The sequence below is a fragment of the Schistocerca serialis genome, chromosome 8, assembly GCF_023864345.2.
Source record: "Schistocerca serialis cubense isolate TAMUIC-IGC-003099 chromosome 8, iqSchSeri2.2, whole genome shotgun sequence".
Taxonomy (NCBI): domain Eukaryota; kingdom Metazoa; phylum Arthropoda; class Insecta; order Orthoptera; family Acrididae; genus Schistocerca; species Schistocerca serialis.
In genome coordinates, this window is record NC_064645.1 from 285,475,924 (window position 1) to 285,548,012 (window position 72,089).

The 72,089-nt window shown below is 41.7% G+C and overlaps 1 protein-coding gene across 2 annotated transcripts; it reads right to left on the reverse strand.

Annotated features, from left to right (window-relative positions):
• Window positions 1-11,010: 11,010 nt before the first annotated feature.
• LOC126416514 (uncharacterized) lies at window positions 11,011-53,443 on the reverse strand. Of its 2 annotated transcripts, none has more exons than XR_007575477.1 (2): window positions 18,171-18,213; window positions 11,011-11,362 (listed from the first exon to the last, which is right to left on the reverse strand). XR_007575477.1 is itself a non-coding variant. In XM_050084256.1 (2 exons), exons 1-2 carry the CDS (start codon window positions 53,418-53,420, stop codon window positions 11,123-11,125), a joined length of 372 nt encoding a protein of 123 aa, XP_049940213.1. In that variant the 5' UTR covers window positions 53,421-53,443; the 3' UTR covers window positions 11,011-11,122. The 2 variants fall into 2 exon arrangements, 1 of the variants encoding a protein (XP_049940213.1); XM_050084256.1 differs by lacking the exon at window positions 18,171-18,213 and adding an exon at window positions 53,289-53,443.
• Window positions 53,444-72,089: the final 18,646 nt, after the last annotated feature.

Below are 72,089 nucleotides of genomic sequence, written 5' to 3' on the forward strand. Positions count from 1 at the left end.
GAAGGGCGGTTTCGTATCCCGCCTGGATAGAAGCGCGTGGGACAGCTCCTGTGAACTGCTTCTGTAATATGGGCCGAGAGTGAAGGGAACGAGTAGGAGCAGGAGAGGTGAATCACTTCGGTACTGCATGTAACTTTAACACTTTTTTACTAGAGTCAAAATACACAAGTAAATAACAGATGCTTACATAACTTTGGCTAGGATGAGCACTAAGTGTGAAGCCGTAGTCCATGTCGGATCAAATTCTCAATAGCAAGCTGGCCTACTCGGTAGTTTTAGCGACATACTCGCGCTATTTTACTTCTTAGTATTGGTACCCTTATTATGTTATGCAACGCATGGTGTCAAGTAGAGTAATATTATTTATCATGTAACGTATATCATAACACACATCATCGCGTCATTTTTACTATGGCTAGCGAATCTTCCGGTTTTTGGTCACAGGTTCAGGAACTTCAGTATACAAATTGCAAGATGCAAGTGTGCTAACACCTTGCAACTAAGTTTACTAAGCTGGGGATGTAGGTTTAAGTCGTAAAAGAGCACGACTATATCAAGATATTTTAATTTAAATATCTTTGAAGCTGCACTAAAAGTCGAGAAGCTAGTTCCCTTCTTTTACAAGCGTAACTCTGCCCGCACAATAGACGCATTTTTGTGCTATAATACAAGCATTTTTCATTCTGGTATTTGCAGGGTGAAGAGTATTTAAACCGACAAACTCTGGGATGTTGTAGGGGACATCAAAACAAATATTTTCCCCTAATGTCATTTTTTCCTATGACGATTATTTAAACTTGTGGAGGCCGTATTGCGCTCTTCAGTTGTTAGAGGGCGCATTACGATCTTCAGTTGTAGGCAACTGCTGTCCACCAGTGTAGTAGTGCATTGTCTCTGTTTACTAATGGAGCGACACACCTGGAGTGAGTAAAGTGATATGGTTGGTGCGTACTACGTAGCGCAACACAACGGACGAGCTGCACAACGCGTTTATCAACAACAATATCCTAATCGCCGTATCCCGCATCATACGACCTTTGCTGCTGTGTACCAACGTCTGCGTGAGACCGGGTCATTTTGCAGATTACCTGGACAGGGACACCGTCGCACGGTAAGAACGCTGCAAGTTGAGGAAGCTGCCTTGCAGCATGTGGAGCGGGATCCTTCAATCAGCACTCATGCAATTGCACGTAACATGGGGACGAATCAGACGAATGTAAGAACAGTCGTTCGAGAGCAATTATTACGTCCATTTCACACACAGCGTGTCCACAACCTGGAACCAGTTGATTATCCACCCAGAGCACAGTTTTCGCAGTGGTACCTGGAACAGTATGAAATGCATCCTACATTTCCATCCTCTGTGTTGTTTACCGATGAAGCAACGTTCGGGCGTGATGGAGTCCTCAACATGCACAATTCGCATGTTTGGAGTGAGGAAAACCCATATGCCACAGTTACTAGCGCTCATCAAGTTCGGTTCTTCGTTAATGTGTGGGTCGGTGTTGCTGGGAACTGTCTAATTTGACCGTACGTGCTACCTAGGCCATTAAATGGCAGGCACTATCACAACTTTCTCGCCAGAGCATTGCCAGAATTGCTGGAAGACGTCCCGCTCCGTACAAGACAACGCACGTGGTTCCAAAATGACGGGGTGCCGGCACATTTTAGTCGTGCGTCGATTCCTGGACCGACGATTCCCAGAAACGTGGATTGGCAGAGGTGGTCCTGTACCATGGCCCGTTCGATCCCCAGACATGTCCCCTATGGACTTTTTGTGTGGGGAGAGATGCGCAACCTTGTTTACGCAACTCCTGTTGCATCAGAAGAGGATCTGGTGGCCTGGATAGTAGCAGCAGCAGCAGCAGCAGCAGCAGCAGCAATAACAATTGACGGTACTCCAGGGATTTTCTCACGTGTCAGACAGAACATGATCCGACGGTGTAACGTTTGTTTACGTGTCAATGGAGGCATTTTTGAAAATCTACTGTAATTGAAATTGGGTTGTGCTGATGTGTTGTCTCTTGGTTATAAAAATGGAAAAGTGTTTGTTGGTTTAATTAACTTGCCGCCAAAGAAATCTTCCTCTACCGGTTTAAATACTCCTCATAGGGAAAAATGACATTAGGGAAAACTGTTTGTCTTGATGTCCCCTACATCGTCCGAGAGTTTGTCGGTTTAAATACTTCCCACCATATATATATATATATATATATATATATATATATATATATATATATATATATATATATGTGTGTGTGTGTGTGTGTGTGTGTGTGTGTGTGTGTGTGTGTGCGTATGCCTGAATATTGCCTGTAGCGAAACGTCTCACCTCAGTTCCCAAACATTTGGGAATCGGTCGCACACATCGATAAAATTACAAGCAGATAGAAATTTTTCCTGGGCGTTTGGAAGGGGGAGGGGCTGGTGGTGGTGAGAGGTGGCTACAGTAAGAGCATGCTGTCAAGCTCTACCATTAACAGTCAAATTTGATTATAAATAGGCCTATCTGTTGTAGGTACGATATAAAGGCAACAGAAGAAGATTTCATTAAAAATGATACATAAAGTATCATTAGCTGCTGATGTCTTAAGTAGTCATTTTTTCGATAAAACACTAAAACTCCTTCCGAACAGACATCTGATGCCCAACGGTTCTGATTGACTGCCGTGGCGTCCTCAGCATATGGGTGTCACTGGATGCGCATATGGTGTGGCATTTGGTCAGCACACCGCTTACGCGGCCGTTGTCAGTTTTCTCACCAGAATCTATTTCTCAGTTGAGTAGCTCCACTTTTGTCTCAGAAGGGCTGAGTGCACCTCGCTCGCCATCAGCGCTCGCAGATGGGATGGTCACCCATCCAACTGCTAGCCAAGCCCGACATTACTTTTCTTCGGTAATCTGGCGGCACATGTGTTACCGCTGCGGCAAGGCCTTTGGGATGTTTTAAATAAAGCAATAATTATTGCCGAGCTCCTCCTAAGCTACAGAATCTCTAGTATTTTCAGGTACACACTACGGCCGTTACCACGTCCGCCCGTATGCCACATTGACATTTTAGGCGGCAAGTTTCATTTCTTTTTTATTTATACTATCAACCTATTACTTTCGACATACGAAAATTAAGCCAACAGGTGTTTTAATCAGAACAATGCAATCGGTCACAAGTATTTGCAAAAGTTGTGCTGGTGGTAATTATGCACTTGCAGTAGTTACCAGAATTTTTCTCGACATTTGATAAGAAGGGAGTCAGATCAGGACAATGGTATCATTGGACAGAGCGTCTGTTCTTCAAAAACATGTCTCTGAACACTATGGGACTTAACATCTGAGGTCATCAGTGGCCTAGAACTTAGAACTACTTAAACCTAACTAGCCTAAGGACATCACACACATCCAAGACCGAGGCAGGATTCGAACCTACGACCGTAGCGGTAACGCGGTTCCAGACTGAAGCGCCTAGAACTGCTAGGACACACCGGCCGGCACGTTTGTTCTTCCTCATACATTAGGTCTCAGTAGCAAACACAAAGTAAGTGGCACTACATTGGTAACACCACTAAAGTCGTTGGCCTTAGAAAATATGTGGTCGATAAGGAACGCCAGTACAACTGGAAAGATAGGACTATCCGTCGTTTCCGCTTCCTATCAGTAATAGCATGCTTCTACTATGTGAACATTTGCTCGTAGGACGGTTCATGAAGAGACTCTAATTAAGTTCATGACAGTAGGTGCTATTATAGTTCTTGATGGTGTGATGGAACATGACAGATATTTCATGGCTATGTAAATGGAAATGACGAGTTCTTTTCGCCGTAACGTTCCATTAATGTTTATTTTTCCTAAACATTTTTCTTACATCGCTGGGTGTACTGCTATACGCACAAAGAAGAGTTTTACTCATCGCTTTAGTCGGAATTCGATATTAAACATACATTTATAGCCGAATAAGGTTACTTGGTAACCCTGCTATATTAACGTAAATGACTTGGAAGTTGCGGTGAAGGAAGAAACTACTATATCCGCGAGTAGCTGGATATCGTCGCACGCGTCAGAATGCGTAAGACAAATGGTTGTAGCCGCGAGGTGGAAAGGTCAACTGCGGAAGAGAACAGGGACCAAGCGGTAGTCGAGCTAAGCACGGCTTTCTGACGGAGGACAAGACTCGGACAATTTCAGCCACAAAACAGTCTTTGCAACAATGAAGAACAAAGCGAGAAACATCCCCACAACTATTGTAGGGAGTGAGTCAGAACTCTCCATTACATAAAACACTATATCCAACTTAATGCTATTCTTTGCATTGTGTAAGCACTCAGATATCGATAGTAACAGTATGAGGGCGAAATATTGGAGCGCGATTCTAAGCAATGTTCTGAGACGAGGCCTGTCTGTGAGAGTGGAAGTAATAGTGTCGGTCGAGAGCTCGGAGACAGAAGCGTCTCACGCTGCACTCACGTCGGTGGTGGCAGATCTTAACACACTCAAGGCCTGATTTCCTTTATATAGGCAGTAGACTTTTAGATGACTTAGCTGCACTTAAAAATGGAATACAAGGTAAAATTCGCAAGCATAGCGCAAAGGCAATCACAGGGTTAGACTCGTAATCGTTAATACGAGTTTGCAATAATCCCATGTTTTGCTTGTCAGTGAAAGAAGACTCCTTATCCTCCAAATAATAATAATTATTCTCCACATCTAAATAATTTGCTGTGGTTACTAAATGTTAATGCCATTATGAAATTAAAATAATTTTTTAATCTGGCACTCAGCCATTATTGACACATATGTCATTTGTAATTGTAATTATTAATACTTGTTCATGATGATACTGAAGTTTCAAGTAGACTTAATTGATGAAATGCCTTTCCAAAAGATATTTAGTAGTTAACAGGACCCAAGCAAACTCCTTTTTATTACGTTATTCTTAGTAACAATAAGCTTTTGACGCTGCTGCTGTTGGCTGCTGTTCATTGCTGTAAACCACATGGAAAATGGTAGTCATCGAAAGAAGTGAGTGCAAAACTTAGTGCCAAAACAGAGACACTGACACACCACAACATGTCATGTACTCCAGGCCAGTAAATTCCGTTGCACAAGTCATATTCTGTATCACCTGTAAATTCTTGTTCAAACACGCACTCAGATAGCTTATCCAAATGTTAGTTTTAAGTTTTTCATGTAACGATCGGTTGACGGTTTCAGTGACAGTGAAACTGACACTCATACAACACGCACACAATGTTGTGCAGGTCATATTCCGTTTACTGATAGCTCAGGTAGCTTATCGAGTTCAATTTCACAGACGAACATGGGCAATAGTGGCAGTAGCTATATTACATATTTGTTGCATATAAGTTACTTTAGCCGCTGATGCTGCGAATTTGGTTGCATATACTTAACTCTACATCAGCAGCCCAAGAATGAAGAGAGACATAATCCCAAACGTGACCAGAGAGAAGAACCAAGTGCTGAGTGATGTTCTTTTCCAATTGACCGTAGTACAGCTATGACACTAGCAGGAAATATTAAACGCGAGTACTGAATTGAAGTCCGCGAGTAGCCCTGTATATACCGGCTGCAAGTAACACTATTAACGCAGTGAAACAGGTGGCGCACTTGCTTTGTGAATGCAGTATTGCGACCATACTATGCCCTCGGCCATCTAGGGCCGTTTCCTCTGGTGAGCATGCAGCTTCCATAAACCTGCATACGGATACCACCCTAACCCTCCCGAAACAGACGGAAACGCCCCAAAAGTTTCCAGGGGAGAGGGATCGAGGGCACAAAGTGAAGAACTGGTCCCTTCCAATGGCAGCTACTGTAGTGGAACACTTCGAAGACGATGACTGTATAAGCATGGCAGTACCCCTTGTCATGAAGCAGCGTATATGAGGCAATGGTTTGTTGACAATAATATTCTTGAAATGCTCTGGCCTGTCCGGAATTTCCGCCTTTATGATTGAACTTGACCATTGACTTCAGACTCCAGTGTCCAACTTCACCACCTTCTCTGGCTTCAGCTCTTGAAGTATGGGCTGAGACTCCTACATATACATTCAGATGCCTTATGGACAGTGTACTCAACACAGCTGTAGCTACGTAAAGGTGAAGAGTGGTCGCACCCCATATTAAGGTCCGCTAACGGGTGTCCAGATGTTTTTTATCTAATAGCGTATTTTACTTACAGAGATGTAACTCGTCTCCCAACTTTTTTAAATACAATAAGATGTAATTTTAAATGATAGTTTAGAATCTCCAGACTATAGGACGTACAAGTACAAATACATCCATTCCTTACTTCGTTATCCACTGAAGGAAATCAAATTAAAAAATTGTTAGTAGAAACCTTTTCGAAATGGTTGTACTATCATTATACGAAATATTTAGAATGTGAATAATCTTCCTCGTTCCGCACAGGGATCAACGTTCGACCAGCATGTGCTCTAAATACTGAAATGCTATATTATGCGAAACTTATGTCCTGTAGACCATTCTATCCCTATACAAGTCTCTTAAGGCCTGATCAGTCTCGTCATGATCAGCCATCTCACATTTAGTGTAGAACGAAAACGTCTTCCACAAAATCTGCAGGCACTACGTTTTTAAGTTACATGCATCTATATTCAAAAATGGTTCAAATGGCTCTAAGCACTATGGGACTTAAAATCTGAGGTCACCAGTCCCCTAGAACTTAGAATTACTTAAACCTAACGAACCGAGGCAGGATTCGAAATCGCGACCGTAGCGGTCTCGCGGTTCCGGACTCAAGCACCTAGAACCGGTCGGCCACTTCGGCCGGCGCATCTATATTCCTCCTGCGTATTTTCTGATGTCATCTAGCCATCTTTCCGTAGATATCATCGCGGTATATTGTTATCACTTGTAATCCTTCAATGAACGTCCTCAGTCCACCATCTATTTGCCTAATTACACACACTTCCATTTCATTCTCTCCCCGTAGCCATCTCGTTGATCCATCTGATTATATTCCTGTCTTTCCTCGTAACTCACAACATGTTACTTCAACTGCTTAGTGAGAATGCCGCAACTTTGTATTGTTTTCACGTTATAAGTCTACTTCTGAATGTCATAAATGCAATCTAGTGACACATGATTGTAAACTTACCTATTAAAGCAGAAGTTTTCTTTCGAAAATTTGTGTACTTTGTGACAGACCACCCCAACTTTACCGTTATTTTCATAATCTTCACTTTTCAGCATTATGGGTTTCGCCTGTACCATCTTCGTGAGTCAGACTTTCATATATTCTTGCGCCCTCAAGGACCTGTTTTAGCATGTAGTCTGTATTTCAAACTTGCGGTGCTGTTCGCTGCTGTGATATTCTTTTCACCCGGTCCTTTCCTTTAACTCTATATTCCGATATTACATCGTTTATTATTCGATGATTTATAGCTTTTTCCTCTTAACTGCTTTTTTTTAACTTTATCTAATTTTGTACATTGTTTCTCTTAGAAATCGCATTTCACATCGTTGAATTTGGTGTCTCCGTAGCTTGGTAAGTGTCCAAGTCTCACTACCGTGGAGGAGTTCAGGAATTCTTATACTTTTACATGATTTAATTCAAGTTTCTTTTCTTGCTTTATTTCTTAATATTCTGCTCATGGTGGGTGCCGGTGGCCAGCACATTTCCAATCTGCCGCTTGTTCTGGAGTCGGAGGAATGTGCGTTCCACGCCGTCTACCGGCAGCTGGTGATATGTGCAGGCCGCATATGGGAACGACACGCGCACGCGGGATGGGGGATGAATGTGTCTGCCGGCCATTGTGGCCGAGCGGTTCTAGGCGCTTCGGTCTAGAACCGCGCGATCGCTAAGGCCGCAGGTTCGAATCCTGCTTCGGGCATGGGTGTATGTGATGTCCTTAGGTTAGATAGGTTTAAGTAGTTCTAAGTCTAGGGGACTGATGACCTCAGATGTTAAGTTCCATAGTGCTCAGAGCCATCTGAACCATCTGAGTGAATCTGGTGGTGCTCTGCAGGTGTATCGTGGACAGATGACAGCGGTTTTGCTGCACGTAATTATGTAACTTCGTTTTGAAGATGTGAAATGAATCGTAATGTGTCAGTAACCAATGCAAATAACGAGAGTAGCCAGTATGTAGAAATAGGAATCTTTTGGTTATATAATTTTGACTGGATGATTTATTGTATTCTGAGCTAGATCTAGACGTTGTACTGTTTGACGGTGGTATCTGAAGGAATGAGGGCCATGTAGTACGTTTTGCAGCTGCAAATTTCAATGTACTTGAATTCTTTTCCGAATAACGGATGTTGACTGCAGCCGTGAGGAGCTTTGTGTACCCATAGTGCCGGCAGAGGGATGAATTAGAGACTTCGTGTGCGCTGCAAACTATTATTCGGGTGTTTTTGGTTTCCTTTCCGTAACATATCTTAAGCTACAGCAGTGATTTGTGCATAGTTGGTATTTCGCATAACATGTGGTGACTGGACAGTTATTATGCCTCCCACAATTTGCCGAATTTGACCATGTTGTTAGTTATATGGGCAGTTGTGTTGTATTAATGGTGTGTGGGCGCACTGCTTATTTAACCAACTTTTTTTTTCTTTAAGAGAAACCTCCCTGGGTTAGACTTGAGTAGAGGTGGTCTACATTGTATTTGTGAGGTATCGTGTCAAATGGAGTTTGGCTGATAAGTTTCTAGTGGTTTAAATCTTAACACATACGTGACACAGCTGATGCGCATAACGACAGGTCGCCTCCTTTGAGATTTAATTGAAATAACACATGTATACAGAGTGTCCCACATAAAACCAGTACGCCTCACAAACCGGTTAATCACCTTTGCAGTGGCAACACTGTTCCGGAAGATGGCTACACTGCATTTTACGAGAAAAATTGAGTTCAGTTGCGCTTCAAGCTTCAGTATTTGTGAGAAGCTCGTATTTTTCATGTGTCAAGGAAATTGAGCAAATTGCTTTAGAAAAGCGAACTGTTTTTGTGGACTGTTACGTAAAGATAGGCTCCATCAAGGCATGTGGTGAAATGTTTCAGCCGAAGTACCCAGGGTGGAAACTCCCACGACCAGCGTTATTTAGCATCTGCACAAGAAATGGAAGGCTGTGCGATCTGCTCAGAATGTGCAGAGGAATATGCGACCGACAGTGAGAAGGCCAGAAACTATGGACAGAATTTGCTCAGACATTACGAGATGTACTCGCAAGTCCGTAAGGAAGTTGTCGCTGCAGGTTGTTGTATCCCTTACATCGTGTCATCGAGTACTAAAAGATATGAAAGCAGAAGCCTTTCGTGCGAGTATGATGCAAGAGTTGAAATTTGAATATCATGAATAAAGAGTTCATTATTTTAAGTGGCTGTCAATTGCTAGCAGTTTCTTGGACCCCTTGCTTCACTACATGGGAGATGGAGCCTGGTTTCATCTACCACGTTATTTTAAGTCCCAGTACTGCAGGTGCAGGTAGCAAGACAAACCACATATTCTGCTTGAAGAACCTCCCCACTCAGAGATAATAGGTGTTTGGTGTGCATTGTCCGGCATGCATATTAGGCCCCTCATTTTTCAATGACACGTTAAACTGTGCCAGATACGTATAGATCTACGATTCTTGCTATGCACAATTAACATATGCAAGAAAGCTGTATGCAGTATTCCAACAAGATGGAGCGCAGCTCACACATCCAAACTAAGTATGAACCACATCACGGTGTTCCCTAAAGACAGACTTGGCAGTAGAGGCGTCTGACCACCAACGTCCCCGGACTTAACATCGTCTGATTTTCATGTATTTGGCACCTTACAATGCAAAATGTGTGTTGACAATCCTCGCACAGTAGACAATCTTAAACGGAAGATTTAAAGAGAAATTAACATCGTGCCTACAGATTTAGGACGTGTTGTTGGTAACGCCACCACACGAAGTCAGCGATGCCTTTATGCCCATGGCCATCACTTCCAGAATCTCTTATAAACAGGTGAGTCCGTGTTTTTTTGAGCTTACAATTATATATTCTTATTAAGGTAGTTCATTGTTAATTGAATCTTTGGCGTGGGGGGTACCAGTTTTATGTGGGAACGATATATTACCACTGGAGGTATTAATTGATTTGGGAGATTACCATCTAAATGTTAACCTACCTGGCCTTTGTTAGAAATGGGCTACTGATCGAAATAGAATAAGGAAATTGTATGCTATCGAGGGTCTAATCAATGCTTCAGGTTTATGTAGAGGCAACAGTAGAGATGTCGGAGCATATCTGGAATTTTGGACATTATTTCGTGCCAAGATTTTGAACTTTTAAGGATTTTAATAAATGAATTTTACAAGATTTTTACGGAATTGTGGATTACTGTGCTTAATATCAAGACTATTACATGGTAACTCATGATTAAATGAACTTGCGTCTTGATACTTTTTTCCTGATTGGCAGTTAGTTTAGACAGTGCAGACGGTAAACCTTTTGGGTGTTGTTTAGTAGTTAAATAACGGCGTCGTGATGTTTGCAGGGCTAAATTAAATTAGGCAAGATTGTTTAGGAATATAAATATGTAATGACTGGTATATTACCTCTGCCACAATGCCATTTCTCCCATGTAAGATTTACAAGTCCCCTCACACGCGCACACACACACACACACACACACACACACACACACACACACAAATAATACTCTCAGCAGCAGGGAGATTCTCTCTATTGACGTAATATTAATAACAAAAAATATTCACCAGGTACAGCCGGCCAAATTTGAAAGACCACGATCTGAGATTGTTAGCGACGAGACACTTGGTAAAACCGAACCAAAAATAATCTCAAATTATAATTACTGCCGTACGAGAGGAATTTCTATCCGTTTCGAATGGATAGAAGTGTGAAATGAAGTTTAAGGATGAAAAAGGGGTAGATCAGTTCAATGGAGAATCTACTACTATCAGTGAAAGACGAAGCGTCGAGTCTCCATCTTGCGACTATTCCTAATTCCTCCCAAATTATCCAAGCAAAACATAATATGACCACAGTAAAAACACATTTATGTCATTTATTAACACGCAGATATTCAACATCAACATTATAAACATTTTAGAATATGAAATAACAGTAGTTGAATTGATTTCTCTGTCTTTACGTCTGACTCTTCTGCGAACGACTGTGCGCTGATGATGTCGATATGGACTTCGCAGCACGGCTTACGTGCAGAACGCCTCCTCCCAGGGTGTTCCCAAGTGTTCCTCCTAGACTGCCAACGGTGTCTCCCAGATCTACGTCCACCGCGGCCGATCTCCGCGTCGTGGTGCTCTGGGCGTCCGCTGGGCCAGCCATCACCAGTATGGCAGTGACAACCAGCGCTGCCATAACCAAACTCTGTAATAAAACAATTACCTGCGAATAACTTCTTTCAGTTACCTACTTGTACTTAACATGTTTTCTTATGCTGGAGCCCCAATAACAGTTGTGACTGCTGTAAATTCGACGTATGTGATAACAGCTTACGTTAGCAGGTAGTACTGCAAGGGTTAAAATTCATTCACTCCTGTTCTTTCAGCTCCGTCATGGAAGGTAGCCTGTGGGGAAATGGATCAACTCAAGCTATACGTTTATCTATTTAGACTGACATTATTATAGTTTACAAACATATACTTCAAACCGATAAAAGATAATGTGAAGCAGGTGGAGCAAGGTGTCCCACCTAACGCTGCCACCTCATATTTCTCAAATAACCCGAATTTGAGAAGTGCAATTGATCAGGAATTCACCTATGTCCGGGTCTCATACGAAGGCTAAGAATTCACAATCCCTGCAAGTGAACAAACAACACGTTCAACACAAAGTTATGTTTATTTATTTATTTTTTTAATGGCACATGTATTATTTCTATCAAAAGGAAAGCTAAAGGTACATCTAGTGCTGGCACACTTGCTTACATTATACCTTGCGGAACACTTGAAATAATGGAAACGATGCGGCAGTTACTGCCGTAATGGCGTAATGGCTTAATGTGGGTTGGCTGCATCATGCGAAAGTCTGCGGTAGGCAACCGTTTCTGTTATCATTATGGTAGAAACTGTGGCGCCGTTGCCATCCTTTAAAGTCTACGTATTTCAGAAGGTATGAAGTTTAGAACAGTGAAAACCAGTCTGCCGTCACTAATTTTACCTGTAGTTTTCATTTCTGTACAAAAAACCTACATGTTCCACTTAAATGATTTTATATTCTGTTATAAGTGCGTGTGCATGCACGATAAGTAAATATAAAAACTGAAGAACTGACAGTAGCTGAACGAAGTTGAGGCAGCCATTTGCCACCTTAGTTGGATTCCAGCCAGTTGACTGCTGCAAGTGTTGCGTCTGCAAAGTCTCTCCAGGTACGCATGAATTTTCTTTTTGCTTCGCTCCCGAGGGTTGGATGGTTGCGTATATTTTAAGTATCTTCTCACAATCATGGAATGACATCCACTTATTTGTCTACTACTCTCTTACATTATAGCTTTCTGGTGCGACTTGGCTATTCTTTACACAGATTTCTCTAGATTTTAGTTGGGTGAGTCGTAAATTTTTCAGTCTTACATAAATTGGTAAATCTCTCGATTTTTTGAGTTTCGGCCACTCATTTGTTGTCGGAGATTTGGTGGTACAATATTTGCAAGTACTGTCAGCCATGGTATTCGAGTCAATTTATGAGTTCCTGACATGATCTACATTTCATCAAATGGTTCAAATGGCTCTGAGCACTATGGGACTTAACATCTGTGGTCATCAGTCCCCTAGAACTTAGAACTACTGAAACCTAACTAACCTAAGGACATCACACACATCCATGCCCGAGGCAGGATTCGAACCTGCGACCGTAGCGGTCACGCAGTTCCAGACTGTAGCGCCTAGAACCGCACGGCCACACCGGCCGGCTACATTTCATCACTTAAATGGATATCTATGTTGTTGACATGGATCCTTCTACTCCAAATAGGAGAACATTATTCGGCAACATGATTCAAACTTTCTTTTACTGTCGTTCGTAAGATGTTTGTTTTAGAGCCGCTTCTAGCACTAGTCAGTTTTTGTAATATATTTCTTGAATTTAGCATTCATCGTTGAAGCTGATGTCTTCAGTCAGAAAACAGGTTAAATGTAGTTCACCACGCTTATTATCCTGAGCAAGCCTCTTCAATCCGCATAAACACTGCATCCTACATCCATCAGAATCTGCGTGCTGTATTCATCTCTAGGCCTCCCTCCATAAATTTTACCCTCCACGCTGCGCTCCAGTACTAAATTAGTGATCCCTTTATGTCCCAGAATTTGTTCTATCAATCGATATCTTCTTTTAGTCAAGTCATGTCAGAAATTTATTTTCTCTCCAACCCTATATCTTACCTTCCCATTGGTTACACGATCTACGCATCTGATCTTCAGTATTCTTCTTTAGCGTCTCATTTCAGAAGCTTCAGTTCTCTTCTTGTCTGACCTGTTTATCGTCCATGTTTCACTTCCAGAGAAGGCTACACTCCAGACAAGTATTTTCAGAAGAGAATTACTGACACATAAATCTGTAATCTATGTTCACAAAATTCTCTTCATCATTAATGGTTTTCTTCCCATTTTATATTCTCTCTACATCGATCATCATCAGCTATTTTGCTGCCCAAATAGCAAAATTCATCTACTACTTCGACGGCCTCATTTCCTAATCCAGTTTTCTCAGCTTACTCTGACTAGCAGTAATTGGTAAAAAATAAATGATGCCTATGCAATAGTAATACTAGTTGACATAGTAACTGCAGCTCATAATTCACACTGACAGAGATGAAGGCGTGACAAATACTTTGCTAAATTTTGAACAAGGAAGTATCTGGATTTGTTTCTTCATTGGAAAAAGACACGCACTTTGCAAATGCTAACTGATGCCATAGCAAACCTGGTGCCTTGGTAACACTTGTGTGAACAACCGCAAGGTAGTTAAAAACAACAGATATAACAATATAGACATTTACCAGCTGAATAACTGTATATGTTAATGGTTAAATTATATCCTCTAGGTAAGTAACTAATAATTAATTAAAATTACAGTAAGTCACTATCATACACTATGAACTAAATGAGATCAATCTCCATACAGCTGACTTTGTGTAGTTGAGTGTTTCAAGATATACAGCTATGACTTAGAGTAGTTGCTCCAGCGAGTGTCTGTCAAGCGTTGAACTGATCGCTGTTACCTACCTCCAGTTTACGTCCTCCATTTTCACACGTTGTAAAGTTCTGGTATGTATCATCGACCTTCTGTACCCTTGATAACCAAGCTCGTTATCTCTGAGGTGCGTGATCTTAACAGCTTTCAATTCAATTTCACTTATACGACTTTGGAACTAATTTAGCGGATCAAGTAACGAGGGACGTACAGTTTAACGTCTAGAATAATGATGCTACTACTCATTTATACACACGTAAAAAAAATGTTTTGCGTCACCCCGGTTCTCAGAACTCCTGAAGACACACGTTTACTGTGGATCTGTATTGCAGACACAGTCCCTTTGACTATTCAGAGATGCCACTAAGTGCCCCCCCCCCCCCCCAAAGATAAAAACAACCATGCATGAGCAGCGCATATTACACGCAGGGTGTCCGACAGCCGATTAGTTCCAGTCATTCCACCAGCAAGGAGGTACACGGCTCGTGTTATCTGTAGTTCAACCATGCCTAGAAGGACAATACTGCGGTTCGATCGCGTCCGAATTGTTACTTTATGCCAGGGAGGGCTCTTAACAAAGGAAGTGTCCTGGTGTCTCGGAGTGAACCAAAGCGATGTTGTTGGGACATGGAGAGATACAGAGAGGTAGGAACTGTCGATGGCACGTCTTGTTCAGGCTGCCCGAGGGCTACTACTGCCGTGGATGACTGCTACCTAAGGATTATGGCTCGGATGAATCCTGACAGCAACACCACCATGTTGAATATTGCTTTTCGTGCAGCCACAGGACGTCGTGTTACGACTCAGTCTGTGCGGAATAGGCTGCATGATGCACAACTTCACTCCTGACTTCCATGGCGAGGTCCATCTTCGCAACCACGACACCATGCAGCCCAGTACAAATGGGCCCAACAACATTGCGTATGGACCGCTGAGGATTGCCATCACTTTCTCTTCACCCATGAGTGTCGCATATAAGAGTACCTTCAACCAGACAATCGTCGGAGAAGTGTTTGGAGGTAACCAGGTCAGGATAAACCCCTAAGACACACTGTCCAACTAGTGCAACAAGGTGGAGGCTCCCTGCTGTTTTGGGGTGGCATTATGGGGGGCCGATATATGCCGCTGATGGTCATGGAAGGGTCAGTAACGGCTGTACGATACGTGAATGCCATCCTCCGACCGATAGTGCAACCATATCGGCAGCATATTACCTAGACATTCGTCTTCAGGGACGACATTTCGCGCACCATCATGAACATCTTGTGAATTACTTCCTTCAGGATAACAACATCGCTCGACTAGGCTAGCCAGCATGTCCTCCAGACATGGACCCTATCGATCATGCCTGGGATAGATGGAAAAGGGCTGTTTATGGACGACGTGACCCACCAACCACTCAGAGATCTATGCCGAATCGCCTTTGAGGAGTGTCTTTATGCACTTGTGGATAGTACGCCACGACGAGTACAGGCATACATCAATGCAAGAAGACGTGCTACTGGGCATTAGACATACTGGTGTGTACAGCAATCTGGACCACCACTTCTGAAGGTCTCGCTGTATGGCGGTACAACGTGCAATGTGTGGTTTTCACGAGCAATAAAAAGGGAGGAATTGATGATTACGTTGCTCTCTATTCCAATTATCTGTACTGGTTACGGAAGTCACGGAACCGAGGTGACGCAAAACTTTTTATTGATGTGTGTATTTACGTAGGATGTATAACGGAGCTAAGATAGCAGTAACGAATCCTACGTCCTTATGCCCAAGTCGATCGGTTAAGAACCATTGTTAGGTACATTAATATTGTGATTAGAGTACACACTGCGTGCATGAGTTTTGACCTCTCGAAAATGTGACTTCATTGGATTATAATTACGCTATCTGTTAAAATGTTGTAATTTATCTGGTAAAGAAAAAAATAAACTTGCCTGACTCTATACAAGAAACAATTAATCGCTTTTACAGTGACAGCGGATAGGGATATAGTTCACATGGATATCATTTCCTGTGTCGATGTAAAAGTTAGCCGCGCGGGATTAGCCGAGCGGTCTAGGGCACTGCAGTCGTGGACTGTGGATTTCACACACATTTGAACATTTTTTTTGTAAAATTTAAATGTGCTTGTGTGAATATAGCGGGAGGTCACTCGTATTTCCCTACTGAATCCAATTATTTTGCTGTTGCTTTAGAATTTAATTCGTTCATCGATCGTCGACGTAGTTATCTGTAGTAGGCAGTGCAATTTCGATCAAACGAATAATCACTGCAGTGTGTTCTGGAATTCCTCATGTGACGATGCAGTTTTGGACACTGAGTTAATTGTGAACAGACCGCTTTTATGTACATAATTAAAGTAGTGTATCGAAAAATATGGGTTCTAGTCCTCTAGAAATTGCTCAACCTTCCTGAACTTTGGTGCACTGGGCTAATAGAGTTAGCCTTGCAAAGGAGCTACAGTCTGCGTTCAAAGATAATGGATATTCTCCACATCAGATTACCACAGGTTCAAGGAAGAAGGAACGTGAACACCTACACGAACAAGAGGAGAGGCAGTGGTTCAAGTCAAGGGTATTCCTCCTGTACATCGGCAATCTTTCGTCGAGATTAGGCCCAATCTAAAGAAAACGTTACGTCAAAAAGTAATCTTCCGCCCATATGCAAAGACTTCTACTCTCCACGGCTTGGCAAAGGACGATCTGGTATTGTGAAGGGCTGGAATCTACGGAATACCTTGCCAGTGTGGCAAAGCCTACGTAGGTCAGACAACACTCATAATGTGATAAAGACGCCTTGAACACGATCGACACACTCTCCTTTGCAGCCCAATGACTTAAGCCATAGCTATGCATCGTATCTCCACAGACCATTTCGTGGATTACCCTGTCACAAAAATGCACTCCGCTATTAAAGAATCACAGGAAATACATTTAGCGGAACATCCTGTTAATCGTGATGCCGCGTTCAACCGGATAAGGCGTGGAACCCAGCAATTTCTTTAATTTGTGCAGGAAGAAAACATTTCGTGACGAATGACACGTCTAGTGACATTTAATTTTATTAATTTGGCATTTGATTTTTATCTCCGCCAGTGTGCATTCCGACAGAGAGCGCGCTTGTAGTGTCACCATTACGCATGCGAGTGCGCACAGCAGATTCAACATTCTAAGAGGGCTATAAACTCGACTGACGTCTCTCATGCAGCGATAGCCTTTGCGAGTGCGTCTCCGCGCCAATTTTTGGTATACAGTTAGCGATGAGAATTAGCAATCTCTAGTGCAAAACACTCAACCGAAATGTCTTTGAAGACAGGTCCTCCCAATTAGCAATCCTGTATCTGAAGTTTCAGTCACATTAGAGCATACACACTACTAACTGAGTCAAACTTAATACGACGGCGTTTAGGAAAAGTTAATATTGCGATTAACAAAAGTTGACTTAGTTATTAATGTGACATCTTTGGAATATTACTCTCTCATTATTTCAAAAATCTGCTGATAAGATATAGAGAGAAAAAGAATGTGAGGTGCATGACATTCAAACGAAACAAATTAGAATAACAGAGAAAACGACAAACTCTCCAGCACACTGCCGCTCTAACAATGATATTTTAAAATAGGTACCGAGCGACGTAATACAGGGGTTAACACGGTGGTCCCGCAGTCAGGAGGAAAACCAGATACATACAGATCTTCCAATTTAGGTTTGCTGCAGTTTCCCCAACTTGCTTGCGGGAAATGTTAGAATGGTTCCTCTGAAAGGCAACCACCGATCTCCTTCGCCGTCCGTATCCTTCCCGAGCTTGTGCTCCGTCTCTAATGACCTGACCTCGACGTTAAACCCTAACCTCCGCTACTTCCGTTTTGTACAACAGAAGAAACCTTTTTATGGAACCGTGAAATATTATATACTTAAAACTTCGCAAAGACAAATGTTACATCAATAAATTCTAACTGACAATGGCATAGAAGTGAGGTTCTCTTACCGTTGCATTCAACTTTTGACTAACCATTGCTTCGACTCTGTTGCACTGTGTACGCTGCTGCGAAGTGTAGGTTTATATACAGTGGATTATCTCCTTGCGTGTCGGTAAGTCACCACTAGAGTCGTGGCCGCAGCGGGTGGGAAAGTTGATAGTGATTCCAGAGGGAAGGTCATTCTTCGATAAGCTTTGCTAATTACATCCGCTAAACGTCAACAAATGTGACTTTGTCAGATATCACTGGGCGGCTCATATTTCCTGCGCAACTCTTTTGAATATCTGAAAGAGCTCTGTAAATTAAGTAATCGTAACATGGAAGTAGACCTGTGCATTGTTTCCATGCAGGTGAATTCTTTTTGAGAGAAATTGAAGCATAGCTTGTAGGTATACCAGGTTTCACAGTGACAGATTTTTCGATACTGTCGTAGTCAGTATGAAAGATAATGTTAATGATTCACACTAGACGAATAAGAGAGAATATTGAAAGAAAGAACTCTTAGAAGCAATGAGATTCTGGTGCAAAATTTTATTAGAAAAGTCATTGGGTTTCAGCAATTCAAGCATTTATTTAAGATTGTCCAGCGGTCTTCTCGGGAATTGCTCAAAATATTATTTTTCTCCGTCGGTCTTAGGCGAATCACATGATAAAAATTATGTATGCTGAGCAATAAAAATCCTGAAACAACGAGTTTAAATACTGTTGAGATTCGTCTGGATTTCATAATCAGCACTTTGCTTTAGCCCCTACATTCTCCAGTTTTTAGACAACCCCTCGGTTACATATAAAATCTCCGGACCTATAAATTTCTTTGTTTGTACATTCATTCAGTCTTACACCTTTTGATGCTTCTTGTGACAGAAAAGAAAGAACGTGAATCAGAACATTTGTTTCAGTGACACTGTATAAATCATCATAATATTTTCGAATGCTTCTGACATGTGTTGCAAGGTGTGTTTCTTTCCTCGCTTTTGATGCTATTTTACATGTAGGATTAGTTTAGCTCTAAGTGTACAGTCCACAAACTCTTCATACACTTTTTCCTCTGTCTTTCATATTTCTTTCAAATGTTCAAATGTGTTTGAATTCCTAAGAGACCAAATTGCTGAGGTCATCGGTCCGTAGACTTGCACACTACTTAAACTAACTTAACGCTGAGGGCAACACCCACACCCATGCCCGAGAGAGGATTCTAACCTCCGGCGGGAGGGGCCACGCGATTAGTGATATGGCGCCTCATACCTCTTTGAACAGCTCCGTAATAACATATGCATGCATCTAATCCAGTTCATTAATGAAACATTTTGAGCCAACAGTAATAAAACTACCCCATAATATAAACATATTCCATCCAGAACGTAGGCATCTACGTATTGACAATTTGTATTTATTCGCAATATTGCGGTGAATACACCAGACGCTAGTCAATATGACCATAATCTTTTCCATCCCCGTAGTACTGTGTAATCTCTGCCACCAAAATCGTCCACTATTTGAAGAAATCGTGCGCTAATTGAAAATATTAATAGTGTGGGTTCCATTTAATTATCATTCTTAATCAGTTCATTTTACGGCGTAGTCACTTAAGTATCTTGTGTTGAATTTACCAGGGTGGATTAAGTTTTGTCTTAATCCCTACATAAATTTGGAGAACGTTGTAGTGAAATTCGGCTGAAGGATTCTAGCTATCTAGATAATGTGAAGACGTCTGAAACTGTTTCAGATAGGAGCCTAAAATTGATAAATTATTAAGTGTTAAAAGATAACAGCGACAACTAGCCAATATTAGTGAACAATGTCTTTTCCTCTACAGTCATTATCAACGCGGCCACCTGCTGCGACCTCACCTATTGCAATGACGTCATGAAACGTGAGGCGACAGGGTATGGTATATATATCCTATTTCTTGGCCATGTGTCCACTGTTACAGAAAATAGAACAATGGTTTGTGAAAAATGCGAGGCAGGTTAATATGATTTCGCTTGTATATTTATACTTCAGTGGTTCCAAATTTCTAATAGCAATTCTTGTAGCTGAGAAATCCTTTAAACCGTAAAACAACTTACAAATTAGTAAGGTGCCTCATATTTTGCCAGCGGCCTTGCCGCAGTGATAACACCGGTTCCCGTCATATCACCGAAGTTACGCGCTGTCGGTCTGGGCTAACACTTGAATGGGTGACCATCCGGTCTGCCGAGCGCTGTTAGCAAGCGGGCTGCACTCAGCCCTTGTGAGGCAAACTAAGTAGCTACTTGATTGAGAAGTAGGGGCTCCGGTCTCGTAAAAGGACGTAGGGCCGGGAGAGCGGTGTGCTGACCACATGCCCCTCCATATCCGCATCAAGTGACGCTTTTGAGCTGGTGATGACACGGCGGCCGGGCGGTACCGTTGTGCCTTCATAACCTGTTCGGGCTGGGTTTAGCTTCTTTTACCTCATAATTTATAAGCTCTTTCTTAGAATGCAAGGACTACACTAAACTACGAGGGGCACTTCTATTTATTTGGTATGGAAGTCAGTATATCTCTATCCACATCTTATTTCTTCTCCGATTTTTGTGTGACCGTGTTTATAAATTGCAGAGCGTGGAAAGCTTACCATTCCATAATGGTGGTAATATGCACTGGCGGAAAAGAATCGCAACACCAAGAGGGAGTTGTGCGATATAAACAGACGTTGGTAAGCGCCTCTACACATCTGATACATAATGTCTATTCAAACTTCGCGCGAGTCCCATAAGAGTGGCGCTAGTGGCGCACATCAGATTTGCTGTAAATACTCGATCGTGATCTTATGATAGCTCTGAGATGCGGCGTGGTGAGATTGTGTTAGACAGGAATGCCTTTAAAATGACAAAGGCGAAGTTTTCAACACTTTACTGAGTTTGTACGAGATTGTGTTATAGGGCTACGAAAATAGTGATGTTCCTTCTGCCATATTGTAGAAATATTTGGCAGGAATGTAGCCACTGTACATGATCGCTGATAGTTGTGGTCACGAGAATATACTGTCGCAAGAAGACCGGGCTCCGCACGGCCACGTATCACTACCGAGAGGGAAGACCATCGTGTTCGGCATATGGCTCTGGCGCATCGTACTGCATCTGCAGCAGCAATTTGAGCAGCAGCTGGCGCCACAGTGATAAAAAGAACTGTTACAAATCGGTTACTTCACGGACTGCACCGAGCTAGACACCCCATGGAATGAATACCACTGATCACAAATCATCGCCATTTGAAACTTGTGTGGTGTCAAGTGCAATCTCACTGGTGGGCAAAGTGGGAGTTTGTTGTGTTTTTTGATGAAAGCTGGTTCTGCTTAAGTGACAGTAATGGCCGTGTCTTCATTATAAGAAGGCCTGATACCTACCTGTCTGCGTGCTAGAGACACTAGAGTGACTAGACACTCCCAATTATGGTCTGGGTCGCGATTTCGTATGATAACAGGACCAATTTGGTGGTTCACTCTGTCACCCTAACTGCAAATTTGTATGTCTGGTTGTTCGGCATTGTGCTGTCATTCATCAACAGCACTCCAGAGGTTGTGTTCCATTAATATAACGCTCACCCACATACCGCTCTTGAAACCCAAGTGTGCTGTACTGAGTTGTCTTGGCCTGCTAGATCACCACGTCTGTATTCAAGGGAGCGCGTATTGGACAGCATCGGACGTCAACTGTGGCGTCATTCACAATCAGCATTAACCGTCCCTCTATTGACCGCCCAAGTGAAACATGCATGGAAGTTCACCCCACAAACTGACATCTGACACCTGTACAACACAACGCATGCACGCTTTCGTACTTCATCTCTTCAGTCGAGCGCATATGAGATATCATCGGATTACATCTCCGGCGACACCCACAATCAGCATTAACCGTGCCTGTATTGATATCCCAAGTGCAATAGGTTTGCAACTCAACCCCACAAATTGACATAGGACACTTGTACAACACAATGCATACACGTTTTCATGCTTGCATTCAACATTATTGGTGTTACCTCAGTTGTTAATCTATCAACATTTCATATTTACAATGGCTTATCTCACATTTACATTAACCTTTGATCTTGGAATTTTAATCACTTAAGTATGTTACTTACACAAATGTATTCCCAATATTTCATTACTCTACAGTAATTACTTCTTGACTTGCGATTTTTTTTGACAATGTATTTCAGGATCAAAGAATTACATGTCAAAAGATGACACAAACTCACCAGACACGATAATAGATATCGCATTAAACGATCACTGGTCTCAGGAATGTTGTAGATGGTGTATAACCGATTGCTGGTGGTCAAGTGATCGTCCAACGCTGACGAAGCTCGTGTGGTGCGAACGAGCCAAATGATGTATGGAATGAGTGCTGTGAACTGGATGGGGTTGGAGATGTGACAGGCGGGAAGGATATTCCCATGACCACGACGTGTATTACGTTGCACGATTTGTTGATGTAACAACGCGTACTGTCCATAATGTCTACAAAATATGTTGTACCACACGCGGCCCTGTTACCCCCTGGTCCTAAATAGATGTTAACCAGAATTGACTGGGTACGGATGTCACCCCGTGTCAATCAGAATCGGCTCCAAATCCGTCAAGAAATTCTGCTATCAGCAGATGCGCGTCTACCACAACCTGAATCAGAGCGAACACTGTAAACGGAACTGCATGCAATGGACATTACTAGAGTCTTGTACCTAGCAAGAGGCCATTGCGCACAGCGCCACTCGAAGTGTGTGGCTGGCGAATGCATTTACCAGCAGCAATTCACGCGTCTAAGTTCGCACCTTCACATCCTCTCGTTACGATTACCTCTGCAGTAGTCTAAATTGATTGACATATTAACTCTCCGGGTGAACAGAATGATATTTACCTCTTCTCTGTTGAATAAAATGATGCACCGTCCAGAGCCGCGGTAAAGATAGCATTATAATACGATCATAAATCATGTAGCCACATTTTCCGAAATTTGCAGGCTGCAGTGTATCCAGGTATCATTTTCAGGGTGAAGCGATTTAGAAACGAAAGAAACTGCTTGCCTTTCCAGAAGATATATTTCAAAAGCTTTTAAACATATGTATACGGTTGTCTGATATAAACGCAATAATCCATCCAGAATCACTGACGGGAAGAGGCAGACAGTTTAAGACAAAAAATTTGATATCGGCTAAAGGAAACATTAGTTCGGGCATGTTTACATTGCATCTTTTCCCGCACAATGTTTCGATAGTTATTAAATGACATCTAACTTATCGCTAAGTCAAAATAAGATCTGTCACAAGCTGCATGTTTTCGGTGGGACAAAGAAATCGGGAAATTGCATACAGCTGACTGGAGGCGTGTACCGTGCTCGCTTTTTTCCCCGTTTTCAAATTGTACAAGCCATTGAGAGGATCGGCGACGCAACAAAGTGTTTCACCTGAATTCTCTGGAGGGTATAATTGCGGCAGAATGTTGTTTTGTGACGGATGCAACTTACACCCATACAATCTGGTCCAGTATTAACACACTGCATCGAGATCGTATGAAGACGGAACAAAGAGTACTTTCTATCGCAGCACGCCACCGTTCTCTTCACTACTCAGGTATTGTAATGCTGTAAGACATTTCTCTTCTTCTGTAGTCTTAAAGATTCCTTTGTATTATTCCACTTGTACTCGTGTCGAAACTGCATGATACTATCCGTTCCTTTTGCGTATTTTAAGCGCGATAAACTGTTGAACATAGACGACCTCTCATAGATGTCCTCACCGCTTACATGAAATGTATTTGCAGTTGTGGATATGAAAAACCATTGCTGTATAAAGGAGTGACAAAGATGAAAATCTCTGCTGGACAGGGTCTCGAAACCGCATATCCTTTTTTGCGCGAGCGGTCCTCTTAATAGCTTTGGCTATCCGTGTACAACTCACGGCTAGACCAAAACTTCTGTATGTCGGCGCTCCTGCATCACAACCTGTAATCTCACAGATATTGTGATCTAGGCACGACGACATACTAAAGTTAGAGTCTGGCCGTGAGGCGTGAATGGATTGTCAAGCCTTTAGCGACTGCTTGTGTAACACGGGAAATCTGGGTTGAAGTTCCGGTCTGCCACAAATTTTCACTGTCGTCATTCTCTTATACAGCTGACGCTTGTTCCTATTCCCGTCTGCGAGTGCATTTCATGTATTTCTCCACGGCTGTAGTCACCGCAGTGTCTGATCCGAAGGAACGTTGCACCTTCATTTGAAACTTCCGGGCTGAGAGGCCGTGGTCGATGTATAAAATTTCCACCTAACGTTTCGTCTCCTTCTGCGGGAGACATCTTCTGAGGTCGTCTGGCGACTCCGTTTTCAGATAATGCTAGGAGCTGAGATTACCGGCGACTCAATATGGTGTTTCACTTGCAGCCTCTGGAGAGTTTACTTCAAGCAGGATGTTGTTTTGTGACGGATGCAACTTACTTCCATACAATCTGCTCCAGTATTAACACACTGCAACGAGATCACCTCAGAAGATGTGTCCCGCAGATGGAGACGAAACGTTAGGTGGAAATTTTATACATCGACCACGGCCTCTCAGCCCGGAAGTTTCAACTGGAGACAACACCGGCTGTGAAAGCCTACATTGTATGATTTAACATTGCATCGTTCTTCCTAACAACACAGGCATTGCAAGATTGTATTCATCCGCCTATATCAGGCAGAGAATTTCAATTAAAATGCCATTCCTTGGGTGGGATTTACATAATATGTGTACGAGTACAGGTTGTGACCTAGGATCGACGACTTACGGGAGTTTAGGTCTGGCCGTGATTCGTGCACGGATATCCAAAGCGGCTAAGGTGAATGTATTTCATATTTTCCATAATGTCTGTAGTCGTCGCAGAGTTTGTTCCTTAAGACATACATGCATGTCCGAAGGAACATTGCATCGTCTTTGCGAACAATACAGGCGGTGCAATGTCTTTGTTACCACTTAGTCTCTCTCCTACCCTCCCCCTCAACCGAATAACTGTTGGCACAGGATCCGGTGAAGTTTTTGAAATACACCACACTTTCATCCGAACACTGTACTTCTACTAAACCAGTATGGCACCACCTACATCCATACTTCGTAAATCGAGTTGAAAAGGTGGCTGAGGGTATTGGCATCGTATGACTTGTTAGGGTTTCCTCTAGTTCAAGTAGCAATATGGATCATAGGAAGAGTCACTGATTAAACACCTCTCTGGCCTCTGTAATTAGTATATTATTGTCTTTGCGGATAATTGCCACGGAACAAAAGTGTGAAGATTCGTGTTGCCCCTATGAGTCCCATCTGGTATGGGCTCTGCAAGCCTGAGCAATATTCTAATACTCCAACGTTCAAGTATCTCATTTTGATTCTGACTGAATTTTCTCAGTATCCTACCAACGCACCGGATCCTGCCAAGTGCTCTACCTACAATTTTGTTTAACGTATGTAAAAATTGTTTCACTCCAGTAATTTTGGGAGGTGAGTCGTTGCAAATGTAACTCGATGATGTTGTAGTATGATGTGGAACACCAACTGTTATCGATAACTGCTTTTATTTCAGATGACAGCGGTGTCAGTGCTGGTGCTGTTTGTTGTACTGGAGATGAGAGGCCCAGTGAAAGCGTAGGACAACCCGGCCCACGGAAATCGGTTGCGATAGATGTCGGCATGGGAGGCACCCTTAGCGATGTAGGAGACACACCTGGGGACACCCTGGGGGGCGGTCTCGTACACATTGGCCGTGGTAGAAAGGCCCAATCGACTTCAATAGCCCACTGCCGTAACAAGAAGACTCAGACGTAGACATACATAAAATTTATGGTTTCCTTTTTGTGAACTGAATTGTAAATAAACCACAAAACGGACGATTAATTTCAGCTACTCGCTTCATTATACCACTGAAGTGCAATTTGCGAACCGACTCTACAGCTTACTCTCTAAAGCTAATTCTGAAGAAAAAAAATACTGGACTAACATCATATGAAAGGTTCTCAGCTCTCATTTCAACCAAACCGCTTTAACTTTTCGATAATTTCCGGAATCAAGACTGCTATGTGAGTATAAAATTAACTCCAAAACGCAGCTTATGTTTTATATCTTGCAGTCCGGTGACCACAGTCTGTTGGACATACTTCTGAAGTACACTTGACTACATGAAAACTTACACTGTAGCGGTTTACAGAAACCTGTAGTACTATAGTATGGCATTAGGTTATATTTCATTGCCCAGAGCTCTTTATTAAACATAGCTTCAACTGAGGCACGGTAACCAAACTTCAGTTCTTCAAATCTTTGTTGATTTTGTGGCTTTTTGCACCTCCCCGCGCTATTCTATCCTGTACAAGTCTCCTCATCTTTTCGTTACTATTGCCACCTACATCCATTTGAACCTAGATATAGTGGTCTTAACTTCGTCTCCAGCGTCTATCGCGCCTCCCTCCCCTCCCCTCCCCTCCCCTCCCTTTGTTACTGATTTTAAGATTTCTTGACTCCTCACGATATCACTTAAATTTATTTTCTTCACAGTCCATCACCTCTTTATTACTTATTCGATACATCTTATCGATTTCAAAAGCATCTGCTCTCTGAACTGTCTGTCGCCAAGTTCCGCTTCGTATAAGACTCCACTTTTGACAAACTCCTTCAGAATATGCATTTTAACACCCCGCACTTCAACGCTCGCTAAATAGCCTTCGAAATACGTATACAAAACTAGCGAAAAGTAGAACTAATCTCCTTCCTTTGCTGACTATAACCAGTTTACCAACATTTCAAACGTTGTATTGTGCGTTCGAACTATGTTTAGAAATTTTGTCTATTAATGTATCTATAACTAAAGTATCACACCAGTATATAATGCTACTTTGTTGCTCGTTATGACACGCTCATTAACCTGTTAAACGAATACGCACCGATGTTTGTGTCCGTCATAGTTTTATACACTTTTATCATTAATACGTCTTCGAGGACAACAGAACTACTAGCATTCACGTATAACCTCAACCTACTTGCATTAACCTGTTTCATTTCATAGTAAATCATTTTAAAATTAATGTGAATGTTTTATAGTAATTTGACGAAAATTCTAGCACGATTTAGTAAAAATGTTACGTGATTCACAGAAAACAAGGGAGTGTCACCCTCATATGGGAAACACCAAGTATGTTTTCACGTGTGTGTATTTATGTGAATTTATATGTTTTCAACTGGCACAAGCAGCATTTGAGACATCAACGCATGCACCAGTATGGTCCCCGACAGTATTTTTCCTACTTTTTAGTGTTCATGCATATTCATAGCGAATGAACAAACGATGTTATCACACAGTGTTATAAACCAAGCAATGTAGGTGCAGTTCGAGAAGTGGCAGCTCAGAGTTACACACGAGTAGCTGAATACAAAACGAAAGGCTGCCTACTTTTGGCTAAATTCATTCAAGTATCATATTCGACAGAAACATCAACTATACATCAACAAAACCTTACGTTTGTAGTGGCACTCATACATTTGATTGCTCATCATACCACGACTATATATAAAATTTCATACATCTTGCAGTAATTTTATTGTCGTTTAATGTCACGAAATTCGTCCATTGTTATTGGCTAGTATCTTGGCGCATATTGTAAACTAGTCACCAAGCTACGAAATAAATCTTGATACACTCACAGAAATGAGTAACGTGATCATCAACGGAAAGAAACGTGATTAAATTTCTCTCATATGGACAAAGACACGGAATGTTTTCAGGCTATGTTTTCCAATAACTCACTGTTCATATAGTTATTAAGTCATAATCAATGAACCACAGGAAGAAAGAGTAGAAGAAATCTCATGCGATAATCAGTAAACTAATATTTGGGTAGTAAATCAGGAAAGTACGTTTAGGATGAAGTTACATTTTACGATAAAGTAAAAAGAAGTGGATGGTATAGGAGCTTGGATTTGACGAGCGTAAGGAACGATTGATTTCCTTTACTTCACGTCTATGGTTACGATTTTTTTTTATCAGACTACCGGTTTCGGTCTATAATGACCACATTCAGATCTGTTTTATAAAAACATGTCCTAATATACTGGAGCCATAGTGGCACTTTTTATGAAACAGCACTGAAGATGGTCATCATAGACAGAATCCGGTAGTCTGATGACAAAAAATAAAATTGTGACCATAAACGTGAAGTACAGGAAATCTATTCTGTATTCGGATCACTGTTAGATTTGCGACCATGTGCAGCTTGTGTAAGGAACGATGTCTGCCACGTCCTTTTCAGTGGTACCATGTTGTCATTTCTCTTGATCTATTTATAGTAACCACGTAAAAACTAAGTAAAGATCATGAGACAGCTCTCTGAGTCCTGTATTTCACCTTACAGTAAGTTTGGCACCCTGGTCAAAGTATATCTCGCTTTATTATTTATTGGTACACAGTCCTCTTTCAGAACCTCACGAGATATGCAGCCTACCTGTCCGACGCTTCTGTGATAACTTTACTGAGAGAAATCAGTTTGGTATAGTAGAATAAAATCATATGGCATGGACGGCTGGGACACCGCGAAGGGCAAGAAAATCGCCTAATTGGAAAGGCTTCCCTATGTATTGCGTCCGCAGGCACCATTCCCTCGGGAGTATGAGAGTTAAGTAGGTAGCTGTCACTACTAAGTGTATGTGATTGTAATCTGTGTGTAGTGTAGCGAAGTGTAGTGCTTTGCTTCACATGACTGATCTGACGAGAATCGATGTATCCATGTCGATACAGCCCTTGTCATCGATTTAGTAGAATCATACTATTAGACACACCCTAAAATTTTTTTCTAAGTATGAGATTCACTTAAAATGACAACTCCACTCTCCGAATGTGCATCTAAATTAATGCTTCTCTAGAAGGACATTAATCTTTACGTTTTCGATCAAATAGGCATTTGTTGTGTTCTTTGAGTAGATTTGTACGTGTTTGAACTGGGTGTCTTTCCGGGTACAGCTCGTCTTTTACATGATTACATGTTTACACATTTTATAAAGATTATCTGTGGCAATGTGCTTTAAAAAAAATGGCTCTGAGGACTATGGGACTTGTCTCCTGACGTCATTAGTTCCCTAGAACTTAGAACTACTTAAACCTAACTAACCTAAGGACATTACACATATCCATGCCCGAGGCAGGATTCGAACCTGCGACCGTAGCGGTCGCGAGGTTCCAGACTGTAGCGCCTAGAACCGCTCGGCTACCCTAGCCGGCTAATGTGTTTTAATTATAATTTTGGCCAACTCCACAATACGTAAGGTCGAACCAAATTTCGATATGCAGTGCTGATCGATGGGCGTCCAAGTAATTCATTTCGTTGCCCCGATCATCTGGGCCTTGATTACGAGCCGATAGTCTAACACAGAACATAAGTGGCATCGATGATGTCATCCCAAAGCCCACTTACCTTCACAGCATGGGTATATAACATATTTCAAAACTGAACATAAGTTGCACACACTATTTTAAAACCATTAAGTCTGCCGTCGGAATTACTTGAACAAACGTACAGATTCCAGGAATTTTGTGGATGCTCTGATAAGATTCACACATAACATGTGCGCAAAATAGCATCCCAAGACTTCAGTACTTCAGTATTCATGCCGAACAGGTAACATTCTTAGACTGCAAATTAATACTAGTATATAGGCAGTGTCCCAAAAAGATGCATTAGAGATTGCTACAGAGACATGATGCAATGAAGACAGTGTTATGAAGTTGCTAACAGAACACTTACTGAAAGTCACCTCACTGAACGACAGAATATTGAAAAGCAGGTTGCTCTTTAGGACGGATGTAAATTATTGTGAATACTGGATGCTGTACTGGTAAATTGTTAAGAATCAAATTGTTATAGAGAATGACTAGTTTAAAGGTAGGGTATATACGAGTTAACGAGAAGTATTGCAAGTGTATGAACGTAATGTATAGAAAAGATATAACTATTGGAGACGTCGTAATGTGCTGATGTGGGATCAGCACTTTATATGCGGTTCTTTTCTAAAACGATTTTAATGATCACATTAAATTCGTTGGTACAATATGCATTCATTGTGTTCTTTGAATAGTTCCGTATATGTCTGAACTGCGTGTCTTTCCGTGGACAGCACATCTTTCATATGTTTACGTACTTCAGAATGAAATATCATTTTCAAATGGTTCAAATGGCTCTGAGCACTATGGGACTTAACATCTATGGCCATCAGTCCCCTAGAACTTAGAACTACTTAAACCTAACTAACCTAAGGACACCACACAACACCCAGTCATCACGAGGCAGAGAAAATCCCTGACCCCGCCGGAAATCGAACCCGGGAACCCGGGCGCGGGAAGCGAGAAAGCTACCGCATGACCACGAGCCGCGGACTATCATTTTCAGGTCAGCTCACGAAGAAAACATAACAATTCGAACATAAGAATGACAAATGTATTAATAAGGTACTTCAAATAGTTATCATGTACTTCGTTAACAAGTAAGGTCCGAGAAATGAAAATAAATGCGGCCAAACAACAACACAGACTTAGAATCAGAAACTCGGCAGTTTAAGTTACCATTTCAAATCATAACACTGCGTACAGTTTCGTCCCACTCCAGTAGTTTTGTTTCGTCATAAACTGAATGCAGAAAAAGAACGTATCAAGTAACAAATGCTCAATAATTATAAACCCAGTAAACATTTAGTTGCATGAAAGCAGGCAACGTACCACTATTGAAAACACTGTGAAATAAATGGAGACTGGTAAAGAGCGTACAAGTAAAATTTGGACGAGAACGCCCACATGTCTTCAACTAAAATAGCAGACAGTAAAATTAAACTTGGATTTATTCCAAGTACACAATAAATTACGGGAGTAATTCAAGTAATGTTCATGAATTATCATTAATGGTAAAAACCTTTAGAGACGTGTAACTGTGAGATAAAGAATTTTACCAACGTGAACTATTCCAACGGGTAACTGTTTTCAATAGCACTGTGGTTAGCTGAAGTATTAACTCATATAGTACAGAGAACTTCATGGAAGAACGGATAGTCCTAAATAGCAACTCGTACAGCTACACATCAAAGTGCTCAGCAAAAAAGTGCATCATACACTCATCAATCGCACTTTGCCCTTAACTTCTGTAGATACCACAAGGCAGATTACCTGGTAATGTCATCTTCCAGGCCTCCAAAACCGCTGGCGTGCTTCTCGGGCATGTCAAAAACACTCACGCCCACTCAGAATATTAGACTCTGGAAAGTACTCGTAATGACTTAGCCACACGTAAATACACTCCTGGAAACGGAAAAAAGAACACATTGACACCGGTGTGTCAGACCCACCATACTTGCTCCGGACACTGCGAGAGGGCTGTACAAGCAATGATCACACGCACGGCACAGCGGACACACCAGGAACCGCGGTGTTGGCCATCGAATGGCGCTAGCAGCGCAGCATTTGTGCACCGCCGCCGTCAGTGTCAGCCAGTTTGCCGTGGCATACGGAGCTCCATCGCAGTCTTTAACACTGGTAGCATGCCGCGACAACGTGGACGTGAACCGTATGTGCAGTTGACGGACTTTGAGCGAGGGCGTATAGTGGGTATGCGGGAGGCCGGGTGGACGTACCGCCGAATTGCTCAACACGTGGGGCGTGAGGTCTCCACAGTACATCGATGTTGTCGCCAGTGGTCGGCGGAAGGTGCACGTGCCCGTCGACCTGGGACCGGACCGCAGCGACGCACGGATGCACGCCAAGACCGTAGGATCCTACGCAGTGCCGTAGGGGACCGCACCGCCACTTCCCAGCAAATTAGGAACACTGTTGCTCCTGGGGTATCGGCGAGGACCATTCGCAACCGTCTCCATGAAGCTGGGCTACGGTCCCGCACACCGTTAGGCCGTCTTCCGCTCACGCCCCAACATCGTGCAGCCCGCCTCCAGTGGTGTCGCGACAGGCGTGAATGGAGGGACGAATGGAGACGTGTCGTCTTCAGCGATGAGAGTCGCTTCTGCCTTGGTGCCAATGATGGTCGTATGCGTGTTTGGCGCCGTGCAGGTGAGCGCCACAATCAGGACTGCATACGACCGAGGCACACAGGGCCAACACCCGGCATCATGGTGTGGGGAGCGACCTCCTACACTGGCCGTACACCACTGGTGATCGTCGAGGGGACACTGAGTAGTGCACGGTACATCCAAACCGTCATCGAACCCATCGTTCTACCATTCCTAGACCGGCAAGGGAACTTGCTGTTCCAACAGGACAATGCACGTCCGCATGTATCCCGTGCCACCCAACGTGCTCTAGAAGGTGTAAGTCAACTGGCCAGCAAGATCTCCGGATCTGTCCCCCATTGAGCATGTTTGGGACTGGATGAAGCGTCGTCTCACGCGGTCTGCACGTCCAGCACGAACGCTGGTCCAACTGAGGCGCCAGGTGGAAATGGCATGGCAAGCCGTTCCACAGGACTACATCCAGCATCTCTACGATCGTATCCATGGGAGAATAGCAGCCTGCATTGCTGCGGAAGGTGGATATACACTGTACTAGTGCCGACATTGTGCATGCTCTGTTGCCTGTGTCTATGTGCCTGTGGTTCTGTCAGTGTAATTATGTGATGTATCTGACCCCAGGAATGTGTCAATAAAGTTTCCCCTTCCTGGGACAATGAATTCACGGTGTTCTTATTTCAACTTCCAGGAGTGTAGGTTATATCTTGCTTGAATTTACATGTCCAAACAATTCACGGGTCAGTGATGTACGATGTGTCCCAGAAATGTTACGACCAACATCGAACTATTTTAGAGGCTTTCCTGAAGAACAAATCGCGAGTGGGAAGCAATTTCCGAAGCGTCAAACAACTGTGCTGCAGAGCATCTAAGTTACAGAAGCAGGCGCCTGCCAATAGGCCAGCCCTTCGGCACCATACGTGCTGTTGGCCCGTAGGCGGAACGTCTTGCGATGTTACTTGTCATTCAGGGGTAGCGACTGACTGCAACGATCGCCAGTGGAGACGATGTAGCCAGCTGCTGGGTAGAAAGGCCTTATCTCCTATGAACGCGATGCTCTGTTGCCTTGGTGGATGACAGCTTCGGAGAAGAGTTTCCATCTGCAGTTTCATTTTCTCCTGTATACCGAAATACACTGGAGCTTTTAGAGCGGTCCCGGAGAGAAAGTTCTGAATCCAATCACAAATCTTGTTCGATACTGCGTAAACAGGGTTTTTCTTCACTGTACAATAATGCGGAACTGTCCTGCATGACTTCTGAAACTGAAGGGAGACGGAAACAATCTGGTCCCCTTTATCTACCGCACTCAGAAGTATATCGGCGAACAGCAATCCGCAAGATCGACGTTTACCGAATCCGTGTTGTATTTTATAGAGTACATTGCCGTCCCCCAATAGTGGCGTAGTGCACGAGTGTGACATACTTTCCATGATTCTACAACAAAAGGTCTCAGCGATACAGGCACATAATTTTATCTACGAGTTCTACGACTCTTCTTCAAAACGGGAGTGATCTGTGCTTTCTTCCAATAACTTGGTATCCTTCGTTGTTCAAGTGCTTGAATGTAAGTTTTTCAGTAAAATCTCTTAAGAATGTCACAGGTATCTAATCCAGCTGAAAGATTTCACTTGATTTTCTGTTTCGCCGTCATTTAATTAAATACATGTGCTCCGGAAATTTTGGAAATTTGTGGTAAGTTCCTATGGGACCAAACTGCTGAGGTCATCTGTTCCTAGGCTTACACACAACTTTATATAACTGACTTACACTAAGGACAACACACACACCAATGCCCGAGGGAGGACTCGAACCTCCGACGGGAGTAGCGTTTCGACTTTCATGCGATAATTAAAAGGAGGAACCGAATTATGATCCTCTAAAGCGAAACTCAATTCTCAATTTTGACCTTCTTTCTGACATCTTCGTCATTTAGAACAGCTTTCTGGGTTTAAGTAAAGATAGGTCATACGATTCTGAATTAGGTTATTAATGAAATTGTATTGTGAATTCGTTGAAAGCTTCTTGCAATGCTATCCCTACATTTATTTAGGTTTCGTTCAAACTTCTCTTGTAGGCAAACCATTACTCCTCCTAAATCTGTGACGAGATTTTCTTTGCTTTTCGCGGCAACCACGGCGAATGCCTTCTGTCAGTCATAGCTTTGCTAGACATATCTATGTCTAAAATATATTGTAAGATTGTTCAGAATTTCACTATTTTTTAAACACACCTTCGTCCTTATAGCGTTCCAATGCGACTGACAAAAAAAAAGTGAAGCACACAGTAGGGTCGTTGGAAAGGAAACGAAACTATACGGTTTGTGATCGTTAAGTGATGTCTTTCAATGACTACAAATGGAGTTAATGATACAAAGGGCTCAGCAGTAAGACCCCATTTATCAGTACGACGTTGCACGCCCTCTGACCAGGATTTTCACTGATTTGGTTGGTAAGGTTATCATAAAGCCTAGTCCTTGATATTCTGGATGCTGGCAGTAGGACGGAGTTGACATCTCAACTTATCCCACGTATGTTCTGTAGGAGACAAATCCGAATGTATGGCGGTCGCGGAAGTAATTTAGTATCAAGTAAAGTGTTGATAGACACACACTCCATGTGTGGAAGAGTATTTTTCCGTTGCTAACTTACACCTCAATACTCTTGAACGTGAGGCATAGGAGGGCGCTAGATGTCCGTAACGAACTGTGGTCTCATCAGAGTTCCATCAGCCGTTACCAGCCTTGAATTGAGGTCACACCCACACCTTGACACCAGGAGTAACAACTCTGCCCCTCGCCAACGTTTGGATCATTGCTGACCTCTCCCCAGGTCACCGTCACGCTCGCTGGCGATGGTCATACTTGGTGGGTAAGGCTCAGAAACAATTCATCGCTGAACCCAATGTGACGCCATTCAGCGGTAGTCTGTGTTTCATGTTATCGTGTTAAGCAACTCTCCAGTCCGGCTGCTGCTGGTCTCTGAACAATGGTGCTGGCCGAAACAGAACGTCTCAGGATGTTCATTATTGAATCTCGGATGGCATACGCAGATGTGAAGGAGGTACGATTTGCTTAGTGCACAATAAGGCAAGCCTCCGTTAGGACAGACATGGTCGACCGGAACCCTGTCGACGAGTATGCGTTTCTTTTGTTTCCCATGTTGTCCAACATCGGATCACTGTCATATCTGAATCGTGTCAAGTGCTGATATTGTTGCCTCACAGGAATACCTAGCATCAGAGTGTCCTTCGAAGCGATCACTCGACATCTGACGCTGTTCATGTTCCTCATATATCCGACCACATCTGTTAACAAGACCAACCATGAACAACACTAACACATTCTGGCAGCCGTTCAACTTGTCACAGAGGATTATTGCATGCCCGCCGATGATGAGCATGTGTATGAAGTTTAATTCATATCCAGATGTGTCTTCTGAGAGCTTGACTATCACGCAGTGTTTTTGCGATTGACTACTGAGATATTTTGCGATTTGTTTCCTATCACTTTTGACAACCTAAACCATTTTCCTACCCTTCTTGAGGTTCCCTGCAACGCATGTACACTCTTAGACAAAAAAAAGCACACAATGAAGGATATATCCGTTTGGGACGGAAATTGGAATACGTGATGTACATGTACAGACGAACAAATGATTACAGTTTCATGAAAATTTGATTATTTATTGAGGGGAAAGAGTTTCACAAATTGAGCAAGTCAATTATGCGTCGATCCAATCCCTGTCCTTATGTAAGCAAGTTTCCGGCTTGATATTGACTGACAGGGTTGTTTCATGCCCTCCTGGAGGATGTCGTGCGACAATCTGTACAACTAATGCGCTAGATCGTCAAACCTCCGAACTGTTCCAAATGTTCTCAACAGAGGAGGGACCCAACGACCTAGCTGGCCAAGTTAGGGTTTGACAAGTACGAAGGAAAGCAGTAGAAACTCTCTCCATATGGGAGCGCGCATTACTTCGTGATGTGTCGACATGAAAGGCAACATAATGGGGTGTATTATACCGTCGACGTAGTGATATGCTGTAAGGGTGCCGAGGATGACAAGCAAAGAGGTCCTGCTATGAAATGAAATTGAATTCTGGACGTTATTCGTGGCTGTCGGGCAACATGGCGGTTAATGTCCTGGTGGCATCCCACCGCTGCCCAGGGTGCCAACGCTGGTCATCGAAGCTCAACTCCAATCGAGGCTCCTCAGTGAAAGCAGCTGCAATCCAGTGAATGAGATGCGATGCCACAAAACGTGTGTAGTGACTCTCCGGACAGCCATGGGATACCAACACGACTGTTGCCTGCCATACGGCCCGACATCTGGGAGTGATGATCTGTGATGGCATTTAACATCATAGCAGGACCCCCTCGCTTGCCATCCCCAGCGTCCATACAGCACAGCGGTAGCTCGACGATATTCTAGGCCCAGTTTTGTTGAGAATTTTCCGAGCGTAATGGGCAGGGCTCTCGAACCAGTTAGGAGTTTTGACGATCTAACGGGCCAACTGGAAAGAATTCGGCGTGATGTCTCTTACGACGACATCCAACTACTTTGTCAATGCCAAACCCAATAAATGCTTGACTAACAGCCATGGGTGGACTAACGCATTATTGACTTTCTCGATCTCTAAATCTATTTCTCTGGAGTAAATCACTCACTTTTCCTGCTACTGTAGTCATTTTTTGTTTGCACATCTACGTCTCATCTACCGATTTCCATCCCATTCGGTAATTCCTTTGCGATGCGTCTTTTTTTCTTTTTCAGTGTATTAGATACTGGTATGGGTTTGAAAAAATAGAGAAGTATACGGTACTAGAGGCACTAAAAGGAATGAGTCTTAGAGTGTATCCAACGATGCTGTAACTGCCTTATGATTACTAATACCCTCCTTACACCATCTGATTCGAAAAGTACGCGTCTACTAGTTACTACGACTTTACGTCTACAAGTTGGTTTTCTATCTGCTCGAAGTAAATTTTTCGTAATCCCTATGTCTTGCACCAGACTTAATACAATTAAATGTTTGGCTAGTAAACAACGAATAACACAACGGGTAAGAACTTGTCTCTCTGACAAATCTGAAATCAGAAAACCTGTGGATACGTGTGTAGTTGATTACACATACACACAGTAACTCATTGAGTCGCGCAGACACACGTCGTCATTGTTTCAGGATTCTCTATTACTCAAGAGATAAGATATTAGCAAGGCAATTGTGAAGTAAAAGTACTAGAAATTTTTCACAAATGGCAGTGGCAAGCTTATTAGCGATACAAATAATAGAAAGGACTCGCTCACTCCGAGGTCAATATTTATGATCTAATTTGCTGAATGTTCTGGGCTGTTCTTTCTCTGTAAAAGTGGGCTCAATCCCCGTTCTCTAAGAGCGGAGGCTGGGCCACTTTAACATGTTGGGAACTTAGGGGGACCGTGCTTTCAAGTTTACGTAATAGTCAAATTGACCGGCTCAATTTCAGTCAAGGAAACGTTTTAATTTTTACTACCGATTGCGTTCATCGAACATCATCTGATAAGACATGAATCTTATCAATATTCTTCTTTGGCACTGCCACTCATACCGTGCAAACAACACAAAAATCAAACGCTGAATCGGACTCTTAATTTGGCGGTCTCTTTCCTTCACTGCCCAGAAAATCCAAAGTGTTTCAGTATGAAACAAGAAGAATTGTTGGTTGGACCTAAATGATCGTTCAAGTTTTAGAGGCTATAAGAGATGGAGGACTCTCTTTACCACACATAGATATAGGGGTGACACTATAATTAGTTACTTAACATTGTGATTAGAGAATTGCAAGGAACATAAGTGCCAAGGAATAAGTTTTGAATTATTTTGCTAGTGAAGAAGAGTTTAGGATAGTCAACACTCCTCAGTCGTTTCTGGAAATGAGTCAGTGACATACTGAAATTTAATAACGTTAAAAGGTCCTACTTGTATGGCTCAACTGGTAGAGGTACTGTGAGACCCATTGCTAATACTTCAGATATGGCCAACTCAGTGCATAAACTAACAAGAGAAAGTGTTCAGATCAGTGATTTATTTGGAATTCAAGGTAAAACAAAAATGTGATTTGTATCAAATGGTACCAAATAATGCCAAAATGACTTTCTGGGACATGCAAGCTATTTCTGTGGAGCTATGATACAGGTAAACCTTTCGGAAACCCATCGACCTCATCTGACGGTGTTCTACCAAAGCAGAATTTGTCGTTATCAGTTAAGACTTACCACGATATTGACTTTGTGGAGCTGGAGCTGCTTCATGTGCCATCCACTCATTATGACTGCCACTGGTGGATGGGTTCGCACGTACAGTGCACGAAAAAATAGATTTTAGTCAAAAAAAAAAAAAAAGAAGTCGGAAAGAGAAGAAAAATTCATCTCTCAATGAGATTTTTAATCACGTTTATTGAGAGATCATGAGAGAAGTACTCGGATTAAATATGACGTAAGGCAAACATGCTACATTTTTTCTCTACTACTCAACCCGTATATCGAAGAAACAACGAAGGAAATAATAATTCAAGCGTGGGATAAAAGTTCTCGTAGCAAGGATATCAATGATAATATTCGTTCATGTATTGATTTTCTCTTTGAAACTGAATAAAAAATTACGGGAAATATTGAATGGGACGAATAGTCTGCTAGGCGCAGAATATTGACTGATAGTAAACTAAAGTTACGATATGATAAAAGTATTGCTAACCAACAGTAAAAAAGGTTAACGACAAACGGAACATTAAAACTGAGTACATGTAGTAGCTGAAATGGATGGAAGAAATAGAACGCATGAATGATGAAGAAAGGATGACATAACAAGCAGATTACAATGAGGAAGAGAGTATTCCTCGCTAAAACAAGTCCACACTATAACATAGTGTGGAAATGAACCATAAGAGTTCGGGAAAATTGTAAAGGTGAGAATCTAAGTGTTTTGAACTGATGTTAGACAAGAACGTTGAAAATTAAGTGGGCTGTGCTATATAATTTCATTATCTCTAGTCGATAGCGATAACAACAAAACTAAAATTCAGTTTACAAACGAAAATTTATTCAGCGGATGTAGAAGGAAGAAAGATCAAGTTTTACGCATACAACTGTCACCCAGACGCATCAGCTGAGTTAATGTTACTAAATTTACAGACTGAAGTATTAAACTCTCCATAACTTCGGAAATTTTATAAATTCGAATAATCGAAATCCAGTGTTGGAATAACCACAAATATTGGTTTGAGTTTAACTTAATTTATTTTTCGAAGACAGGTTTGCGGAACCAATAGTGGCGTCAGTAAGGTGGCTAGCACATTAATACATATTCAAATAAATTTGATGTGTTACAGAAACATTCTATTATTTAATATTAATTAAAATAGCCTTGGGCAGTTTATTTAACACACGTTTATTTTCCTTTTATTAACGTCACGTCTCTTAAATAGCTGGGGACATATGTATCTAAATATACACTGCTCTGCAAATCTTAAGGACGAAACAGATAAAACAATGAAACATATTAACTACTCTGTGCCGGCCGGGGAGCCGAGCGGTTCTAGGCGCCACAGTCTGGAACCGCGCGGTGGCTACGGTCGCAGGTTCGAAACCTGCCTCTGGCATGGATGTAGGTTTAAGTAGTTCTAAGTTCTAGGGGACTGATGACCACAAAAGTTAAGTCCAATAGTGCTCAGAGCCATTTGAACCACTTTTAAACTACTTCGTGTAAATAAATGGAAACTCGTGAGCATGTTGCCACAGGCATCCCAGCCGGAACAGGAAACTGATCTTCACGTGGCGTGAGGTCAGCGTTACTATAGCACCAAACGGAAATGGCTTCGCACACAAAGAGTTGAAGGAAGGGCCAAGAGAGTATGTATAACCTAGCTAGCAGTTAGGGTGCACTTTGGTGGTGTTGTTTATTACAACCTGCCCAAAATACAACACGACTTCGCACAAGGAAGAATCAGAGAAAATGGAAGAAGGACGAAATGTGACAAGTCTTTTTTTTTTTTTTTTTTTGTCCATACTTGAGGTTGGAGGCCTAAAGGACTTCGGCCACTCACTTATGTAAGAAAATGGAACACTTACAGCTGTCTTTTTGATGCCATTTACTGTATGATTACCATTTTCGGTGCTTCATTGCACTATCTTCAGGCTTTAGCTGATGCCAGAGGGTCAACACGATCCGTATACACGATGCATCAGAAGCCAATATCTATAACTGGTTTTCGCAAATTGCCTGTAACCGCAATGTTGTCTCTCCAACCATCAGCATTGATAGTTGATGGTTGGAGAGAGAACATTGCGCTTAGCGGTAATCTGCGAACACCAGTTATAGATGTTGGCCTCTGATACATCGTGTATACGGATGGTGTTAACCCTCTCGGCATCAGCTAAGGCCTGAAGATGTGCACTGAAGCACTGAAACTTGTAGGTACACAATCAATGGCATCGTAAGGACAGCTGTAGATGTTTCACTTTCTTATACAGTACAAGTGTGACGAGTGTCGTCCAGGAGTTTGGTGTTGCTCACAGCGTTATTATGCGTGCATGGGGAGCGTTCCAAATCGCAGGCGCTGTTGCCCGAAAGACAGAAGGTGGTCGATAGATATCAACTACAGCAGCAGATAACTGCTACATTGTGTAACTGGCAAGAAGCTACAAACGTCAAACAACGGGTGCAATTACAACCACATTTAACAGAACACCAAGGCATGCAATCTCACGTTTCATAGTGCCACGGCGACTGCATGGGTCAGTCGCTTTGCCCGACGACTAGTACCTTGTGTTCTGTTGATATGCGTATACCGGCGGCACTGTTCGCGATGTTACCGAAAGCATCGGGACTGGACCAGTAAGTAGTAGGGCGTAATAACCTCCCAATGATTGAACGCGGTATTCACTGGCCACGTTTAACGCGACACGATACTACTTCCCAATGTACGTCGTCTCGCGGGTGCATTCGACGCTGGCTTCACTTTTTTGGGTGACAATTAGCATATAACAGTGCAGGTGGAGTAGCTCTTGGAACGACAGTCTATTCGGCGAATGGACTTTCCATTCCGTTCCCCCGACCAAAATGCCCAAGATCAGGTGAGAGATGGCCGTCCGCTGTGGAAGAGCGGTTTTAGGCGCTTCAGTCTGGAACCGTGCTACCGCTACGGTTGCAGGTTCGAATCCTGCCTCGGGCATGGATGTGTGTGATACCCTTAGGTTAGTTAGGTTTAAGTAGTTCTAAGTCTAGGGGACTGATGACCTCAGATGTTAACTCCCATTGTGCTTAGAGCCATTTGAACCATTTTTCACATGTGGGGAGAGTTGAGGAGACGCATTACTGCACGTATATGTGCACCAAAAATCATCCACCAGTTGTTAACCTCGCTGGTGGTGGTATACAACGCCCTACTACAAGAACACCGTAAAAACCTTGTGGACAGCATGGGGACATACGCCTTGAAACGCAATGTAATAACCAGGGGACAACTACAAATTGTGGTGACTTCAGTGTTGTTGTTGTTTCTGTGGTCTTCAGTCCTGAGACTGGTTTGATGCAGCTCTCCATGCTACTCTATCCTGTGCAAGCTTCTTCATTTCCAGTACCTACTGCAACCTACATCCTTCTGAACCTGCTTAGTGTATTCATCCCTTGGTCTCCCTCTACGATTCTTACCCTCCACGCTGCCCTCCAATACTAAACTGGTGATCCCTTGATGCCTCAGAGCATGTCCTACCAACCGATCCCTTCTTCTAGTCAAGTTGTGCCACAAACTTCTCTTCTCCCCAATCCTATTCAATACTTCCTCATTAGTTATGTGATCTACTCACCTAATCTTCAACATTCTTCTGTAGCACCACATTTCGAAAGCTTATATTCTCTTCTTGTCTATACTATTTATCGTCCACGTTTCACTTCCATACGTGGCTACACGCCATACAAATACTTTCAGAAACGACTTCCTCACACTTAATCCTTTGCTCGATGTTAACAAATTTCTCTTCTTCAGAAACGCTTTCCTTGCCATTGCCAGTCTACGTTTTATATCCTCTCTACTTCGACCATCATCAGTTATTTTGCTCCCCAAATGACAGAAGTCCTTTACTACCTAAAGTGTCTCATTTCCTAATCTAATTCCCTCAGTATCACCCGACTTAATTCGACTACATTCCTTTATCCTTGTTTTGCTTTTGTTGATGTTCATCTTATATCCTCCTTTCAAAACACTATCCATTCCGTTCAACTGCTCTTCCAAGTCCTTTGCTGTCTCTGAGAGAATTACAATGTCATCGGCGAACCTTCAATGTAATAAATGTCTTTGAATGAAAGTGTGAGTTCTGTTAGTCTCTTTGCGTATTACTTACAGTTATCTCATGTAATATTCTGCGTCAGTTCTTCCTGTCTATGATCCACGTTTTATCAAGCTATGTTACTTGGGTATGACACGCCAAGCGATGGATATTTTTGTCCTTCAGTTTTGTACGCGAATGTATTTCAGAGACGCCATTTCAGAGTGAACTGATGTTGTGGTTATGTCATGTACTCCTGAACTAGATTAATTTTTGTGAATGCCAGCCAAATGTATGTTAGATACAGTGCAAACGCATCTGCGATGTCAACTGAGACTGTGAGCGTTTTTTGTAAGTTGGTTACGAAATTAATATTGTGCTGTGAAAACATGTATTTCCAACATTTAACTGCATATAGCTACAAGACCTGAGACCGAAAATCGTGACCAGAGACCTGGCATTGACTGCGGTCATTAATTTTTTCATATTAAATTAATGAAATCCGCAAGTGGGGTTTGTGGCAGGATTGAATCGGGGATAAAGCTTTACTTTTACAAACTCCAATAATCGTAAACGTCACAACTGATAAAATAAGGTATGTGGAAGTTTTCCACTGAATCGTAGAGGGAAGAAATTGATTTAACAAATAATGGAAGGGAAATAACTATAGGATATGTGTCAAGACATAAGGGACTAATTTCCACAATAGAAACCTATTCGGATGTATTGATTGTGACGAAGAGGTCTGCACATTTTCAGAAATCGTAACGTGCTACGTCTAACCAGAAGAGGGATTGGAGGCGTCACGCTTTAATGACATCACACTCAAATCCAGACGTATCCGTAATTAGAAAAACCTAAAAATCATACGTAGCAAACGTACCGTGAGAGTTATTGCCTCATTATCGTTAGTATTCAGTCTGAAGTCGCTATTGTGTTTAATTAGTAGGATATGGAACTAAGCAAAAATGGTTCAAATGGCTCTGAGCACTATGGGACTTAACTGCTGACGTCATCAGTCCCCTAGAACTTAGAACTACTTAAACCTAACTAACATAAGGACGGCACACACATCCCTGCCCGAGGCAGGACTCGAAACTGCGACCATAGTGGTCGCGTGGTTCCAGACTGTAGCGCCTAGAACCGCTCGGCTATTCCGGCAGGCGGAACGAAGCATCCTGAAATTCTATCGAAATAGACTTTGGATGGAAATCACCATGTAATGGACGTTCAAGAGGAATTTGTTACCTAAAACGTAGGCGACAAGAAACCATATAATATCGACAAAACGTCCTTAAGACATAAGCCATTTTTCAAGAGACAAAAGAAACCATTATATGACATGCATAAACACTCTGTTTTGTACGTATTTTAGTAAACACAATGAGAAATACTCCTCGTTTGCGACAAGTGCTGCCAGGGAACGAATGACAGCTATATTTTACACGAACCAGTCACTAGTCCATCAAATCACCAGAATACGTGTCACAGCGAGAGACTTTCACGATAGTAAGTCAAAGGAAACTGACACTTTAACGAATGTTCATTGTGCTTTGCTAATTGTGTTAGCTGTCAAGACACTAGGAACAATCACGTGGAACGACGTCAGGGGCAGTTCTACTTACGAACAAAGCTTTTCCTTCTGAATTTATTACCTCGCTCGGAAACACAAAAGCAAAGTCGTCGCTATATTTTCCTGTAACTCTTGCTGTCAAAGATGATATTAATGGCGTTAGATTATTTTGGGTTTTAACTTTCTACTGGGTAGTTCTGTGTTCAATACTCGGTCTCTCAGCCTCGGTGACAAGCAATCTTTTCACAGAGTAACACTTCCTACGTAATATAAAAAGGAAAACACTTCCCAATCTTCTGTTAAATTATATTTATTTTATCAAGATCCAGCTTCTGGTTTCTCAGGCCGTCTTCAGTTGTCACCTGAAGATGGCCTGAGAATCCGAAAGCCCGTTCGTGTCAAAATAATGATAATTCTGTAGAAAGTTAGGAAATGTATTCCTTTTCAGTCTTATTAAGTTCTACCAAACACTAAAGGAAGATTCAGTTAACTTTATACATATTTCAAAATGTGTTTTCGAATATGTGACAAAGTTCAGCTACTGGCGTGAAGGTAAGCCAAATTATATTCTACACAACCACAAGAAAATGTTCAAAAAAATGTTCAAATGTGTGTGAAATCTTATGGGACTTAACTGCTAAGGTCATCAGTCCCTAAGCTTACACATTACTTAACCTAAATTATCCTAAGGACAAACACACACACCCATGCCCGAGGGAGGACTCGAACCTCCGCCGGGACCAGGCGTACAGTCCATGACTGCAGCGCCCCAGACCGCTCGGCTAATTCCTCGCTGCTGACTTAGTCATACATCAGGTAAAACGTTACTGAATACAACAAAATTCATGAATATTTCCTATGTACTTACTATAAAATGCTCGTGGAAATGAAGTGAGCGTATGCCATCGTTGGACGGGAGACACCATTCGGGGCAATTTGGCCGCCAAGTGCTGTGCCATTGAAATGTGTGCAGTCCTGAATATTACTATATTTTCCGAAATGAGTCGTTAAAAACAAAATTACTCCTGTTACTACGTATATAAACAGAGAACATCTTCCAGTCACAATTAGGCTTCATGTATTATCCATTGGATTCTATGTACTGTAACGATCTTTGACGAAGCTTCAGATGCATTAAGTATATATTGGTAGATACTTTCCGTTAGACATTTGTAACGTCGAGTAGATGTTCGATTAACAAGGACTAAAATTCCCAAAAATTGTACAGAATGGCACGTAAATCATTTATAAAGCCGAGAAGTGTACCATGAGTGAGTTGTAATGCATTACGTCCAGACGAAAATTTTTCTCTCTGCTGCAGGTGGCGAGTCCCTCTTTGACTACTCGCAATGGCAGCGCTGATTCACTGTCCTAAAACTTGACGTCTCCTGTATTTTCTCTGAAAGTGGAAGTATGTTCTATTCTCTCAGACGATAGTCTGCGATTTTAGATTTTATCCATGGCTCCAGGCAACGGCGTCGTGTGTGTAATACTACAGTAAAAGTAGCGCGGAGTGACCGCGCGGTTTGAGGCGCCATGTCTCGGGTTGTGCGGCCCTTCCGCTGGGGTTCCGAATCCTCCCTCGGGCATGGGTGTGTATGTGCGTGTTTTTAGCGTAAGTTAGTTTAAGTAGTGTGTAAGACTAGGGACCGATTACCTTAGCAGTTTGGTCCCATAGGAATTCACACACATTTGAAAATTTGAACTACAGTAAAAAGAAATAGTGAATTTCAGCTCTGGTTAATTTTTTCGAGAAGCTACACTAGGAGAAATTGGTTTAGAGTAAAATTATTTTTTCCTTGCAACTGCGGATTTCAAAAAAAATGTTCAAATACGAGTATGTGTGAAATTTTATGGGATTAAACTGCTAAGGTCATCATTCCCTAAGCTTACACACTACTTAACTTAAATTATCCTAAGGACACACACACACACCCATGTCCATGGGAGGACTCGAACCTCCACCGGGACCAGCCGCATAGTCCATGCCTACAGCGCCAGACCGCTCGGCTAATCCCGCGCGGTCTGCGGATTTCTTTTACTAGCAAAGTGGCAAAGAACTTACCTGTTTTATGTTAGAAAATAACTCGATCAGAACAAAAACGCTATGCACAGCCACGAAATAATTCTCCACAGTTACTTAACTTAAATTTTGTCTCGAAATATTGGAAAAAATAATATTGCATATCAAGTGCAAAGGCGTAATTTCCACTCAGGTAACTACACGTTACGTTCAGGTAGGACACTACGTATTGTTTGGCAGAAGGGTGTTTGATTAAAAAAATACCACTCAACTACGTCCTACATTTTTCCCACAAGACAATCGAAGGGGATGTTAGCATGGTATTCCTTCTTCGGTAATGAGAGGCAAACAGAGAAAATATTAATTTACCTCTAAATTTTGTCTTCCATTCTAGATTAGGTAAATAATCGTCTGTCAAAAACCTCTCAGAAGCAGTTCAGTCTCCATTTTTATATAAAATTTGTTATTTTTCCTCGTCATAGATTTATGTTCAACGAATATATACTGATGGAAAATAAGTAACACCACGAACGAGTTGTGTGAAGTAAATCAAAGTTGGTAAGCGTGTTACTATATCTGACAGATGATGTATGTTAAAATTTCGCGCGAGCGGCGTAAGAGTGGCAACACTATCGGGCTGCCAATCAGGTTTGTTTTAAATGGATGCTGTAACGGTATGAGAGTTAGTAACTTTTGATACTGGACGTGGTGAGTTGAAAGCCTGTAAGGCAACGAAGACGCCGTTACCAACATCTCACTGAAGTTGAACAATGTCGTGTAAAACGGCTACGAGTAGCTGGATGTTCCTTCTGCGATACTGCAGAAAGAGTGCGAAATTAAATTGTCTGGAAACAATAAACTACAGCTGACAGGTCAACTACGGCACTGCCCAAAATGATTAGGCATGATATCAGTAAACTGGCCATACCAAGATACAATATTTATAGACACGGCGTTACTGTAATAATCTTTAAGAAAAACGTAGTGGTGGCAGTTGCACGTGAAGGTTGTATATCAGGTCGAAGCCAACCTTTGCAATCAGTAAGCAAGTAAGACAAACTCGTGAGCCACAACCTGTGCCGGGACACCTTACGATACACAATACAGAATTAAATCTCTATAACGGAAATAACACAGTAAGCCTATCTGTCAATATAAAGCATTCCTATACACCGAGCCGCGCGGGATTAGCCGATCGGCCTCAGGCGCTGCAGTCATGGACTGTGCGACTGGTCCCGGCGGAGGTTCCAGTCCTCCCTCGGGCATGGTTGTGTGTGTTTATCGTTATGATAATTTAGGTTAAGTAGTGTGTAAGCTTAGGGACTGATGACCTTAGCAGTTAAGCCTCATAAGGTTCCACACATATTTTGAACCTATACACCGAAATCGTCCTCTACCGCGCCTCACAAGTAACGGCACACAAATATCACATTTGATTTAATTTTAGCTGATGTAGAAAATTAATAGTGCACAGTTTAATACTGAATCCAAACACTGGGCCACTAACTGCCATATCTACCATGAGACAGGCGATCTGTCAATAGAACGGAACATTATGGACGTAAGCTAATGTTTTATTTTGGTTTGGAGAATATGAACATGAGTGACACCACAGCTGACCACCCATCTTGCTCTAATGTTATAGACACAGTCTACACAGATACACTTTAATTTGCCTATGTTAACAGTCGAAGACACAAGCAGAGGCGACGTTGTTTCCGCAGGAATAAAAAATTCTCCAGATACTAACCAGTTACAGATCAGCAAAAGGGCTGTTAGGATGATGGCCCTCGGTTTGATGTGGTTACCAAGCCCCCACGGCACGCCGATCGTCGTCAAAATGCAGGTCACTTTGGCCTGTGGTGTTCACGGCGTCAACAGTACTGGGGCCCTCTTCGGCTGGTGCCTCTGGATCACGCAGCACTGTCCCAGGGAAGATCACATCCGGAGTCCAAGTTTTCCACCACACACCGGCACCACCGCTAGCTCTGTCCAGTCTCCAGCTATCTGAATCCTCCAGGCTTGTGCACGGCTTAAGAAGGGCCTCCATGCTGCCTCACGCGCCCTCTCGCAACGGCAGGACGTTCAAGAACCTTACCAAAACTATCTAACGATAGTCCAACCTCCTCCCCTAAAACCCAAACTTGGGCTGGGAGGAGGCAGCAGCTTTACCTTATCCCCTCACTCCTAGACATCCATCTCAACACTGTCCGATTTAAAGTGAGTTAGATGAGATCTTTCTGTGTGTATGCGTATTTTGGACCAGGACTCTGACGGTAGTTAGAACCTTAACGACTGTGTAGGGACCCACAAAGAGTGCAGTGTTTTACCAGTAATCCCTTAGGTACTATTGCTTTGATTCCGCATATTTCATACACTGTCACCCACTATTACCGACACTGCATGTCACCATACATTATACCCCTGAGTTTCTCGCTGATGAGCAAGCATGATGCATCTCCTTGCAGCCTTCCATTTGGACTTCAGTTCCTCCAGGTTCACATGCTCCGGCAACAGATACCTTAACGACCAGAGATTGCTTAAACGAGAGTTAATAGCAAATGAAAACATGTATTTAACTGTAGTAGTTTTTAGTCATGACAACCAGGGATAAACGCAAAGCCAATTAGAGTCATCCCACTTTTCCTGAGACCCTGAGTGGTAGACTTTAAGGGCCGATTTTAAGTTTCCGTTTATACGAAGAGTGAATGTTGGTTGGGGTAGTAGGTGGTAGTAGTAACATTTCTAATTCCATCGTTGAAACATTTCCAATAATCACGTGATGCAAATGAGGCCGCATTATCACTGATCAATACTCTTGGAGGTCAGAGACTAGTGAAGATAGTCAACAGGTGTTGAATACTCAGACAATTGTGGTACTCCTAAGTCGCACGAATCTAGTAAACGCGCCAACGACGATAAAGACAAAGCGATTTTCCGTCCGATACGAAAAAGGCCTCTAAATAGTCCAGAAAATGCTTGTCGATAGATCGGAACTCCCTGGTGGATTCAAAAAGCCCATCTTAGTTCCTTCTTTGGCTTCTCTAATTTACGCTCTTGTCATCTTCTAACAAGTCTCTGTATCTCTGCCCCAGTGCCCTTCCAGGTTAGATGTTTGCGGATTTACGTCTTAGTTTTCTGAAGCACTAAGTGCCCACATCACAGGTGCTGATGGAAATAACTGAAGACTGCTTGTAGTGAGCTCAGACAGACCTTCAGCCTTCCATCATACCGACTGTGGTAGCATAGCACATCCTCTCTTATTAGTCACCCGAGCTCCAAGTGCTTTCAGATAACCCCCAAATCGTTATCGCTTTTCTACTCTTCTACAGGATAGTTAAACAGCGCGGGAATCTCTGACAAGCCGGCGGCGGCCACCTGCAAGGGTGGCCTCTGCCCCTCCCCCCCTCCCCCCCCCCCCACAGAAATCGACACCATCTGTTCCTTTCCCGCCACGTTTCCCTATTCCTCTCTGAAAACACGGCTAAGCACATCTGTCCTCTCATTCTGTGATCCCATTGTGTCTACTGCATCAAATTGGAAAGCGAAAATTCTGACAGCATATCATGTGGCCGGTTTTGCGTGGCCTTGCCGATACGCAGTTCAGAGCTTCATTGACGGTTGCCAATTTGAACCGTCTGTGTTCAAGGTACAACCTGAACTTCTCCAGGTCCTCAAACTCATATGCTCAATAGTTAACTTTGGGGCCAAACAGAGCCCTCGGTGCATACGCCAGGGAGCGACATTCACCCTCCTGCTCTAAGAGCAAGATCGACAATATTTCGGAGTTGGAGGCAACGGTCTGGACCACGAATGGAATGTTGGAACCGCGGGTCCACAGCACTGGTGTGTTGCTGAGCCCACTCTTTATTGCTTCAATACCTATTTACTAGTTGTCACCCCACTTAAACTACTTTTCGCCGTATTCGATTTAGAGTCGCAGAGAGCTGGGCAGAATTCGGCAAGAATTATCTAAAACCATTTACCGTGGCTACGGATCTACCAATGTCCTTATTACATAGCACTGGAATCTTATGGATATAAAGGGCTCGCGGGTGTTCCTTGGCTGCCGCCTCTTTAGCGGAAAAAGTATGCCCCAGAAACGATATTTGTGAGCGGGCCAACATGCCATTGGTCCAACCCATCTGTCAACAGTTATGGAGACATGGGTTTGAGAGTTAAACCAGCTTCTCTCATGCACTCTATAACCTGCTTGAGAATCTCAAGATGTTCTTCAAAGTTCGCACTGTAGATGACTACATCGTCCAGATAGTTACATACGCACTTGAACTGCAAGTCATTCAGTACAGAACCAGAAGTCAAAGTGAGGCAACCACACCGACAGACAGCCCAACAGGTTGCAGGCTTTACAAAAGGTGGTCAGTGGCAACTAACTCCTGCGGTGATTGGTTTCGGCACAAGGAAGAAAGGCCTGACGTACGGAGAAACGGATGGCTTTATGATTCGATCTTGAAGTAAGCAGTTTACTAAACTTCTGAGCTCCCTGGTCTTACAGTGCGAGAGACGGTAGGGAGCCTGCCTCACTGGCACCTGATCTGGTTACTTAATCTCGTATTTCATTTTATCAGTAACCCCCAATCCCTCTGACAACACTTCAGAAAACTGTTACAATAATTCCGAAAGCTGGGCGTGCTCCCAATCGTCCAAATGCCCTACCTACATCGAATCCCGACCGACTGGGCTGAACTTTACACACACGCAAGGTGGCCGTATGATTACAAAACTCAAACTTCTTTCAGAGAAGAAACTTAAAATACAATGTCTCTTTCCCATATTATAGCACATAATCTGTAATCATTAAAATACAACATCATAACTATAATTTCAAGGCAATGCCTTTCTCTGTCAAAAGCCTTGTGGGCCAAATAAAATTGCAAATGCAGAGTTTGCAGCACATTTTACCTGCAAGTTTCAATATCTGACCAGAAATGGAGTAAAAGCCCTCACTAATGGACTTCAGCCTGGGCAACCCAGCATATTTTTTTATTTTATTTTTTTTATGATCGCAGTAACATGTATGTGTAATAGTTTACAGTAGATCGAATTTGATTAGTGTTAACATAGTGACAGATCGCATAGCCAAGTAACAGTTCAGTACTGGCCACTTACATACTCGTATTATTCCTGTCAGTTCTGAAGTTTAGAAGTGCTGGAATTTGATTTATTTTCCATGTGGGGTAGTTTTCTGTAACGCTTGTGTCTATTCCACATTTCAGTTTACAGTTTGCGGAATTGAGACGGAAACAGCGAATAGCTAGACCATATTTGCATGTTGTACTTAACAGGACCATTTAGGTAAATTTTCGTTTATTTGTGCTAACAAGGGCCATTGTAGCCTTCTCTGGCTGATTGTGAGCTGCGTTATTTTTCGGTCAGATAATCAGTGCTTTGCTGATTTCACTTTCTAAGTCTTATCGTTCTCTTTTGATGTTTATTTTATCAAAGCTAGATACAGAGTGTTTTGAATGGCATTGAACTGTATGTGTCGTGGACTCATTTTCATACAGTTACACACATCCCCTAACTACCTGTCGGAATGACGCCATTAATTATCTGGGTCCAAGCAAATCCCAGCTGGGAATTGCTAGCGCTAGATGCTAAATGGGCAACGCATCTAAGTATTCTGTTTTTGCGATTGATAATAACTGAAACTGCGGGGTTTGTTTGGAGAAAAGTGAGATTTGTATTGGTGTGTTGAGCATAACAGTATCTGAGACTGTGGGCTTGTCTTTGCCAAATAGCTAATATCTGCATACCAAATTACGTAAACATTGATCTTGTTACAGAATTAAGCGCCATATTCCTTGTCAAGGTAAATTCCTAAGAACCGATTCTATTTCAGTCAAACAATTTAATTGAGAAGTAAATAACATCAAATTAGAATGCAATCTAAACCTACGAGTAAACATAACGGGCAAATTACAAACATTTACCCTCCCCTACGCTGATTGTGCTGGTTGTTGACATGATCAGGGTGCGTTATCCATTGTGTAATAATTAACTTGACTGGAATTATAAAACACCAGTCATTTATATTCTTTCATTATATTTTTTTTCACTAACCATAGCAATCAGTAAGAGGAAGCCGATTATCAAAGAAGGAAGGAACATAAGAGTGGTATGCATTTAACACATATTTGCCCAGTTAATACAATTAGAGTTAATTAATTAAATAAAAGATATTTCTGTCTAAGAACTGGAAATTTGACGACGACCAGTAAGAAGGTCAGTTTGCATCTGGGTTGACTGAATTCTTTAATGCAACAGACAATTGCAACAAAAAATTTTAAAATTCGAAAGGTATGTAAATTGTCGAAGTCATTAGAGTGCAACTGCCAATTTAACTATGGCACTCCCCGAAATGTTCTGGTAAGACTGTAGTTCTCTAGCCAGATCAAGATACAAAACTTAGAAACACAACGTTAGTGTAACAGTCTTTAATTAAGGATACGTAGCGGCTGCAATTGCTCGTGAAGGTGGAGTGTGAGCAAGCAAGCAAAACGTGCTCGTCAGCCGCACACTGGCTCTGGGGCGGCTTAAAATGCACAGTAAGGTTACGTGGCATGATAAATCGATCGTAAACAACGAAGTCTTCCTCTGTCGGGCCTCACATGGATTGAGATATGAAAACTCATAATGATTTATTTTAACGGACGCAAAAGGTAATAGCGCACAGATTAATACTGGAGCAAACCGAGTACATTAAAACTTTCTCTGACGTGTCTCGAAATAGCGCATCAATAGCAAAGTGATTTACTTTTATGAGGCGTAGGAAGGTAATAGTGAGCGATTTAATACTGAAGCAAATCATGCAGATTAAAATCTTCCTCTAACGTGCCTAACAAGAACTGACACATAAATAAACGAACTGATTTACTTTCAGCCAGTATAAAAAACAACAGTGCACAGTTTAATACTGAATCAAATGGAGGGAGCAATAACTCTTCTTACGATCTTGATGCAGTCGATCAATCAATGGAGCAGAACCTTAGGGAAGTAAACTGAATTTTTACTTTTCGTTAGAGGGTATAACTTGAGTGCCACCACAGCCAAATGCGCATTTATACAAATGTTCTACACAGTGTTGACAACAGAACTTGGAAATTACGATGTTAACAGGCAAAGTCACAGGCGAAGACAGCGCTGTCCTTGCAGGAAGGAAACAACTGAGGCAGATGCTCACCAGATCAGCAGAACTGCTGTTAGGATCACGGTCCTCAGCTCTATGGGGGTGATCACGCCCTGCACCTCGCCCTTCCCCGCTCAGGCTCCGGTAGCTGGGTTCTGCAGTGCACGTCTTCGTTCTCGGCGACATTAGCACTGCCGCTCTCGGCAGGTACCTCTGCCTCGCGCCGCTCTGGCCCAGGGGAGATCACGTCCGGCGTCCAACTCGGCCGCTACACACCAGCCGTCCAGTCTGCTGCTATCAGAGTCCCCCCACTCCGTGCTTGCGTTTAGTTTAAGAAGCGCCTCCATAATGCCGCTCGCACCGTATCACCTGACAAATTGTTCGTACAGTCTCAGCAAGGGTGAGATATGGAACATATCAAGTTACTGCAAACTATAGAACTGTATACTTATCCGTGTACTACTCGATAATTCCCATACGAATTCCGTAGTACGCTAGAGGCATCGTTCATATGAAACGTCAAGGGTTAAATTAATAACATTCTGCGCGGGCGCTACTTATAATCTCAGAACCACTCTCAGCATGGTGATCGAGTTGCTATTTCTCATTTTCTTCTGTCAAACATACTGCATATTGAAAAGTTCTTAAACATGGGTGTTTTTCGCTTTTATTGACATTTCATCATTGCACGTAATTAAATATATATACCTATAGGTTGTTTTTATTTTTATTATTAAAGAATTATTTTAATACATTTATTTACCGGGGATTATAACTACTTATGATTTTAGCTTAAAATAAATTATTGTATTATAAATTATATAATAATATATAATTAAATATTATATGTTATTACAAATGGGATATAATAAATACAGTCTATGTTATATAATAATTAATATTATTTTAATAGAATTATTTATATTAAGTATAGTAATATAATAATTTAATTATTAATACTTAGATTATTTATCTAAATAATATTTGAGTTAACTTAATATAAAGTTAATTTTATATTAATAACATATCACGTTAAATTACCTAATTGTATTAAATATATTTATTATATTATTTAACCTTTCTTTATTATTAGTGAAACGACAGATTAAATAGAAAGAATATAACATAATACATTTATTGGTATACAGGTTCCGTATCTATGTTTATTTATATATGATAGAGGAGTTGTTGTGGTCATGAAGGGGGGTGATACCTGTTTATGGACTGAACGACAGTTTTGCTTGTGGATGACTTGTTCTATGCATTACCGTCAGCGGTTTGTGCCGCATTCTGATTACAACTGCTTCACCTTTCGCGTTAGCAGAAGCTGAAAAAGAACGTGGACTACATACTTTTACTGGTTTCATTTTCAACTGTTTTTTGGCGACCACATTTTCTGTCATTGCATATGGTTTACTCTACAAAAGCCTCTCTTGATATGAAACTTTAAGTTGCTCTTAGCTTACGAAGTTTCCCTGTGTGTGCTCATGTTTTGCAATAAGCTCTGCGTTGTTGCGTCTTTATTATTGTGGTTCTCTTTTGAAGATTATGTCCATGATATCAATCTCAGAAGAAACATATTTCCTGAGTCCATTATTATAATAAAGATGTGCTGTCTGCTCATGTTTACAGTACAGCCATTACAGATGCTCCAAAAATCTGCATCACATCTGGTGAATTGCCGTTTTACTTTTCAGCAGGCTTAAGACAGAAAAACGAAAAGAACTGTGACAGTTGTTGACTGATGACACTAAGTTTGCAGTCGGTGCATCTGATTGTTATTAGCAACCACGCCCTAGTACCTAAGCCTAGTTAAGAAAATGCCGTTAAGGGTCACTTGCGTATCGTTTGGGTATTGCGGCTCTCGCCAGCTGTGTCGTCGAGACACCAGCTGTGGTCACTTGCCACATTGTTCCAGGAACACATCAGGTTGTACTACTCCTCCTAGTAGAATGACAGAATCTTGGCAACAATGCAGAGGGCATGTGGCAATTCTGTGACAATCGAGTTTCTACCGGAGTGGCACATAATTATTCTGCTAAATTTTCTTCATAGATTTGTTTGTTTCCCATTGAATAATGAGTGATTTTCACATAAGGTATGAAATAAGTTTATCCCATTAAGGTTTACAGTCCAGGAAGTCATTCAACGCGAAAATTGCAACTACATTGTCTTTTATATTGCGATTTAGCTGTCCTAGCCGCCACCTGGCCAAAAAGGAAAGGGAAATATGTATTGCCTCGATACCTCTGAGGTAATGTGGTCCCCTGTAAAATCAAGCCTACTTGGGCTTGCGGTTTCGGTCCCCCGGGATGTCGTTTTTTTTTTTTTTTTTTTTTTTTTGACAGAGTTACGGGCAGGCAGATCGAAAATCCGTAGAGGAAACTCGTTTATTTGTTTACGAAATGTCACATTTCCTTCATGCTTGGGAGTGATCGAGAACAGCAAGTTCACGAGATGCATTCGAAGTCAAGAGAGAGTAATATCTTACTACGAGCAATTTGTGACGATATAGGCACTTTCTAGTTAGAGATATATAATTCTTTCATGAAAATAGATTCTCCTAATAAGGTTCTTGTGTTACGTTGTATATGGTTTGTATTAGTACAGAGCTTATTTTAGTAACGTTTTCCATTAATGTCTTGAATACAACAGTAAACATCAGACAGAAATTATCGACAATAACATATTCTCTTACATCAACTAAAACTGTCCGGCTGTCCTCAAATGGTTTACTATTTTCGCGCTTGTAGAAACATACTGTATCTAAGTTGAAGATATCATAAACCCAAGTTGAAAGTGCTTTCTCGTCCAGAAAGGAATTTTGTAGTCTGTTTTCCGTTGAGAACTGGAAAGGAAGCCGTTTGAGAGTATAAGACGAAAAGAATAAGTGCGTGACAGACGATTAGCAGAGTGCGGTATTGTATAGTATCAATATGTGATGTAGATTTGTCGGCCGTTTTTCTAACAATGCGACCAAGAAATGTCGCAAAATGTTGATCACAAATACCAGTCGCCAAGGATAAACCGCTCGTGAGAAAATCGTAACGCACAACAACCTCTTTGAATCACCAAATGCCAAATACTATGTACTCATTGCCTTTTGCTCGTGTTTATATTTTGTTGGTACTCAGCCATACATTTTTTTCCTAAGAAGTTAACATAAAGGCATCATAACTCGCCATCTGTAACAATATTGCAGAGGAATAGTCATTGAACGAACTGATAATTTTCAAGCCAAAACTAGTAATAATCACTGCCTCGATTCTTTTTATCTTTCAATTGCAACATGCAGCCCTCGTACTTCGTAATTCTTAATGCCTATTCAATGCAAATGTCGCACTACGCTTAAATGGCAGTAATTCTTCATGTCTGTCAGATATCAAGTCATCTTGAGTGTGGCACATACTTCCTCTTTCGTGGATCAAGAGTATCTTTTTGTAACGTGTTTTGCACAAAATCAGCCGCTCCACACACAATACAGACGTAGAGAGCTGATTCCGCTGCCTTCTATTAAACACAAAGCGAAGAATATGTCGCAAACATTAGACTAGGGAACTAGGCGTGTGTTTATTACCGTGGTACCCATTACTGATATGCAAGCTAGGGGGTGGAATTACGATGTTGAGGAAATCACAGCTAAGTGGGATTAAGTTGAAGCCGCACAAGCTGTGAAAGAAAGCCTTATAATGGCCCTGTGATAAATCCTATGTTTGGTGGCTACCATCTCATATACTTAATTCATTAAATTAATTGATTAATCTAAGGTCCCATCGAAAAATGATGATGGGAACGGATTTTGGTAAGTGTGACTGTTTAACAGATAAGTGCCATTCAAAAAACAGTATAATTACGTTTATTTTCTTTAAATGGGACACAAAAGAGATCCGGAATTTCTGTAAGAAACAATGAAGGGGAACCTAGCAAACGACACTGTGTAGAATCTAGTGTACTTCTGTAGTACGAGGAGGAGGAGGAGCAAAGAGGCTAGTGGAATACATAATATCGATAAACAAGTGGATAATCGGATGTAGTACTGGTATATCACCTAAGGAGGCAAAGTGGTTCTAGAGATGCCATCCTTGAGAAACCCAAATTCGAATTTTAAGGTACTGCAAAACCTACTGCACCGTACAGGCCGGATCTGCTTATATTACGGACAATACGGCGTAAGGCTGCGTGCTGATGATGGCTGGAACACGTGGTTGGCTAGGCTGCGCGGAGATGGGCTACGTCTCGGAGACCAATCGAAGCTGGAGCGCAAAAATCCACGTGTTTCTCTGGATAGCGGGACAAGTGAAAACTGCGAATGAAATTACTCTGTGCCATGGGCAGCAAAGTATGTTTGCGGTTCTTGTGACGGCCAAGAGCCAATTCATCTTAAAATTTTCTTCCGCCCTGTACCCAGAGAGTGAATGTACCACTGTGCCAAAGCTCACGCAGTCGTCAACAATAAAAAAACATTTCAAAAATTACGGCCTTACAACAAATCTTTCTAGAATCCCGATGCCGTAGTCTGTCAACCTTCGCGCCAATACCAATCTTTCCCACGAATTCCCAATCGTGACAGTAAATGGACATTTGCATAACAATCGAGCACCCTGTCATAGGCTCCGCCTGGAATTTGCGTGACAATGTTCTCTGTGAGGAGCGCCAACGGAGTATGATACTTGGGGTATTACACGTGCCGCTGTTATGTCGGATATCTCGTGGAGCTCGGCGACCGTTTCTCCGAAAAGTCCCAAACAATAGCACAGTGATGGCGCTCAGCCGGCACGTTCCTGCACAAAACATGCACTTTTCACGAGAAAACTGTCCCCAGCCATAGTAAAGATAATGAGCATCCGTCGCTCTAGCCCCTGGGTCCCGGCATCAAAACAGAGAGCTGCCAGCCTGGAGCCAGGACATCGACCACAATTCCCAGTGACCAGATGACCCTTCAACTGCTGCTATTGTGGGCAGCTGATCTCCTCACACCCCAAAAGATCGTACTCTTGTCCTGCGTGAGATGAGCAGATTAATGAAATGTAAGCATCCACTCCAGATCTTGCACGAGCAGGTAAAAATCATCCGATTTTCTAACTTGTATGACACTGTAATACAGCAGTAAACAGACATTCATTTGCGCGTATGCAAACTGAGATTTCATATATGCAAGATAAGCTGGCTCGATGGCCCTTCATGAATATATGAAGTGGTCAGAGGGCCTGCTGTCTTGCATTATTCCCCCCCCCCCCCCCCTCCTCCCGCTCAAGCTAGATTTTTATACAGGGTGTGTGTGTCACTTCAGAAATGTGGATAGCGTGACACAACAGCAACAAGACTCACTCATAGCTCGGACGTTTCAGAACATGACTGAAGGAAGTAAAGTGTTCAATAAAGAAGCAGAGTTTAAGAAATTCCAACCCTCTACCCATTCACCACAATTGAAGCCGATAGCACAGAGACATACTCTGTGACATCACACTTATTCAAGCAGTTATTCACACACATTCGGAGAACAGGACACAAGGCTGCTGCTCAAGATATTGGAAGTGAACGTGCCAGATTGTGCAGAGGTAATTACAGTTAATATGCAGAAATAACAAATTATAATAATCCTAACGTCTAAGTGTACCAGTACGAAAATACCACAGATGTCCACAAGGAAAAAGAAATGGAGACCAACACACAGTCCAGTTCTATCTCTAATGAAAGTACGACACAGAGATGTGTGTCCCAGGTGAACAGATGTTTAGTGCCTAATTATCTAAAGTTCACCTGATGTCCAGTCATGGTTAATCATTCAAAAAACATGTTTAGATCAAGAGTCAAATCCCACACATACAGATTACGAAAGCAGAACACTGTAACATAATAATCAGCATAAAGGTGGAAATCGACTAAGCTCAAAGTGAACACAGGATAATGTACACAGACAATTAGACTATCACAAAAATGAATGTCAAGTATGAAAGTATAACATTAACTGCGAAGATGATCGTAGTGATAAAAACTTCAAATATCAGTGAATTTCAGGAAGAATGTGCAGAAGGAAAATAGGATTAAACGTTACGTGAATGATAGAAGTAGAGTTTACAGGATGAAAATGACCGAAGTAAAATGTTTCATAACTAATCAGTAAACTGTCTGTAACTGACAACACGAATGAGTTAAAAAACAGCCAGTGTAGAATTTTGTTTACCCATCAAATTGTTAACTTGTAAATTTGTGGTAAGGTACTATGGGACAAGACTGCTGAGGTCACAGGTCCCTAGTCTTACGCACTACTTAATCTAACTTAAACTAACTGACCCTACCACATATGCCTTATAAACGTTTTAATTAAGTACAAACAGAACGAGAGAGAATGCACACGAAGAGTGTCTTGTTGCAAGAAGCGATACGTTGAACGGAATATTGAAAGACATACTAGAAACTATAATACAATAAAAATGTGCCATTAGGATTTGTGCAAATGTGTGAAAATATATATTAGTTGAACCTGGGTTGTGTGTTAGTGATCACAGTAATGAGATGCCTGCTTTAATGGCTGTAATGTAAAGAAAACTCCACACGCATACCTCAACACAGAACATTTGTCACACGGAGTGTGTTGGGTGTAGCATGGTAAGAAATGTCATTTGGAGGGTGTTGCGAGAGAGAATTGGTTTGTTGGTTGGTTTGGGGGAGGGCACTAAACAGTGAGGTCATCGTTCCCATCGGATTATGGAACGATGAAGAAGTAAGTCGGCCATGCCCTTACAACGGACCTATCCCAGTATTTGTCTGAAGAGAGAGAGGGAAAGGAGACTGGCGATGGCATGCAGTCGCATGTACCACACACTGGGGAGCATCCTAAAGCTATCCATGTGTCAACCATGAAGACTCTCGTCTGGTAGCTATAGGGCGGCTCTTTGGTGGTGATACATCGTAGAAAAGTAATCAGCTGTCGCCTGTGACACATGATGATGTGTGGTTTCCGCAAGTGGAGTGCTACAAGCCGAGTGCACAAATTAGGTGGTGAGGCATACCTTGGTCGACTCCATTCATTGCATCACTTCAGTCCTCTTCTGTGAGCTGGATGCCAGCAGGTGCATGGGTTGTGCCTCACACCCTGCCCCAGGCCAGTGTCAAGGAGAGGGCGACGTGCATTGACTGCTACAGGCGGCTTACTCCTTGTCTCCCTCCCCATCGGAGGGAGACAAGTAGGTCCTACAGCACTCCCCTGTGGCACACCTATAATCACTCTTACTTCGGAAGACTTCTCTCCATTCAAAATGACATGCTGCGTCCTGTTATCTAGAAACTCTTCAATCCAATCACACAATTGGTCTGATAGTCCATATGCTCTTACTTTGTTCATTAAACGACTGTGGGGAACTGTATCGAACGCCTTGCGGAAGTCAAGAAACACGGCATCGACGTAGGAACCAGTGTCTATGGCCCTCCGAGTCTCGTGGACGAATAGCGCGACCTGGGTTTCACACGATCGTCTTTTTCGAAACCCATGCTGCTTCCTACAGAGTAGATTTCTAGTGTCCAGAAAAGTCATTATACTCGAACTTAATACGTGTTCCAAAATTCTACAACTGATCGACGTTAGAGATATAGGTCTATAGTTCTGCACACCTGTTGGACGTCCCTTCTTGAAAACGGGGATGACCTGTGCCCTTTTCCAATCCTCTGGAACGCTAAGCTCTTCTAGAAACCTACGGTACATCGTTGCGAGAAGGGGGTCAAGTTCCTTCGCGTACTGTGTGTAATATCGAACTGGAATCCCATCAGGTCCAGCGGCCCTTCCTCTTTTGAGCGATTTTAGTTGTTTCTCTATCCCTCTGTCGTCTATTTCGATATCTACCATTTTGTCATCTGTGCGACAATCTAGGGAGAGAACTACAGTGCAGTCTTCCTCTGTGAAAAAGCTTTGGAAAAAGACATTTAGTATTTCGGTCTTTAGTCTGTCATCCTCTGCTTCAGTACAATTTTGGTCAAGAGTGTCTGGACATTTTGTTTTGATCCATCTACCGATTTGACATAAGACCAAAATTTCTTAGGATTTTCTGCCAAGTCAGTACAGAGAGCTTTACTTTCGAATTCATTGAACGCCTCTCGCATAGCCCTCCTCACACTACATTTCGCTTCGCGTAATTAATCTAGAGGTCAGTTCGCGCACAAAATCCCGCATGAGAACATTTCCATTATGATGGACGACTATAGAGGCAGAATTGCACTATATTTCTGCAGGGGGCTTCCGATAACCTGTTGAGTCCATGTCACGTTGAGCTGCTGCACTTCGCAGAAATAAAGGGGGTCCAGCACGATGTTAGGAAGTTAGGTTAGGTTAGGTTAGTGTGTAACGTCCCATCGACAACGAGGTCATTAGAGACGGAGCGCAAGCTCGGGTTAGCGAAGGATTGGGAAGGAAATCGGTCGTGCCCTTTCAAAGGAACCATCCCGGCATTTGCCTGAAACGATTTAGGGAAATCACGGAAAACCTAAATCAGGATGGCTGGAGACGGGATTGAACCGTCCTCCTCCCGAATGCGAGTCCAGTGTTCTACCACTGCGCCACCTCGCCCGGTTGTTAGGAAGTATCCGATGACTTGTCACCTCAGTGCACGTAGTCTACAAAATGGCGTTTGTAAAGGACGTGTCCCTAAGTAGAAAGCTGTCATTGAGTTTCGTTTGGTGAGAAACCAGAGCATCAGACATATTTGTAAACGCTTGCGGAATATTTACGGCGTCAGTAAACAAAGGCACAGTGTCTCGTTGGGAGAGACAACTGTCACCACTGCAACAAGCTCGCTTAAACCTGCCCGATGTCCCGCTTGGCAGCCGGCCGCATACAGCATCATGAATCTGAAGAAACGATTTCAGCGCGTTCGTCGCCACAAAAATGCAAACAAACTTCTCCCTCGTCGGGTAACTCGACAAACTTCATTGGACTGTTCTTCCTCATAAACCCTACAGTCCGGATCTCGCACCTTCGTATTTCCAACTATTTGGCCCGATGAAGAATGCACTCCGCAAGTAGCAGCTCGTGGATAACAGGGAAGTTATTGTTGCAGCAAGACATACGCTCTGATATCGACCAGCGAAATGGTACCATACAGCCAGTAACGTGGCGTAAGTATGCCGCACTGAACGGAGATTATGTCTAAAAACAATGTTTTGTAGCCTAAGGAGTGGGGAATATGGTTCAAATGGCTCTGAACACTATGGGACTGAACTACTGAGGTCATCAGTCCCCTAGAACTTAGAACTACTTAAACCTAACTAACCTAAAGACATCACACACATCCATGCCCGAGGCAAGATTCGAACCTGCGACCGTAGCGGTCTCGCGGTTCCAGATTGTAGCGCCTAGAACCGCTCGGCCACCCACGGCCGTCGAAGTGGGGAATAAAATGACGTATTGGAGTCTTGTATAAGAGCTGCTTTCAGAAAAAAATTTGTGTTGTATTATTTATGGGATGCGCCTCGTACATTTTTCACAGCAAATTTTTCGAAACATTTGCGGTGGGGTAATTAATCTCGAAATACCATAATAAGCATGAGCAATAATGCAGATTATGAAGCTGTGATGTGTGACTGTTAAACGCAGAAGAACCAGGTTTCTTTATTAAATAGTTTCCTTAAAGTCGAATGAGAATGATTGCATAGCTAAGACAGACACCGATAACCTAACCACAGAGACGGATGTAGCACTCCTTCATTCACTAAAAAAAATAGTTTTGGGGGGTTTAATCAAGACTAGTATTTGTGTATTCCGTTGCAAGCTCACGACAGAGATGTGAGATTGAATCTCATCACAACGTAGATTCTGTTTCAGAGACATTCTGTTCATGTAACACCAACCTATCACTTACAAGAAAGTCGAACAGTAACGCATCTCTTAGCATGTTTATGAAAGTATGCTACACTTTATCACATTCAGAGTCAACTGCCACTCTCGCCTTTTCCCGTGTTGCACTACAGTCGTGTAACATTTTAACCTGCTTGTAAACAACAGCATCGTTCATCAACAATAGCGTCGGTGGCACACTCGTTTATATGCGGCACAGATGGTTTTGCTGTGTCCGTAGCCCGTTGACAAGAGAATACAACTAGAACGACAACGTTCATTCTGTGCAATAATCAGCTCTCTCATCTCATCCACTTCTCATCAAAGAATAATCTCTGCAAGTATGAATGCGTATGTAGCTTAAATATGCTGATGACGGAAACAGACTTTCTTGTGCTTTCTAGTAATGTAGTGCCAACCTCGTAAAACCTTTTCACTGAAACTTAGCAAAGGGCTTATGTTAGAGTCAAAGCGTTCCCATTTGTTTTTCTTCAAATATTCATATAAAATCCACCCTCATTTCCACAAGTAAAGTCCGGTAGTCACGGCGACCGACACTGGTAGAATCATTTCAACTGAAGAAAGTGCATTCAGTCTCTGTTTTCTCATATACTTACTGCAAAAGTAAAAAGAATAATTTTAACTCTTTTTTTATTTCAGGGCAAGTAATTTTGCAATACCTCGAACCTTTTTATGATGGGAAATTTCGTCCTTAGTAATGCTCTGGCCAAGAAATTTTAACGGTTTCGCTGCAAATATACACTTCTCCATCTTTTGTCACATATTCCCTTCTCTTAATTTCCTCCATACATCTCTTAATAATTCCAGCGCTGTTCGCAAATTTTTCCCGTGATTAACACTCCATCTACACACATAATAAATTTTCCTAGTAATTCTTATCCCGGGACAAAATCTAACCCTTATGTAAACTTCACAACAGAAATATTCAAACTAAAACATACAACAAAGTGCTGATAAGATCTGCCTACATACAGTAAAGAAGTGTATTTTCTATAATTGGTCTGAACACATATCTGATAAGTTTCTGTCATATAACTACGTCATGTTAATTACTCATGTTAATTACATCTTTAAATTTGTGTAACAAATGGCCTATGCTTTCTGGGTGGTCAATGTCCTTCTCCCTCGAATGTTTGGTTTAAGTATTTGAAATAAAGTACAAGCTTTATTCCTCAACTTTTTACATATCACTATGAGTAGGTAGTTGTACTCACTACAACTTCTCTCTATAAGTCCCAGATTCCCTACTTTTGGAGTTCTGTTTCTATAGCTTCCCTTCTTGAGATAGATATAAATTACCATTTGATAAAAAAGTGGTTCATATTGTCTTTGTTTACCCTGGTAGTTCTTCATACTAAATGGTTTCTCATTAAAGGCGTTCATTCAAAATATTCATCCTTTTTTTTAAAGTATCCTTGTCGTCTATATTCTCCAACCACATTCTGATTTAGTACTACTTATACTGGTTTCCAGAATCAATTTCTTTTAAGAGGAAATTCTACAGCTATCATCAGAAGAATTTAATTTCCTATTTGTCCAACAGAATTGAATTTTGATTTTTACAATACAAGCAATGCCCTAAATAATTTTTGTTTTTCATTTCAGGAATCACAAAGCAAACTTGAACAATTCAGATGTAGATAATTGTAAGTGACAGTAATGCTTTTTGTTCACTACTTTTCTGTGCCTTTCAGTGGCTCCTCTAATCATAAGCCCTATTAAAGCAACTCTCCAAAAACTTAGCTGAGTTTAATTCTCTCTCTTAATATTTCAGTTACCCACAAATTGGAATCCCTGTGTCAGTCAGACAGGTACCACCCCAATTCCTAGTTTCAATTGAACTTTACAAACTTATTTGCATATAGAAGTTATGTTTCCAACTGCTACTAAAGCTCTTCAATTTCTTTCAATCCTATATCTCTTACCTCATCTTTGCTTATGTATGATTCTACTTCCAGTTGCACGACATTCATAGGCGTACCAGCTTTTCCTGTATTATTTAAATCATTTCGTCTCTCTTCCCATCATTCTGGATGCAATCTTTTAAGTGTAGTTGTCAGTATATCTTTTATTACAGTACCACAGCTCTCTTCATCATAATGGTCCGAAGCTACCCTTAAAATTTCACTAATACACATTTTGCATGCTTGTTTTCATCTTTAGAAATGCTTGTAAAATTACGCTTTCATGCATCTCCCCAGTACAGTTCTGTGTCCCCTGAATATATTCATTGGTGTCTCCATAAATATATTCCTCTAGTATTTCGTCTTTCAGTTCCACATAATTCATGCAATCAAATTTTTCGTAAAAGTGAATTTCCTCTCAGTAATATCTTCAACAATATCTTTAATATTTTCACTACTATAGACATTCTTATCATTTTCAACACTCTCACTGTAATCATCAAAGATATCCTCTTCACTCGATCATAGATCCCTCCCCCCTACCCCATTTAAATGATTGCCAAATTCACCATCTTCAATGCTTTAAGTAGTAGATGCACCACTGTACCTCCAATGTCCTAAATCATCTACTTGTTGTTCTCTGCTTATGTACCCCTAATTCATCAAATTTTCTTTATTTTTGCCTGTTCTTCTACTAAAACTTTATTATTTTTTATGCTGTAAAGATAGATTAATGATTTTGCATCTGGTTATACTGCCAAACTGCGAGTAATCGTCTTCTTATTTTCCCCTAAAGAAATCTCTTATTAAAATATAAGCTCTTGATCTCATATTTATCTCTGTCTTGTTGCCTGTTCGACAGAAAATTTCTACTTCTCTCGTAATCTATTGCGCAATATTTAGCCTGGTTTCGTCCATTTGTTCTCATCCAAAACTGAGGGGCTCCCAATGGAAAGATCCCTAATTTACCTGATCATTGCAGCTATTCTCATATCTATTGTTACTGAATGGTCTGTACTTTTCTTCCAATGATCTATTTATATTTTACATACTCTACACATACTACTATTTCTGTCATTCGACTGTGTTTCTCTCCTACTACTTCTCTAATTTCCACAATTTGCTCCTTCTCTCTTTTCCCAGCTTCCTACAGAATTGCAATTTTGGTTCGAACCTCCATGCTTAACCACACTTCCTTTTTGACTAAACCTTTACCTACCCCTTCTCTCTACCGCTCTGTCTACTTTATTTCCATCCATCAAAAATTATTCAGCACTATCGTCTGGAGCACACTGTCTCTGTCAATCACCTCTTCAATGCATTACTTTGTATAAGCTCATCAAAAGGTTTATTTGGGTAGCTTAATCGTCTTCGTTGCTTCTTACAAAACTTTTAAACAATACCCTTCTCTTCTCTATAATGTTGTTCCATCAACAGTTCACTTTTGATCCTAGTTTGTTTATTGTCTGAGCAGAATAAATTCTGAAAACTGTTTTTAAAAAAATGCTGTAATTCATGCCAGCATTGGTATGTTGGTTAGTTCAAGAGAGTGTTGTCTCTTCCCAAAAACCCCTCAAAAACTTCATCTTAAGCAACTCAGTCATTCTACTAAAACGTCATCATGACAAAGATGTAGAAAATCAGCTGGATGAACTTTGTTATGTCCTGAAAAACTTTTAATAGGTACATTCGCCCACATCCCAATACAGTTACTACTGAAAAACTTAGTGGCAAAACTTTCTACTAATTGAGTAAGTTTTCTAAAGCTACTAACAATATTACCATAACATGCATTCATGTTGGTAGTTACAATTTTTTCTACTTGAACAGCTTTGCTGACAACTGTCGAAATCTGATTGTCAATTTTAGTCTAATACATTAATCGTATATCAAAGATTTTAATCATCAATTTCGCATCTTGCTACCTCGCACATAACATCAAACATTTTCTTATATTTTTAACTGTGCCAGTAAAATATGATTTGACTTGAGTTATCTCACATTATATGCTTCGATTTGTTTGTGTTGTGACTCTACAACTAATTGGCATTTAGTGTGGTATTCCCTTCTTCCCAATAATTGAACGCTATTATTTCAATTTCCCTCTTCAGCTCTTTCAGCTCGTTATTTGTAACGTCAATCCCAACACGCCGGTCCTTATACTGATAACTATATTCAAATAGAGCGTTGTTACATCGAAAAAGTTTTATATGGTCAAAACCTTCAAACTTACTCTTAACACTAATAGAATTCCTGGGCACTGCTTCCTGTTCACGACTTTGATTAAGTTCAGCATTATTGTTCACAATTACTTCCACCTCACTAAGACTTTGATCGAGTTCCATATTGTCATTTAAAACTGGTTCGTTGTTGACTGCTTCTTCATGGTTTTTCGTTTTCTAGCTAATGCAAATTAACACAAAATTACTAAAAAAAAGTGTTTCAAATGCCCTAATCACTGTCTTTCACTACTGTACAGAAAAATCTGAAGATTACAGTATCTAACTTTTTCGATGTCCATGATGACGATGAGAGACACAGTTTATACCAGCCATTCACTTTAACACATTCTTTGTCCATTCATGTTGTTTCGTTTTTGTCCAATAATGCTGCTGCAATATACCCATAATTTAATTTTTTTTTTTTTGAGACACAGGTACATGAAACTCTAAAGGTAGGTTATCTTGTCCATCCTGATATTTTCAGCGACCTCAGGTACCCCACCATTCCAAAACATAATCAGAGTTATTTTGTTACAGTTCAGTTACTTACGTTTTGCTGATTAAGAGATGCTGGGTGCGTAACTCAGTTCCAATATAGTTCCTCTAATTAAACTATCATTTGGGCTCAGATATTATGCACTGACCGACATCGTGCTACGTTTCCAACAACAAAATTACCACAATCGAAAACGCAAAACAATGCTATTAAGATACGTTTATTACATCACATCAAAAAATTACGAAGCCTTTCTGTGTGTCGTTTGGGTTGTACATAATTAAATTTACATTTTTAATCCATGTGCTTTCACGAAACTGGGTAAAGAATATGGTTTGACAAGTAGCGGTAACAATTTTGAAGTGATCAGTAGATTAAAATAAATCGTTTTCAACATCGAAATTTCAACGATAGGTACTGTAAGCAGTAAAATATTTACATTCTTTAATTACTTTGTTACCCCTTTATGACTCCTGATGCTAACATAGCTTAAGTGTCTGTGCTTATTATTAGTACCTTTCCGTAAGCTGTAGTCACAAATACTAATCTTAGTGTTTGTTTACATTAGATCTTACATAGTTGGAATTTACAGGGCATTATTTATATAAGGTAAATATATTTGCAACAAAATTCATAGTAAGCTAATCCATTTAATAAGAATTGCAAGTGTGCGACAAAGCAACTGACAGTCTTGCATGTATATAATATCTTGTAAACATCACATAGTAATATCGCTATGTCCGAAACGTTTGGTATTTCTGTGTTCATTATGAACTGTACCGTATTGCTATGTTACATTGTCCGTACTGTAGTGAAACATATACAATGGGGAAATTTAATTGTGAATTATTAGAAGATAGAAAATGTATTTTCCGTGAAATTCTGTTGGATAGATTTAGAGACGCCATATCTGAAGATGTCTGTACTACCATATGCTGCGATGTATACCTTACTTTAGGATATTAAGAATATAATGACAGGGCACGTTCAAGTGCCGGCAGTCATTTCTTCCTCGAAGTTATAAGGTACTGCAACAGACAAATCGATTGTACCCTCCTTTATGCACTGTACAGTGGTTTCCAGCATATATAGAAAGAACACAACATAGGCAAAATTTCGAACGTCCTTCAGAGATTTGTTCTGAGTACATACACTCGTGGGCTCCCATAGCTCATTAGTACTGTAACTGCACTTTGCCCTGCTAATGCTTTCGATATTCAGTTGAAGGAGTCTGATAGTTGGTCCAATGTTTCTTGTTAATGAGCTCTGAAAAGAACTGTTTCTGCTATTTAGTTGATATCCTATGGATAGTCTGGCTGCCTGTAATCACTGTTGCTCAATTAGCACCACCCAGGAGGCACATGTAGGGTATATGACTGGGAGGAAGTGCACCAGCATGCAGAAAAAATTCGGAAGTAACACCAGACCAAATTGCTTCCCACATCATTACCACCTCAAGAGTACCTCCTGACAAGAAACATATAAGACATATCAGACGACAGCTTCGTGACCTTAAAAAGAAGGCATCTCCCTCATCTGAGTATACCCATCCCTTCACAGTTTCAGACATTGACTCTGGACTGAAGGACCTCAAACCTCTTAAGGCACCTGGATTCGATGGTGTCCACCCAGAATTCCTGATCCATATGGGAGGAAAAGCTAAGAAATGGCTGGCAGAATTCTTCACTGACATCCTGCTGACTGGTCAACTTCCATCTGAGTTTAAAAAGGTGAAGATAATATCTGTTCTGAAACCTGGCAAACCCAGCAACAGGGTAGAAAACTATCGCCCCATTTCCCTACTCAGCTGCTGCTACAAGCTTTTTGAAAGGCTAATATATAACGGAATAAGTAGCGCTATCTTAGAGAACGTTCCAGTTGATCAGGCAGGCTTCAGACCAGGGCGTAGCTGCTGCGACCAAGTATTGTCTCTCACATCCTTCATAGAGTCAGGATACCAAATGAAGCAGAAAACATCAGTGGCATTTGTTGATCTAACTGCCGCCTTCGACACTGTGTGGAGGGAAGGCCTTATCTACAAATTTCTCCGCATCATACCCTGCAGAACAATGGCTCGACTGATTAACAGCATGCTAAGTGATCGGAAGTTCCAGGTAATTACTGGAAGCAACATAAGTAAGGAGAGGAAGCTGAACAACGGATTGCCTCAAGGATAAGTTCTCTCACCCTTACTGTTCAACCTATATCTATCTGATCTACCTGACACTTCGTCCAGAAAATACTGCTATGCCGATGACCTGGCTCTAGCCATCAAACACCAGGAAATGAAGACAACAGAAGAGATTTTAGCCAATGACCTGTCTGCATTAGACAATTACTTCAAAATCTGGAGACTCCAACCCAGTGTGAGTAAAACAGAAGTGTGTTGCTTCCATCTAAATAACCAGTTGGCGAACGTAAAACTGGAGGTAAGTTTCAGAGGCAGAATTCTTCATCACAACTGGAACCCAAAATATCTTGGTGTCATCCTGGATCGAACACTATGCTTCAAACAACACCTTCTTAACTTAGCTCAAAAGCTGAGGACTCGAAACAACATCCTCCATAAGCTATGCGGAACTACCTGGGGATCTTCAGCTGGGCTTGGTATACTCAAGTGCTGAGTATTGTGCACCTGTTTGGATGAATAGTCATCATACAAGGCTTGTTGATACCCAGCTGAATACGACAATGCGCATAATATCTGGCACAATCAGATCTACTCCAGTTTATTGGCTTCCACTGTTAACCGGTATAATGCCTCCTGATCTACGCAGATGTGCTGCCCTTATGAGAGAATTCCACAAGATCTCCAGTAATTCTAACCTACCCGTGCATAGCGACCTGCCACTTTTAAATCGCAAGAGACTGAAATCACGTCATCCAACTCTGTGCGATGCTGCTGACATGGTTGCTAAGAATTTCAAACCTCTTGAAGAATGGAAAGGTCGGTGGGAAGCAATGACAGATGTGCACCTGCATAACATCTTCTCAGGTGCTAAACTTCCAAGTGGATTCGACTTACCACGCAAGACGTGGTCTACTCTCAACAGAATCCGTAACAGCCATGGGCGATGCAGGGATGCTCTCTTTAAGTGGAACAAGCTGCCTGATCCAGCTTGTGACTGCGGGGCTCCATACCAGACTGTTCACCACATTGTCAGTGAATGCAGGATTCGAGCCTATCACGGCGCCAAAGAGGACTTCCTGCTAGCAACTCCAGATGCAGTGCGCTGGATTGAAGGACTGGATATTCAGTTGTAAAGACATACTTAAGTTTCTTGTGTGTCAATATGTACATATGTATATGTAATATCATGATATGTCTGTATTAGCCATACGCTAAATAAATAATAAACTGTAACTGCATTTTGCTTGACTTCTTACTCCCATATCTTTGTATCTCAGTGACACCGAAAATAGTTGCTAACAGCGTAAATGTCTGCTCTGTGCACCACGTGTCTTGTGAGCCCTTCACTGACAACAAAAATCCTCACTTTGCTCTTTTGCCACAAGCGTGAGTTCAACGCAGCGTCACTATGCTGAGCTTTTACTTCAGCGATGGCACGACTTTATAGACCTTTTGTAATGTCTGTAGCCACCTACGAGAAATCGAATCCCTAGGTTTGAAATTGATTTATACAATAGGGTTGCTCACTGATAAGGAAGCATTATTGCAGCACGAAAGATAATTGGGGTGAGAAACTGTGACCATGTGCACATTTTTGATCTACAGTGAGCTCTCAGATGGCAGGGGTCCCTTATGACAAAATACTAAGAAAACATGCATGAATTCGGGTTAACAGCGTGCATGTGGATATAAATTGGTAAAATTTATTTTTATTTAGACTTTATGGCTGAATGACATTTCTCTCACTCGTCAGTCACCTAACGGAGGGAAACTGTAAGCGCCACTGGTATGGAAAATATATAAACTTTGATTTTTGTATGGTTGTATATAAATGTGTATTCGTATTCTCTGAGTCAGAGGTTGGAGACCATCATTGCATTTGCCTAAACGAACATGGAAAGCCACCTAAACGTCCAGTCAGGCTGGCCGGTAGAAGGATACAAGACCCAAGGGCGCTTATTAGTCGTGATGATTTGATGTGTCTCTGCTCGCTTCCTTGACTCGTAATAAAACAGTTGGCGCTTTATGCCGTAGGACAAAGGTACAATATGAGATTGTAAGGTTGCAAAGTTTAAGATTGTTTAATCGATCTGTTTCCTAAAAATCATCCAATATACATTTGCAGGGGAGAAAAATCATGCACAATATAAATGTGTCGCGAGTAAATGCCACGTTGCTGGTAATAAAAGTTCCGGCATCTTGTCACATAATACAGCACCAGCAACAGATAATCCTCGGCTGCTTATTTTCTGCAG

Coding starts and splice junctions, on each gene's coding strand:
- LOC126416514 (XM_050084256.1), bottom strand. CDS start 53,420: ATGTCGCCGAGAACGAAGACGTGCACTGCAGAACCCAGCTACCGGAGC. Junction 11,363..53,288: donor ACAGCAGTTCTGCTGATCTG/GTGAGCATCTGC, acceptor GTTTTATTACAG/AGTTTGGTTATGGCAGCGCT.